The 72,089-nt window shown below is 32.8% G+C and overlaps 3 protein-coding genes across 3 annotated transcripts; all 3 read right to left on the bottom strand.

Annotated features, from left to right (window-relative positions):
* Positions 1 to 31,841: 31,841 nt before the first annotated feature.
* Positions 31,842 to 33,146, bottom strand: LOC135124972 (odorant receptor 22a-like). The gene is made up of 6 exons (XM_064050257.1): positions 32,762 to 33,146; positions 32,479 to 32,698; positions 32,311 to 32,410; positions 32,159 to 32,263; positions 31,946 to 32,101; positions 31,842 to 31,892 (listed from the first exon to the last, which is right to left on the bottom strand). Exons 1-6 carry the CDS (start codon positions 33,144 to 33,146, stop codon positions 31,842 to 31,844), a joined length of 1,017 nt encoding a protein of 338 aa, XP_063906327.1.
* Positions 33,147 to 34,520: 1,374 nt separating this feature from the next.
* Positions 34,521 to 41,049, bottom strand: LOC135124885 (uncharacterized protein K02A2.6-like). Its single transcript, XM_064050137.1, has 3 exons — positions 39,168 to 41,049; positions 38,036 to 38,981; positions 34,521 to 34,692 (listed from the first exon to the last, which is right to left on the bottom strand). The coding sequence occupies exons 1-3, from the start codon at positions 41,047 to 41,049 to the stop codon at positions 34,521 to 34,523; spliced, it is 3,000 nt and encodes a 999-aa protein (XP_063906207.1).
* Positions 41,050 to 60,514: 19,465 nt separating this feature from the next.
* Positions 60,515 to 62,211, bottom strand: LOC135144182 (odorant receptor 4-like). The gene is made up of 6 exons (XM_064076196.1): positions 61,470 to 62,211; positions 61,197 to 61,416; positions 61,013 to 61,112; positions 60,864 to 60,968; positions 60,653 to 60,808; positions 60,515 to 60,595 (listed from the first exon to the last, which is right to left on the bottom strand). Exons 1-6 carry the CDS (start codon positions 61,996 to 61,998, stop codon positions 60,545 to 60,547), a joined length of 1,161 nt encoding a protein of 386 aa, XP_063932266.1. The 5' UTR covers positions 61,999 to 62,211; the 3' UTR covers positions 60,515 to 60,544.
* Between the last annotated feature and the right edge of the window lie 9,878 nt (positions 62,212 to 72,089).

The raw sequence follows: 72,089 nt of genomic DNA, 5'->3' as shown, positions 1-72,089 counted from the left end.
GGAACATTATTGGAATCGTCGGGTTTTTGGTATTTTGGCGGCCGGTGTGACCACCCGAGGAGACTTCAATTAAGAGTGTTTAATAAGCTTTATGACTTTTAAAGACCTGGGTTTAAAACTTAATTAGAGAGCCACACAACTGGACCCGAAAATATTTTTGGGCACATTTAACATATTTTTGTAATAATCTGATGGAATCTCACATTTTTGCGTAACTTCAAAGATGGTGCGGCTCTTGGTTTATGGGAAGTGTTGACCGTACGCAGAATGACACCAAAATCGACTATTTTATGGCAGTTATGGCTTGTAAAAATTTTTCGTATTTTAACTGAATGGCGAACGAAAGGTCTTCATTAACGGTAACAAAAATGTCAACACGTTTCACATACCGCAGGTATCGTCGTCAAAACGAGAATCGCATCCTGGAAAATTTTCACCACACTATAATTTCTATTTTGAAAAAACGAGACTTTTTATTGACAGACAAGTGACGCTGAAATATTTTGGCCATCGCTCTTGGTTTCTTTAAAGAAGAAAAAAATTTAGTAATTTGCGGCAGAAATAAAATAAAACTATTAATAAACTAGCAATTGCTCAAGTGGACTCTGATTTGAGGATGAGTTATGACCGTGGCAGGTGTCCCGCAAGATCCTTTTGGTGCCCGTCTTTAGAGTCAATCAAGTAAAGTGGCAAGCCGATATTCCGTAATACCTGAATAAATTACGGATTTAATTACAAAATAATTGTATAATGACCAGCGCCGTTGACTAATTGTTATCGTTGCGGTTTTTACAACGTAATAAATTACACAATAATTGCATTTGACTCCAATGTAATATGATAAATTGTGCATAATTGCAATCGGACTTGATTGTTGCCACCATACTCAATTAAAGCTCGATCAGTTTGAGGGAATCGTGAAATGACGCACTTTTTCGTTCGCTATAAATAAGCACCCACCAGTCAACGAGAAAAATGCCAATAAATCAATCCGACATTATGCACGTACTTTTCTGGATAATTTATGCCCGACACGTCCTCAATTCAATTTTCATCTATTTTAATTAACTGAAAATGTGTCCTGAAGGGTTCGTTCTATTGAATTATGGAGGTTATTGTTTTTAATAAGGAACGCAATTTGTGGCCCGGGCGATAATGATTTTTTTTCTGTTTAACTTTGAGTGTTTTGTTGCGAAGGTAAATCAAACGAAGACTACAGCTTTCAACTTAAACAATTATAAATTTTAAATTCGTTGACAGGAGTGACCGCATGGGACCGGGTCGTGTTATTTATTGCGATCGGTGTGCTGAAATGCTTTCAACAGACAAGTATGAACGAATAAATTTAAAGACTTCGGCAGTACCAAAACCATAATTATATATCTACTCACTAAGTTAAAATTTTCACTACCATGTTCCATCTGGAAATTTTCTCCTCTTCAAAAATTTAAGAAAAATTGTGAAGAATAATATCAAGAAATTTTACGTTTTTTAGTTTCTCTACTATCTACGACAAGCTCAAAGGCACTAGAGGATTGTGGTAAATGCATTAATGAAGTGAGTGAATAATTTAGTTGATCATCTGTAGTTGTCACTTGACATTTCGATCAAAATTTCCAGCCGTTACATCTTGATCAATCATTCATTCTTTATGAAACTAGAAACAAGTTTTAACTGCGCATCGCAATAGTTGCACATAAATCCGCAACACAGAACAGTTAGTTAATTAAATTATCAATATCATTATAATTTTGATAGTAGACTCGATCCAGTTATATTTAAAAAGTTGTACTCACGTAACAGGTTATCAGGTGCACTGAAACGCCGATGTATTATGTTTTCAATACAGTTTAAGATGAACTCTCAGAATAAATACAACTAATTTATCAAGTATCGTAAATGTAAAGTAGCATCGACGTGTTCACACGGCAATTATAAGAACTCACGGATGATAAACAACCTCTGCAGCGGTTGACAGTTCATAATATCGCTACCACGAGTCGTTTATATAAACTATCGCCGTATAATCACCGGGGGTTCTTCTATAAAACATTATTAGTTTCTCATCAGACTTCTGGTCTTACTTCCGCACCCCATAATGTGGTGGTAAGCGCTAGGAAAAAGATTTCCTTGGACAGTTATCAACTTATCAATTATAGTTGACTGCTTTTCATAATTAGTAAAAGCGGAGGCTATCAATGGTAATTATTGAATGGTTTAAGCCGTGATTAGTTTATTCAGAGTTATTAACACGTAGTTTCTGGTATTTAATTTATTCGTACAGCAAGATGAAGTGGTTGTTATTAATCAACAGAGCTAATAATAGACTAAAATAAATTAATTCTGTGACGGAAAAATGTAAATAATGTTTGAGATGAAGTGTCAAAGTCTATATCAGAAACTAATATTTGTAGTTTTTATATGCTTTTGTAATGTGGATTACATTTGTTCTTGGCAACTGTTATGACTCAGAGACTAGGGAAATTCTCTGCAACTATAATGCGCATTTTTTTAGTAGTGTATCTTGTGATTTAGGAGTTATTTATTCTGAAAGCGCTACTGGTCGTCAGGTTTCTTGAACCCTGACTCGAATACAAATGTTAACAAAATTACTAATGAGACCGTCATTTCTGTTAAAATCCCACACTGCACCTTCAAGTAAACAACTCCGAGTACCTTTATTAAGTAAACGTTTCATTATTAATTGAATGTAACAAATTAAAAAAAATCAGGCTACTTGCTTTTATCTTGTACTGATCTTTAATTAGTACAATTCTTGTTACAATGAAAGCAGAAGCAGAAGTAAATAAATGGCAGATTTACTTCAAATCGAGGTGTAGGTTTTCTAGTTAGTTAAACTAAATATGGTTTTTACTTGTAGTTAGAAGTAAGTTTCCGGTATGTTAGCGATTTATTTATTGGCCACCTGGGTGAAATAATTATTCACTAATAGCAGTGTTGTTATCTACAAATACTGCTATTACTCCTTTGCGACTAGTATTACAAGATCCTATATTCTACACATGTGTAATGATGGCCTTCTTTAGACAATTTGCCACACCTGACTTGCTTCGTATAGCAAACTTTATTGTAACAGTAGTCATTATAGGTTGACTGGATCACATATTTTATAACAAATGAATTATGTACATTTATTTTATTTTGCCTTATTTCAACAACGTGATGATTTACCTTAAAAACAAATAGAATTACTAATCTGTCAAGTTGTTTATATATTATCATCCCTGAAGCACTCCAAATACCATCCTAATATCTACCGAATCCCAAAATTTAAGAGAGATATATGAGATCTTTCTGAAGCAGTCGTTACAATAAATCTGATGTCTTTTTTTTAATATTCTTCCGCAATGCAGCATCTGATCAGTAAAAACGTTTTACCTGTAGTACCTAAATTGACGTAAATTGTAAAGCTTAATGACCGAAAGTAATTTTTCCAAGACAGTTGGTACAAGAAAAATTAAAAGTGAGATTAAGAAAATCAATTTGTCGGACAAGACATTTACTCGTTATTTAGCCCAAAACTGGACAGGTAACAAGTAAACAGATAAAAAGGCAAGAACTCGGCACTCTTGTATTCTAAGAGCTCTAAAACACCCAGCAATTTCTGGCGGACCGGAAACCGCAATAAGGTACCGGGACAGGGGTTAATAAGATAAGATAAGCCGAACACAGAGAAGAATAGATGAGCGCCTCGTATCGTACTACCCCCCCTCCCTTTCTGCGTAACCCCCTCACAGTCACCGCCTCCCCAGGATCCGAAGCAGCCCTGTCCAGTGAATAGCTATCGCCAGTGAGGCCGCAGGACGACTGTGACCGTCTGCTCTTATCTTTAGCTTATTAAATCTAAGTAGAGACATTAACAATTAAAGAGGTAATTACAATGTAGAGCAACCATACCAAATGAAATTAAGTTTTTAACAGAAACCAGAACAACATGTTCTGTTATTGGTCTTATGGATAGTTGAAGAGGGGCAAGAGTGGCAGAAAGTGAGTTATGCTAGGATATTTTAGGTTAAATGTCAGGACTGAGGGACTGCTTGAAATAATGAAGTATGGAAATTGATTTGGTCAAATATGAATTTTGTTAAGGAAAAGTTTTTTAATTTCTGTTGTTTCTAGGTAATCTAATTTAGAGCTTTCGTGGCAATTATGGAAAAGTTTCACTTTACTGTGGTCGAAAATGGGTCGAAATCATGTGAGTAGGTAAGAATGTGATTAAAAAAAGACTAAGGGGTAATGACTGAGGGATCGTGTAATTTCTTGGAAGTGTGTCTACTATGTTCCTTAATCCTGTCCTACATATTGGGGTGGGCAGTTGGAACAGGAAAGTACTTGATTTATCATATATTGATTGGAGGGGTCTTTGGTTTCCACCAGGCGGTGAAATTGTTGCTAGTTTTAAATATGTGTCAATATCGTATTGTATTAGAAAACAATTGCCAAATTGCCAAAGAGTTGCCAAAAAAGTTAGCGAGTAAGGATGGGTTTGTTTACGGTCAACAATCTAGTTTGATAAAGTTTTATTTATTTCTAACTGAGAGGGAGCTGGCGCCCGAGCAACCGTCCCCGTAGAAGGCGCCATCCAGGTGTCTGTCAGCGGTAAATTGTAAAATTTAATGACCGAAACTGATTTTTCACGAGAGAAAACCCGCACTTTTGTATTCTAAACATTAAGAAATTCGTGAAATTCACGGTCAGAGTAAATAACAGTAAGTTGTTTTCCTGGTTTGGACAGTGGCAAATTTAAAACAAGTTTCGATGTTTTGCCCAGTTTCGTAAGGAACATCCTCAGGAAATGATGAACAAGCCCACCAGGACATCGAAAATAAATTTCTACTGACGTAATGTGAAGATGTTCAAAACAAAAAATAAATTAATCAATACCAAAACTATTCGTTAACCATACTTTTTCTTTTCCACATCAAATGAAACACTAAATCAGAGGACCGGTCTCGGTTTATTCCTTTTTCAGCCTTCTACTACAGAAATAAAAATTAAATAATTGGTGTTACAATTTTAACAAAATTTAAACGAAAATTACCATTGAAGTCTAATCTAACCTCACTTCTCATTTTATGTCGCATTTATCTCCTACATACTAAAAACCAAAGATATTTTACCCTATGTGTCTCCTTTTCAGTGGTTGCTTTTCTCCGATTTGAATGAAATAAATGATCTTATCCTGAACAGAAATAAAATTAGTCCTTAGAATGAGAAGAGGGTGGGTGGGCGGGGTTAGTACTTGCTACGATAAGACTGACTTTGGCATATGACATACCTTCCAAGAAAAGAGAGGGCGGGTGGGTGGGGCTGGCACTTGCTAAAATACAAATGATTTTTACTAGCCCCTCCCACCCATTCTTTATTTTCTTAGAAGGTATGTCATTTACCAAAATCAATTTTACCTTAGCAGATATTAGCCCCGCCCACCCACCCTGTCTCCTTTTTAGTGATTGTTTTTATCCGATTTGAATGAAATAAATGATCTTATACTAGACAGAAGTAAAATTAGTCGTCAGAATGAGAAGAGGGTGGGTGGGCGGGGCTAGTACTTGCTAAGGTAAGACTGATTTTGGCAAATGACATACCTTTCAAGAAAAGAGAGGGTGGGCGGGCGGGGCTAGTGCTTGTTAAGATACGAATGATTTTTACTAGCCCCTCCCATCCATTCTTTATTTTCTTAGAGGGTATGTCATTTACCAAAATCAATTTTATCTTAGCATATAAAGAGAAGTCTACACAATATTTTAAAACAAAAAGGCAAAATGTAAGCCCGCCCACCCGCCTTATCGCAATTGTAATAATTTTTTTATTCGCTGTGAACCAAGAGGGCGGAGCTTAACTGCAAAATACTTATTTTCTTACAAGAAGTTAAATACATGTTTTTGAGTATCGTGTTGTTCGAAGAATGCTATGTACATTAAGAAAACAACAAAAAATATAGACTCCGCCCATCCACCCCATCTCAATTGTAATGATTTTTTTTTATTCTTAGAAACTTAAAACATGTTTAAAATGGTAAATTCTTCTAGACAAATATGGATCTGACAACGAATGAAAAATTCATCACAATTGAAGATTGGGGTGGGTATGGGTGGGACCTAATCTTTGGCTTTATTTTTGTCTTAATATACATAGTATTCTTTGAACTACACGATACTCAAAAACATATTTTTAATGTCTCATAGAGAAATAAGGATTTTGCAGTTAAGCTCCACCCCTCGGTTTACGACGAATAAAAAAAATCATCACAATTGACACAGGGTGGGCGGGCGGGGCTTATATTTTGCCATTTGTTTCTTTATATACATTGCCATATTTTCACAATAAGAAATTAAAAACATGGTTAAAATGTTCCTTACACAAATTTTCCATTTTAAACATATTTTAAGTTTCATGTTGTAAAAAGAAGTCTGCACAACATATTAAAACAAAAAAGCAAAATGTAAGCCCGCCCACCCACCCTATCTCAATTCTGATGATTTTTTTATTCGCAGTGAACTAAAGGGGCGGATCTTAACTGCAAAATACTTATTTCTTTACAAGAAATTAAAAACTGGTATTTGAGTATCGTGTTGTTCAAAGAATACTTTGTATATTAAGAAAAAAAAGGAAAATATTTACCCCGTCCACCCACCCCACCTCAATTGTGATGAATTTTTTATTCTTAGATACTTAAAATACGTTTAAAATGGTAAATTTTTGTAGAGAAATAATAAGGATTTTGCAATTAAATTCCACTCCTTTGGCTATCGACGATTAAAAAAAACATCACAATTGAGATCGGGTGGGTGGGCGGGGCTTTTATTTTGCCTTTTTTCTTAATATACTAGTCGTCTTTTCAGAACCAGAAACATAAAACATGTTTAAAATGGTAAACTTTTGTAAGGAAATATCGATTTTGCAATTAGGCTCCTCCCCTAAGACTGCCAACTAATGAAAACTTTATTACTATTTAGATCAGGGCAGGAATGAGTGGAACTTAATCTTTGGCTTTAATTTTTTCTTAATATCCATAGTATTTTTTGAATAACACATTTACTCAAAAACATGTCTTACATGGTAATTTCTTGTAGAGAAGTAAAAAAATCGAGAAATTGAAAAATCTAAACTTGAAAAAATTTAAAAATTTAAAAATCCAAAAATTCAAGAATTTATTGAAAAAAAAAATGTTTAAAATCAGAACACTGAAAAAACCTCTAAATTAAAATATAAAGAAAGAACAGAAAGAAAAAATTGCAAATCGAAAAATTGAAGACAAGAAAAATTGAAACACCGAAAATTGAAAAATTAAATTTTGAAAACTCGTGAAAATTTAAATTTAAATACTCAAAGAAATTTTACATTGAAAAAAAGAACATTTAGAAAATCAGTACATTGAATAATCTAAAAATTGAAAAAATTGAGAAAATTAAAAGCCGAAACGAAAAACTGAGGAATTGAAAAATTGCAAAATCGAAAAACTAAAAAATTGGGTAAATTGTAAAATTGAAAAAGTGGAAACTCTAAAAACTGAAGAGTCGTATAAATGAAGAAGTTTTAAAATCCATTGAATAACTGAAAAGTGAAAAAATTCTATAATCGTAAATAAGAAAAATTGGAAAATCCAGAAACTGAAAAATCTAACATTTTTTTATTTTTAGAAACTTAAAACACGTTTAAAATGGTAATATAAGGAAATATGGATTTTGCAATTAGGCTCCTCCCCTAGGTGTACCAACGAATGAAAAATTCATTACTATTTATATATATACATCTAAACAATATTACCGTCAGCTATTCTTAAATATTATACTTACTACTAGTCCCCTCTTATTCATCCTAGTGACATTTTATTACAACCATAAAACCCTAAACTAAAAGATTTGGCGTTCGAATTTAAAAAACAATGTTAGCACCCAAAAAATCCTTTTCTTGATTACTTCCCAAATAGCCTTGCCTGGAATATTGGAGTAAATTTCTTTACTTACTTATCTCTAACGCTTCTAATAACGATAATTTCTTCCTTTTATTTACTCGGTGTGGCATTATTATATCTTCTCTCTCTCTAGTTGATGATAGTCTTCTGTCCATAAGTGGGTTCCCATCGCTGATGTTCTGGCCGGGTCCAAGTGTTCCTTCACCCTCTGTTTTAGACTTCTACCCGTCTGGCCCACATTGGCCTTACATTTTAGTCTATATACTTCACACAATTAATTGTATTAATGACGACGCCAACGCGCGTAGTTAATTCTTGCGGTTTTTCCAAGTGGAAATATGCGAATTTTCGACCGAGACGCATATTTCTCCCAACGCGGGATGCATTTTGTGTTTATTTATCACGTGTTTGTTTGATATAAGCTGGGGACACTGCACGATATAAACTCTCAAAGCTAATTGTTTTAAGTAACCAGTCACTTGAATCATGGCATAATTTAACATCCTGTAAATTCTTTATTGGAATCGTTGATGAGGCGTGGCATCATTTAACATCATGTAAATTCTTTGTTTGAACCGTCGATGAAGTGTGGCAAACATTAAACTCATGTAATTTTGTTAGCTTTACAATTTTTCACCTAATGCAATTTTTCCCTATCTCGCAACTTTAGCCTCAGTAATTTTCTTTGCTGTATAATTTAAACTGAAGATAAATTTTCTTGCTCTGTAGTTCCTAGCCTCATGTACATTTTTTGTCTGTACAAGTTTTACTTCACACCAGATCTTTCTTTGTTTTTATAAATCTTTGCTAGTTTTTTGCCATGTAAATATTTTGTTGATTAATGCTTTCATCATATAAAAGAGTTATAGTGTAGTATATATAGTTTAAATGGAATTGAGGTAAATAATACACGTGGCGGAAACGGAGTGCGCGGTTCCTAGTCGAGCTAGCGGTCGCATCATCTGCACGAAAGATGCGGATCTTGAATAGAAGTCAGGGGAACAGTCGGGATGACGTGACGCTGTCAGCTCATCTATAGCCGTGATTTCCAACCATGAGTTTACGACCGTAACGTCCTGTTAGCGCGGCACGTTTCTTCGTTAGATAGAGGGGTGCTCGACGGTATGTGCTTGCCGATAGGGTAAAGTAGAATCACCGTCGTGGTGGGAGAACAGTCACAACCAGGAGCCCCAAATTCCGCTCGTTATACAATGCCATCTATGGGTAATTAACAACTTGTGTATTTGCATCGGTACTTTTCCTTGGACCTCAATCAAATTGTGTCCACCATTTCAAAAGATCACGAGCCGCCACTGTGAATTGCTAAGCATGTGATTAGAGAAAGACGAAGTTGTATTAACTGAAGGATCGTGTAACTTCTTGGAAATGTGTTGACTATGTTCCTTAACCCTATCTGAGAGCTTACGACTTGTTTGCTCCACATATTGGGCTGGGCAGTCGTAGGAATGGGAAAGTACCTGATTTATCATAGATTGGTTTACGGGATCTTTGGTTTTCACCAGGTGGGTATAAAGACTGTTCCTTGTTTTAAATATGTGTCAATGTTATATTATATTAGGACATGGGGGAATTTTAAGAAGGCATTGCCAAACAAAGTTAAAGAGTAGGAGAAGGGTGGATTTAGTTTGATGAAGTATTATTTATTTCTGTCGCGGCTGCTCGCTAAACCCACTTGACCGGAACTGATTTTTCAAGAGAGAAAACTCACACTTTAAATGGAATTGGGGTAAATAACACAGAAACACGTGGCGGAAGCGGAGTGCGCGATTCCTAGTCGAGCTGGCGGTCGCATTCAAGAGAGAAAATTCGCATTTAAGATATTCTTGAAATACACGGTCAGAGTAAATAACCGTAAGACCTTTTCCGGGTTTGGACCGTGGCAAATTTGAAATGTTTTGTCCAGTTTCGTAACAGCATCTTCAGGAAATGATGAACAAAAAGAACGGGAAACTACGCGAGGACACCGAAGGTAAATCTCTATTTATGCAATGAGAAGATGTTCAAACCTAGAAAACGTCTTACTGTTACTTACTACGATGTTTTAGCGATAACTTGAAAACTAAAAAAGTTAAAACAGGAAGCTAAAGTAAAAAATAAATTGCCTGTAACGCGAGATAGAACAATAAAAACAAGAACAATTACTCGTACAAGAAATGTTGACGTTGTCGTTATTTTTCGGAAAATATATTCAACAAATAGTTATTTTTGCTAAAATAAATTGTTTCAAATTCAATCTTTTTGTTGTAATGACTTGGGGGAAAACCTGTAATAATAAAGTCATTTCAACGAAAGTTTAATTTCCCGTAACTAGATATTTGCGCTAACCCGTCACCACGAAAAATCAAGTTTGAAATTACACGTTCCACCTTTTTCGCTCGAACAATGGACTTTATCCTCGAGGGCGCGGCGATTATATCTACCTTTTCATCGAAGGAATAAATAATGAGGGTGGCAGGACCGCCCTCGCGGCCACTCAGCTGTGCAAATCTCCTGAAACCTACTACTTTATAAACTACCGTCCAGTAGTCAACACGTTGGCAAATGTTTATTGAAAGTGGTACCCACTGTTCTAGGCTCCTACGCACATAAAATACAAGATTAATAGGGAAACTGAACAATGCCCTGTCGTTACTTTGAAAAGCATAAATTCACAGCTTGTTGAAAAATCACTGCTCTATTTACGGTTATGCTGCGTAATTACTGCGTGGAGCGGGTGACTTTTTGTGACTGTTTCTATTAAGCGTCTTGTTTTGTTCCATGTAAACAAAATTGTTGGTTTGTTGAGACTGAAACGTCGAATATCAATCATTAAGCTTATTAAATGGCAAGCACGTCAATCATATATTGACACGACTAGATGAAAAACGTTAAATAAAGAAGGAAGGTAATGAGGTGGCTAATCAACTGTTTCCTGGTAATGCTACAGCCACATTGATCATTATTGCCTCAGTAATCAGTAAATTATGGATATTTGTCGGGAGAAAAACAGTACACAGAGTATCGATTCTTGTGAGGAATTATTTCACATCACACGGGAATGATATTGACTGGACGTTTTTTCATATTATACCTATGCGGAGAGAATAAATTCACGTTCTACGTCAGAGACAAAGAAACTTTATGAAATTTCCACGTGTTACTGCTGTAGATTTCGAACTGTAAAACGAATTCTGTTTGTAATTTTTGTTCGATTATCCGCGATAACCTAGGAATTTTAAACACCCATCATCCTGGCCTTAACCGCATTAAATATCTATAAAATACATCAGATCATTCTAAACGGTTATAAAATCACAAAAAGAAGATAAGAAACGAGAGCCGTAAAATTCTCCCGCTTCCAGAGGTGTGTCATCAGTTTTAACGATCTTTATTTTTATTATTTCTCGGTAATTTTTATAATAAGCCTTTCCCAAAATTCCTCGTTTAGTAAAATCCGTATCAAAACACAAAACCGTCGTCAATTTTCAATTGATCCCGAAACAGAGCGTGGCGAAACTATTACGGCAAAAAAGCTAAATAGATGACCCAATGATTTATTAGCCATCGTCTAACAACAATGTGACTAATAAGTTTAAGTATCATTTAATTATTGACTGGGAGCGACAGAGTAGTTATCGCATTCCTGATTGGTTTCGTCGATCCTTCATCCGAGCATCGAAATTTAGGAGAAAAAACACCAGCAGATTCCAAAACCTGCGCTAATTTGAATAAGAAATTCTAGTCGATAGCGCCTACTACATCCGGTGCTGCGAGTCCAAACAGGTTTTTTTGGCACACGTTTCGGGTTTTTTCTGGCGTAATAGAAGACACAGTTCGTAGCATAGAAAATTACAGTCGTGGGATTGTATTTCCTTTGTCACCTGCAATATGCACTCTGACCTCGTCGCCTTCAATTTGTTTAATTTCAATAGAAACCGCCTGTCACGTCGTTGACGTGTCGTGTTTAGAATAAGATGTTTGAAAGAATGATTGTCGATGGAATTATTTCCTTGTTACGCACGATTCTGGGACCTCCGTTTCGAAAAGAAGAGTCAAGATCCCAATTTCGTGTCGATTTATGGCTAATAGCTTCCATATAAAACATCCATCCGGCTTTTCGATAATTGATCGACAACCTTTACGACCCTTATTGATGATGTAGATTTTACACGAAACGAGTTATAAAAGGAGAAGGCTATCCGATTATAGAAACTGATAAGCAATTATTAAAAGCGTAAACACGTGCCGGGTAGACTTAATTGTACCAATTAAGGCGAGCTTAAAGCTCCAAGTTCAGACCTGACGCTATAAAATAACTTCTCTAATCTGGGTCTCTAGATATCGATCTACCCACTTAACACGAAACGATGATTTTGAGAGAGATTTCTTGCGTACGTGAATTCGAATTGAGCTTATCGATTCTCTAATAAAACAAGAAGTTTTGTGAACATTAAGCCACGAAAAACATTTCCATATTTAAAACTTCTCAGGAAAGCTATCAACAGTTATTTACTTTTGACGTACCTATTTGTATCAGATTCAAAAACAGTTTTCCAAATTATGTTCAGAAGAAAATGTAGTGTATCTCCACTATTGACAATTAAATATTTTACAAGTAAGCTACAAATACAAATCATATTTTTATCTGTCTAACTAAATAAACTTAACCCTACATTAGAACCTTAAATAATCAATTTGCAGTTAAAAGAAGTGAAAGGAAAAAATATACACAGTTGATAATATATTATTGTTTACTTAGCCATATTATGCTATTTTTCTTTTTGTTGAAAACGAAGTTGTTTTAAAAACCATTTTTCTCCTCTTTTTTCAAAAATGTATGTTTGGTTTAAATTATTCATGTAATTAACAAAAAATAAAGGACCAACATGCTGCCCTGTGGAATTCTTAATTATAGCACTAAAGGTTGTGATTTGACATTGATAGCGTTTTGTTAAGTCCGGTTAAATTAATTGCAAGACAACACTTCGTACTCCACCGAAATCTTAATTTTAGATGAGATCTCAAAAAAATTGTATTGGATGGCTTTCTTTTGGTTTTCAATAAAATTAACCACCTGAGTTATAAACTCAAATATTTTTGTGTTGTCTGCTGCTTATACTTCATATTTGTGCAAAAGACTATTAGTCGTTTATGTCTAGCATTTTTATTATTTTCGAAAAATGTTACAAGCTACTGATACTGTTAAATAAGTTATAAAATATGTTGATACAGACTCAATTCTTTTCAAAAATCTATATATTTAAAATAAAAAAAAGCAGGAAAATTATTGAAACTGAATTTCCCTCGCTCCCGAAGTAAAATCAAATCAATCGAGTTCCTTAGATAAACTATAAAATTTCATTTTACGAATTTCATTTTTTCATAATGACCCCTAAAAGTAAAAAAAACCGGTGTGGATTGTTAAATTACGATTGTGCTTCAAGTGAGTTTTTCATAACAAAATTTTGGAGTTTTTTAACATTTTAGTATGGACAAGAAAAACGACAAAAAAAGATGGCAAAAGAGCAAAAAAGATATAAAAATACGTAGACAAAAAACCGCCGCAAAAGAATACCACAAAAAAATGCGAAAAATAGCCGACTAAAAAAGCTGACCAAAAAGTAAGGTTATAAAAAAAAAAGATTAAAAACCGTCACAAAATATCAAAAGAGGGGAGTCAAAATAACTGATACAAAAAAGACACTGCGACTAAAAAGAAACAAAAACGACAAAAGATGATAGTCACAAAAAATGCTACAGACAGAATGTAGTAAAGAAAGTTCACAAACAATGCAACAAAAAAAGAGAATAAAAAAGACAAAATAGTACATAAAAAAGGCGACAAAAATGTGACAGTAAAAAAAACACAAAAATGAAAAGAAAAGAGAAACAAAAAAGGACAAAAAGTCCATATGAAATGTCAAAAACATCCAAAAACTCAGGTCCAACAAAATCCATGAAAAATGAAGAAAACTCACTATAAAAAGTTACTAAAAAAGGGGGTCAAAACTAACAAAAAAAAATGCTAAAAGGCTGCAAAAACAGAGGACAAAAAATTCTGGAAAACAAGCAACCATAAACAGTAACGAAATGTAAAAATAGTAAAACAAATATAGAAATATGTTATTTTAGCAATTTTAAATAATATCTACATAATTTAAGAACAATCACCCCAATAGTTGTCTGTCCAATAAAGATCGACATAACCACACGGAGAGAGATAGACTGACGGAAATGGGAGATATTTTTCATACACTGTAGGTCATGAAATATCAAGAAAACGTAAAAGTAGCCTTTCGCCCGGTGGACCCTATTACAATATTTTGCCATTTAAAATTTGTTCTAATGTTATTTAAATAAAACGTCCCTTGCCAGCTTTCCCGAAAACATTTTTTTTTCAAAAATATACATGTCTATGATAAAAAAATCAAGACGGATTCATAAACCCCAAGTGTAGGAGTATGTTAGTTTATAAAATTTAAATAACATTTACTGTAAAAATTTTGAGATAACATCATCACATTGGAGATATCCCGACAAATTTGGGTTAACGTTTTACCATTTAAACTATGTATATTTCTAAAATAGCCATAATGCGTATGTTGTCTAATAAATATCGACACAGACGACAGAGGACAAATAGAAAAATGTAAACGGAAGACCTACTTTTTCATACTATGGAAGTCATGACAGTACTTTCCTAGTTTACGATCGAAAAGTAAAAATATTAAAAAAGAATTTAAGGCCAGAAAATAAGTACTTAGTTTGTTTGTACTTTTTGTAAAGTTTTTGTTATGTATTATATTCTATTATGTGTTTAATGTCCATTTGTCACTGTTTAATATCGTATCTTATTATTATCCACTGCTTTTTGATTTATTAACTTCATTATTCAGCTTTATTGACTTCATTAGAATAACATTGTTTTTTCGAAATTGTTTAAAATTTTTCTGTAGATGTTTAAAAAATCGTATTATTACTCATTTTAATGGAAGAAAATCGTGTTAGTGTATCAATAATATAGAAATTATAGAATTTTAAAACATTTTTTATGAAAAAAAAATATATATATTGACCGAATGTTATGTGACAAAATTCCCAGATTTTAATATTTTTGAATTTTGTTGCTCAATATAAGGTTTTTTTAAATTGAGCCAGGTTTTGTTTTAACAATAATTAATTATTCTTAATAATCTTAGCGTATTCGCTAGCATAGTACTTTTACCTAAACAAATTGATTTTCTCGACGTTTGTACATTCAAAAATTTGACAAAAATTATCATTCTAATATTTCCCCTGATTTTTAGAGTATATAGTAGAGACCAGGAATAAGTGAAAATGTTTATTGGAAGCTCTTAATAAACTGTTCAGGATTATGATAGCAATAGTTTCAACGCCCGCCTGCTAATATAATGTTGTCGGGGACTTGTAATAAATATTTTTGGGGTCAGAAAGACAATCACTAATTCCCGACCTCTACTTTAACCTAAGATTCAGACCATCGGAGACTCAATGAAAATTTCCAGACTTAATTAACTGCTGCTTGAGGGCGATATATTCCATTTTATTAAATTTATCAAGACAATTTCAATTTTTCGTTTGCTATAACTAACATTTATGTGGCATCATAAAACTCATATAACGAAAATATTTCATCAATGGGTTTTCCAGTATGTACGACGATGAGAGAAAAGCTTGGATACGGTCCCTGAAGATTCGATAGAGGACTCCAGAACAACCTCGAAGGCGATGATCGCGAATTCTCTAGAAGAACGCATCGCGGTTTAAATAGAGACCACCGTTGGGAACGAGTGGAGTCGTCAGTGAGAGAATTAGCGATTAGTCAAATGCATTCCAGTCGTGTCGGAATTATTCTGGACATAATCGCTATATAGTTAGTCTGGTGAATTAGTAAGTATTACTGAGAAATAAATCGTTCAGTTTTACCCACAACGATTTTTATATATTTTTAAATTCCATAATTTGATAGTATAATTGCTCGGTTTAATACAGTAGATTAAATCGTCAAAGCTCCTAAAATATGAAAAAATAAGTCTTCCGTTTCCGTGTCTGCTGTTTGTCTTCTATTAAACAGATAATCTCCGAAACTACTTCAAATTTTATGTCTATTTCTGAAATATCATATAGTTTCTTAAATGCTAGACAAAATTTGTTCAATCATGCTCTTCAAACATTTGATGAAGTCATTTCAACAAAAAAATCAATGCAAAATAAACCATATTTTATTTTTATAAAATAACGACATATACAACGTGTTCAAAAAATGACACACCAACTCAACGATATATGATTAAATCTATCAGGAGTGGCTCTCCCTAAAATTTTACCGTCGAGTAACAGCGGACGATTTTTTTATCAAACAATTTCACTCTCTCAGAATGAAAATTGAAACCCGCAATTAAGTTACTGCTGGTGGGCACTGTCGGAACAGGACCCGATTCCACCCGAATACCGCCACTAGACGCTCGGTTTCCATGGCAACGGTGTAAACAAACCATCTACATGAGCCATAATTTGGTCTCCGTCTCCGCTTTGATCAGCACATCATCAGCAATAACATATCATATCCAAGACACAACATCTTTAGATGTAAGTTTTGATACATTTTATACAAGTCGAACGAGATAAAAAAATTGTTTTGACAATTATGACAAAAATTTCCGGACATTTTTTTAAATATTGAGAATTACTATTTTCCAGAGTTTCCACAATGGGTTTAAATAAGTTAAGACGGTTGACGGAGAATATATATGAGTAACCAATCTTCACGTGAGGTTATGTCCCATGAACATCAATACAATATGTAATTAAAAATTATAATTAAAGGAAATCCAAAATTAAATTGTTCCCGTTTGTGTACAATCATTTGACAAATAATCTTCAAAACTCAGAGTTATTTACTATAAAGTATTTCAAGCACAAGTTAAGATTTAATACAGATATCTGACCAAAATTTGTTTGTTCGCCCCTTCAAAAATGCGGTAACAACATCTATTTCTTCCGTCCGATAAATATCAAACAAGTTTATGCGCTTTACCACCAATGCGATTATTTCCCTAGAACGTTTTATGCTTACACTTAATTCGAACGACGTAGTTTGAGCCACCTCTGTCACTACATTCTGTCGCAGATTTAGACATAAACAAATCCCAAACAAGAAGTGCGAATTAACCCGTGGTATAATTTAAAATTAAACAGCCATCCAGGTCTCGCGTGCAAACTAATGCCTGATCAGCACGCATTTATTGACAAGCCAAGCCCTAAAGAATCTAGACGTTCGCATACAATTACTTCGAGAACTGATAATCCCTACCCTGCACCGCACAAATAACATTAACTTCAATCAATTGTGTTTACGATATACCAAGTAATTTATCGTTACGTGGACTTCCATATGCAAATACCTCGCATCTGAGCAAATTCCCAAGAAGAACCAATCGAAGATTTCGCAATGATAACAACGAATTTATTTGACTAGTAAAAGTATTAGTGCTCTACGTATTCTTTTTGCAGCACGCCAGAGAGTGGATAATAACATAGATGGCCCAGTTTCCATATATGTCGCAGCGACCCAACACTCATACACTCCGAACGTCTATAGAACTCAAATCAATAGATTAACCACGAGACAAACTCCCACTTGCTGCCTTCGCAAATCTATTTTTATGCCTGCGTGAAATACCCATCGAAATTTCTAGGCTTTACGAAGATGGGTGACGTGTCCGAGATGGGTTAAGCCCGGATGGCGAATCGCAAGCGGCGATCTATTGGGTTGATGTCGTGGGTCCGCCGATATATGGCCTTCTCAAGGCAACTACATTTCTCTCACCTGTTCGTTCCAGATAAGTAAGAAAAATCGATGCGTGTGCTTTCGTTTGATAAACAGACATTACGTTTATTATTTAATAGCAATTTCTCGACAATGAGGAAAGTTATACGACGCGAATTGGAAATCGTTGGCGAGCGACGTGGATTTTAAGGCTCGCGTGACCTGAAAGCTGGTTCAGTTTTCTTCGTCAGGATATAAAACTTCGCTAGCTATATTTTTAATTTCTGACAGGATTAGACACGTCAGTCTTAGGTATCAAGTTTGATTTCCTAAAAACATAATCACTGCAATAGATTCGCTGTAGGAAACCTTGACCCTGCTATGTGTGGGATGTCGATTCAGGTACAGAAATTGGTGTCCATTCAAGTGTATGTAAAACTTACAATAAAAACTAAATGGTTACTGACAACAATTTTTACAATAAGCTACACATCCAGATTACATTATAAATTTCAATGGAGATTTTACTTGGCAAAATTTTGAAATGAGGTTTTCAATTTTTTTTCTATAATTTTTAATTGTAATTGTTCAATACAGCAATCAACGAATAACTTGTTTTCATAATCTGAAAAAATAAAATAAAAATTCACACTTCCGACTAGTCTAAAAACTCACCGATACAAATGTTGCAACTGTAACATCTACGACTTTTCCGGCGGTAATAATTAGTGGTCTTTTGGAACGTTCCATTATGATTAGTAAATTTTTTCGAATTTCAACGTCATAGTTATACCACGGTCCCATATAAATCGCATTGGTTAAGTCATTATTCTAAAACTCAAACTTGTTAAGAACAAGATAATTCACCAGTGTGTCTTCATGCCTCCTCAAACAGCAATGTGCCATAGTGGCAATAAAAAAATATTTGAAAACTGATATCAAGCATTCCCGTAAGATAAGTGAAAGCTTCGACACTGTTAAAAGGAACCTAAAAAAAACGTTGCAAGTTTAAAATGAGAATAACATTTTTACTAACAAGAAGTAATCCAATGCAGCAAAAACATATAGCAAAAAGACTTCCTGCAAACTGGCAGAAAATGCTCCAAGAGAAACATTCTTCATATTCTTCGATAAACCTGTAAACCTAGTGGGAAGGAAATTTTTAAAATTTATGTGTACAATATTTACCATAAGAGCTTCTTGTGGTGACTAATACAATTCTTCAAGTGTTTATGCACACAATGGAAACTTATGATATGTTCGTTACAACTACTTAAGATATTTTCCTGGTGTTTGTCAAGATGCTGCAACTTATGTTTTAGAATCTTTAGATGAGTTGTCGCATGATAAACCAAGCCACCAATCAATGGGTCAATGATTGTTCCACAATAAGCATCATACGCAATTACTGTAAACAACTGTTCTGATACTTAACATATTTTTCTTTCTACCTACCTGTAGCAATGTAACAAAATGTAAGATAGTAGCGTAGAGGTGTACTTGTTGGGTCATAGGGTAACCAAAGTCGTAACTGAAGCTGTCGTCCTTTAGCAAGTAACATAGGTGTATTCCAACCAATAACAGTTACCAAAACACCATAAAAATAAATAATAGAATTTCTACGACATACCCACACACATTCATCGATAATTCTTTTTTCGTAGTCATTTTTTGGTAGAAAGTCTTCTCCTCCGAAATAATTAATACATTTTCTTATTCTCTCTCCATTTCGAATAAATGGCAGAAGCTTAAAACAAAATGAGCCAGACTCAGCTACATATGTCATCATGGAATTCGTTTCCATATTATTCGTGCTTTCTTCTGTCACAATTTTATAAAATATTGAAGCTGTGGTCAATACTAACAAGACAAAATATGAACTGTAAGCTCGAACTTTAAAAATCGTCGATCTCTCGCCGTATGAATATAACCCCATAATGTACAGCATTTTCAAGTTCAAACTGAAACTTTTTTCTATTACATTCACCATTTTAGTTATTATTTCAAAAGACAGGGTTAAAATGAGAAGTGGCATTGGAATTCCTCTTATATAAACGTACATTCTTTCAAAAGAAACTCCACCCTGTTTAGTGATCGTACAATAGATTGAATATAAATTTTTCATCATTGCTTTGTGAATATGCGATGAATATCACTTTTCAAGCGTTTAATTACAAAGCGCTTTAAAAATTCTTGTATTGGTTTCCTATAACGTCTATATCCCTTCATTTTTTATTCATTGAAAATAAATGCCTTTGATAAAGAAGTTACATCTCGTGGAATGAGATTATCGATTGTGGTTAATTAATTATGTAATAAATTAATTCACTTTTAAACTTCAAAGATCGGGGCGTTACGAAAAAAGAGATTCATTTCGTATTGAACAATATCAAGAGGTACTTGTTAGTGCTATATTTTCGTCATAAATTGCCGAAATTTTGTGCTAAGTGCGGTTGTAGAAAATGCCAACGGTAAAAAAGAAGTGTTCTAATTTTATTTCTTTCTTTAGACAACTAACGATAATTTCTTACATGGTCTGCTAATTTTAAGCTTAATTAAAACCTATTATCCAGGAATATTAATAAAAATGAAGATTTTTTATCACAGAATATGTAAGTAACGAAGTTGATAACTATTTTTCTTGAAGTATGCCAAAAATACAAAATTCTACAGCCGCCTCATATCTCAGATAGCGTGAAAAGAAAGTTTATAACTAGAGTCCGGAATTTTATGCATGAAATTTGGCCAAAATATGTGCATATATATGCAGAAAAAATAAGAAAATATGTTTTAATTTTACGAAAATATGCAAAATTTTTGTAAAACTATGTACACATTTTATACTTTTTTTTATTGAGCATACAATAAATTGGTAGTTTATCCATAAGTCTAATACTTTTAATTTAAAACAATATTGTGCCATATTTTAAAAACTTTATTTTACAAGAAAAAACACAACTAAATAACAAGGTAGGTAAACGAAGAAAAATGTTGCTCTGCCTCCGTGGGAATCGAACCCAATGCCTCCCGCTTGGCGGGCAGGTATCCTGACCACCTTTCTTCGTTTACTACTACTTATTATTGTGTCGCCACAGCATTCATGTTATAACTTGCAGCTATATGTTTTTCAATGTTTTCAATTAAAAACTTACGTCGCCTATCAGGAAAAATTTGTTTATAGGTAGAGAAACTCCTCTCTACATCCACTGATGTAATGGGTGCATACTTAAGAGCGCTAATTAAATGTGATTCTATGTTAAGCTCACTACTAAAATCTTCATTATGTATTTTAGCTAACTTTGATAACAAAATATAACTTTGATTCTTTTCTACTTACTTCCTTAAATTTTTTATTTATAACATATAATAATATTTTTTCCCTTTACTTTTTTAATGCTTGGTTGGAATTATAAGTATTATGTTCAACAGAAATAAAATCGTTAGAATGAGAACAGCGCCGGTGGGCGGGGCTAGTATCTGCTAAGATAGAACTCTGTAGGAAAAAGTTAAACTTAGTAGCTGCTAAGATAAGACTGCTTTTGGCAAATGTGATCCCTCTAATAAAATAGAAAGTGGGTGGGCGGGGTTAGTACCTGCTAAGATAAAACTGATATTGGCAAATGAGATACCTCTAAGAAAAGAGAGGGCGGGTGGGCGGGGCTAGTACCTGCTAAAATAAGACCGAGTTTTAGCAAATGTAACTTCCACCATTTTTTCAGAATCACCAATTGAAATGTTGCAACTTTTAGGATTATTAAAAAAAAATAAATTTTAAACCATATATTTCTAAATCTCGTTCCAGTGTCATAAACACGCAACATTTTTCCAATTGGTATGTCAAAATGTATATCTCCGAATTGTTTGAGATTTTTTAAGCAACTTTTTCAAAAACTCAATTTTTCAATACACCCCATTTTGAAATTTTCGATTGTTTTTGACCATTTTCGAAATTTAACCAAAGACATTGTCTTGTAGATTTCGACCTTTAGAAGCTAAAAACGCCGACACTTGGAATAAAAAGTTCGCGTTGTGCTTTGAAAATCTAAAAATTGTCAAAATATGTGAAAATATGCGAAAAATACGAAAATATGTGAAAAATCTTGATATATGCAAAATATCCAAGTTTAATATGCGTCAAACAATTCCTATTTACCTCATTCGCCTAGATCTGAAAGCATTTAGTTGTATGAACAGTCATCAATATGCAAATCTCATAAATTCCGGACTCTATTTATAACTGAAGGTTATTTTTCAATTTCAGTAGCAAAACTGATATTTGGTACAGTTTTAAGCTGTCAACCATACACTCCTCTTTATTTATCCATTTGGAGGTTTCTTTCTTATTACAAATTGTATCTTACTTTTGGTTCTCCTTTAGTTAGATATGGAAATACCTAAGTAACACCCTACAACTTATACCATAAAATTCCAGCTTCTTTAAGAGACGCTATCAAATTCTTAGCAAAAACCAAGGTAAATTCCTTACCCCTTTCCTCGGTGATTCCACTCTGTAGACACACAACACACACACTCCACATTACTTACTTAAATTAATTACACCGCCCTATCAAGAATTTTAACCAGCAAGAATTTACATTATGTTAAATTAAGCCACACTTTATCAACAATTTTAAACAACAAAGAATTTACATGAGATTAAGATGATGCGTTAATTCGAGTTACTGATCAAAGTGCTTTCACACATAAATGTTCGAATTCAAGCCGCAAAAATATTGTTAAAACTGTAAGAGCGTAATTAGACCTGAAACAAATTGTGAAACCTGTAAGAAGATATTAAAGCTAACCCGTTTTTGGAGTTAATGAAAATATTAAGTCAACTAATGGAAATTTCTAGGTCCTTTGTAACAATAAGTGCATCGCACATGGTCCTCGAACCTCACTCTTTGTCGCGAACTGATTTTTCTCGGCTGTCCAAGATGGAGTGATGGGATTTCCTCGCATATACAGGGTGACTCAAAAAAATTAATTAATCCGTAAATTGATTTTATTGATTTACTCAGGAACTACTGAATGCTTTGAAATCTTGAAGGTGTTTTAAAGTTATCTTAAGCATGGCAAATTTTTGATCAAAATGTATTTGCTCACCCCCCCTAAAAAATTTATAACCCTAAAATTTTGCTGAATAAATCCTGTCTAAAATGCACAAAATATGATGAGTCTGTAGTTGTGATTTATCATTCCATTAAAATTTTTGGATTTGCATATACAGGGTGACTCAAAAAAATTAATGAATGCGGGAATTAATTTTTTTGATTTAATCAAGGACTAGAGTACCGAATGCTTTCAAATCTTGGAGATGTTTTAAAGTTATCATAGGCGTGGTAAATGGTTAGTCAACAGGTATTTGTTCATCTTCCCTAAAAAATTTATGAAGTCACCTCAAAATTTCGCTGAATATATCCTATCTTAAATGTGCAAAGTATGATGATACAATACTTGCCATTTATTACTACATTAAAATTTTTTGGATTTTTTATACCGGGTGCCTCAAAAAAATAATGACTGAGTCAATTTATTTTATTGACTAAATCAAGAATTGCAAAACTGAATACTTTGAAATCTTGCAGACTTTTTGAAGTTATTGTAATAATCTTTACTTTTCAATCACAATGTATCTGTTTATCAACCCCAAAAAGTTGGTTACGTTATCTCAGAATTTTGCCGAAAAAATCCTTTCGGGAATGTGCAAAATATGATCAGACTATACTTGTAATTTATCATTGCATTCATATTTTTGAGATCATATAGCAAAGAGACTTTCTGCCAATTGGCAGAATATGGTCCACGAGAAACATTCTTCATATTCATTTATAAACCTACGAAATTTATTTAAAAATGATGTTAAAATCTAGCAGCATCTACTATAATTTTATACCACTTTTTTTTTATGGTGGTCGATACAGCGTTTCAGATGTTAGCGATATTCTATGAAATGCTCCATATCATTTCATTTTCTTAGAATATTGTCTTCGTGTTTGTCAATATGTTGTAGATTGTATTTTAGAATTTTTAACTGGGCTGTAACATGACATGCCAAACCACCTATCAATGGATGAATGTTTATTCCAGAATAACTATCATATAATGTCGCTGCAGACAAAATTATTAATGTTATACATATTTACCTTACGTATAACACCTTTATTATATAGTACCTGTAAGAATGAAAATAAACGTCAAATAGTAGTTGAGAGCTGTGGCCGAAGAATCGTATGGTAACCCAAGATGTCAAGAAAGCTTTCGTCCTTTGATAAAAAGCACAGGGAAATTCTAACATGTATCAGTTATCAAAATACCATAAAAATAAATAATTGAATTTCTACGACAGACCCAAATACACTCGTCTATAATTTTTCGTTCTTGATTCGTTCTTGGCACAAAGTTTTCATCCCCAAAGAAATTGATCCATCGTCTTATCCTTTCAGGATTTTGAAGAAATGGCAGGAGTTTAAATCAGAACGAAACTGTTTCGCTTAAAAATGACACCATGGCATTCGTTTCCATATATATATAAAAAATAGGTCACGCGTTTCTGTCTGTCTGTCTGTTGTCTGTCGCCTGTGTCGATTTTTGTTGGACATATAATCTCCGAGTTTATCAAATTTCATATGTGATTTAAGAATATCGTGTAGAACATAAGACGCTAACTAAAATTTGTCTAATCATGCCCAGCAACAGTCTCATGACGCCCTCTTAAATTTTTTTTAGTAAACGCCATTTAATTTTTTCTCTTTGGCTTGTGGTTTGTGAATCCGTCTTGTTTTTGCTTTAAATTTTCGAAAAAGAATCAAAATTGTGTCACCATTTTATACTAGTGTAAGAGCACTGAGTGTCATGAACTCTGTGGCCCCAAAAATGTTGAATTACTAACGCGAAGATCGCTGGTTCGATTGACCCATGGGTCATTATATTATTTTTTTCACTAGCAGCCTGGACGCATGCAAATGTCGACTCATTTAGTGGTAGCAAATTCAACTTTTGCTACCACGGGTTCAAAAAGAAAAATTGAGGTTATGTACGCCATGTTTGATGTGATTATTTCTTAAAAAATGAACAAATATGTGCTACAAACATTACTTGAGTATACGCATGGTAGTTGGTAGACGGTAGAAGATAAAATGATTAACTCAGCGACAAGTATAAACGGTTTTCTTTGTGTTGAAGATTTAGATCAAGTTTGATTAGAAATCGAAACAAAATCATGTTGCGTCAAAAAATTGAACGTTTATTTTTCAGTTTATTGTCTTATTGTTTCTACTAGTGAAAAAAATAGTATATTAACCACGGTTGCAAAGCCACTTCTAGACCTCGCACTTAGAACCCTCGACGCTGCGCGTCTCGGGTTCTAATTTGCGCTCGGTCTAGAATGCTTGGCTCTGCAACCTTGGCTAATAATATACTATTCTACTTTTTCAAACAATCGGGATTTGTTGGGTTCAAAAACGGGGGAAGCTCTGTCGAAATAATACATATTCCTACTTGTCCAGACTTTTATTCTTTTCATTTGATATAACTATGTCACAAAGGGATTTTATTTTCTAACATATCAAAAATTATATTTACGTATGTATATATTGTGAGGTTATTATTTCTGGGACACAGAATTGGACTAACAGTTGCCATTTCCATTTTTTTTTCCAAGTTTTCATAAAAATCATGAATAAATGAAGTTTTATTTTCAATTACAGAATTTAGGGGTTTTAATTATGTATTCTTCAAAAACGCTATATTTTAAGCACCTATCATATTATGCTGTATATTCTTCAGTTGTTTCTATTAAATAAAAAATTTGCTACAGATATATATAGCGCGTTTTTTTATACGAAATATATATTTGCAACAGGGTTTTAATAAGTTCGTTTTGTTAGCCTTGAAAATTGTTTAAATAAAAAAAGAACAGAAGAATTTGTTTTATACCACCTTACACTATACCCCAGAAGAGTTATATTCAGTGGTCGCAATTTTGACTAATTAACAGAAATAAACAAAGAAAACTTTTCCCTCTATGAGAAAATTCTGTGTGATTAGATACTGGCCTTGACTTTGTTTAATTGAAAAAAAATACATGTTTAACAATTTTTACTTCCCGAGCGTAAGCGAAGGAAGTTTTATAATAGGGTCCATTGGGTGATTGGCTACTTTTATATTTTCTCGACGTTTCATGACCCATAGTAAGTAGAGAAATTGGTGTCCATTCAAGTTTATGTGAAACTTACAAATAAAAACTAAATGGTTGCTAACCACAAGTTCTACAAAGCGCTATATATGCATGTTACATTACACTTATAAATTTCAAAGGAGATTTACTTGGCAAAATTTTGAAATGACGTCATCAAATATTTGGTGGGAATGAATTTTGAGGCCGATCTTTAATTATCCTTTTTTCGACAATTTTTAATTGTAATTGTTGAAAACAGCAATCAACGAATAACTTGTTTTCATAATCTGCAAACATAAATTGAAAAATTCACATTTACGACAAAGCTAAAGCATCACCGATACAAATGTTGCAACTGTAACATCTACGACTTTTCCGGCGGTAATAATTAGTGGCCTTTTGGAACGTTCCATTATGATTAATAAATTTTTTCGAATTTTAACGTCATATTTATACCACGGTCCCATATAAATCGCGTTGGTTAAGTCATTATTCTAAAAACTCGAACTTGTTTAGAACAAGACCATTCACCAATGTGTTTTCTTGCCTCCTGATACAACAATGTGCCGTAGTGGCAGTAAAAAAATATTTGGAAACTGACGTCAAGAATTGCCATAAGATAAGTAAAAGCTTCGACACTGTTTAAAGGAACCTAAAAAAAACATTGGAAGTTTTAAATGAGAATAATATTTGTACTAACAAGAAGTAGTCCAATGCAGCAAAAACATATAGCAAAAAGACTCCCTGCAAATTGGCAGAATATGCTCCAAGAGAAACATTCTTCATACTCTTCGATAAACCTGTAAACCTAGTAGGAAGGAAATTTAAAAATGTATGTGTACAATATATACCATAAGAGTTTTTTGTGGTGACTCATACAGTTCTTCAAGTGTTTATCCACACAGTGGAAACTTATGATATGTTCCTTACATCTACTTAAGGTATTTTCCTGGTGTTTGTCAAGATGCTGCAAGTTATGTTTCAGAATCTTTAGATGAGCTGCCGCATGATAAACCAAACCACCAATCAGTGGATCTATGATTGTCCCAGAGAAAGCATCATACGCAATTACTGTAAACGAAAACGATTTTTCTGATACATTCACATATTTATTTATACCTGTAGCAATGTAACAAAATATAAGATAGTAGCGTAGAGATGTACTTGTTGGGTCATAGGGTAACCAAAGTCGTAACTGAAGCTGTCGTCCTTTAGCAAGTAGCATAGGTGTATTCCAACCAATAATAGTTACCAAAACACCATAAAAATAAATAGTAGAATTTCTGCGACATACCCACACACATTCATCGATAATTTTTCTTTCGTAGTCATTTTTTGGTAGAAAGTCTTCTCGTCCGAAGTAATTAATACATTTTCTTATTCTTTCTCCATTTCGAACAAATGGCAGAAGCTTAAAACAAAATGAACCAGTGTCAGCTACGTATGTCATCATGGAATTCGTTTCCATATTATTCGTGCTTTCTTCTGTTACACTTTTATAAAATATTGAAGCTGTGGTCAATACTAATAAGACAAAATATGAACTGTAAGCTCGAACTTTAAAAATTAGCGACCTCTTGCCGTATGAATATAACCCCATAATGTACAGCATTTTCAGGTTCAAGCTGAAACTTTTTTCTATTATATTCACCATTTCAGTTATTATTTCAGGACAGAAGGCAGGGTTAAAATGAGAAATGGCGATGGAATTCCTATTATATAAACTGTTTAAGTGTTTAGGAATCGTACAGTAGATTCAATATAAATTTTTCATGATCGCTTTGTGAATACGCGATGAATATGACTTTTTAACCGTTTAATTACAAAGTGCTTTAAAAATTCTTTTATTGGTTGCCTCCAACGTCTATATCCCCTCATTTTTTATTCATTGAAAATGAATGCCTTTGATAAAGAAGTTACATCTCTTGGAAAGAAATTATCGATTCTGGTTAATTAATTATGTAATAAATTAATTCAGTTTTAAACTTCAAAGATGCAGGGTGTTACGAAAAAAGAGATTGATTTCGTATTGAACAATCTCAAGAAGTTCCTGTAAATGCAACATTTTTGTTATAAATTGCCAAAATTTTTGTGTTATAAGTATGGTTGTTATTGAAAATGCCAACAGCAAAAAAATGGATCTAATTTTATTTCTCTCTTTAGACAACTAACGATGATTTCTTACAGGCTCTGCTAATTTTAGGCTTAATTGAAACCTATTATCCGGGAATATTAATAAAAATGAAGTTATTTTATCACAGAATATGTAAGTAACGAAATTGATAACTATTTTTATTGAAGTATGCCAAAAATGCAGAATTCTACAGCCGCCTCATATCTCAGATGGCGTGAAAAGAAAGTTTATAACTAAAGGTTACTTGGCAATTTCAGCAGCAAAACTGACATTTGGTGCAGTTTTAAGCTGTCAACCATACACTCCGCCTTATTTATCCATTTAGACGTTTCTTTCTTATTACAAATTGTATCTTACTTTTGCTTCTCCTTTAGTTAGATATGGAAATACCTAAGTAACATCCTACAACTCATTCCATAATATTCCAGTTTCTGTAAGAGACCCTATCAAATTCTTAGCAAAAACCAAGGTAAATTACTTATCCCTTTCCTCGGTTATTCCACTGTGTAGACAGGTATAACACTCCACATTACTTACTTAAATTAATTACATCGCACTACCAAGAATTTTAACCAGCAAGAATTTACATGCTGTTAAATTAGGCCACACTTTATCAACAATTTTAAACAACAAAAAATTTACATGAGATTATGAGATGATGCGTTAATTCGAGTTACTGATCAAAATCACACACTTTCACACACTTCCTTGTGAACCGAAAACCGACATCACGTACAAAAAACACAAATTAGTAGTCAAAATTACAATAAGCTTGTATTGGAAAACGCTGAACTGTAGAGCAGAGAATTCAAGCCGCAAAAATATTGTTAAAACTGTAAAAACGTAATTAGACCTGAAACAAATTATGAAACCTGTAAGACAATATTAAAGCTAACCCGTTTTTCGAGTTAATGAGAATATTAAGTCGACTAATGGAAATTTCTAGGACCTTTGTAACAACAAGTACATCTCTCTCTGTAGACATGTAATTATGTTTTGATAAAAGGAAAGGCTGGAAATTCGGATGAATGACAGGCATAGATCTAGCCTACCACAGCTGGAATGAAGTTTGCGATTACACCTAGGGGAAATCGAGTCACAGGCAACAGAAAGTTTGATGGGTTTGAGATCTATGGCTGGCCATCGTAATTAAGTCGCGAACCAGTGGCCACTCCAAATATCTGTCTGATAGATTTGCTTTATAATATAAATTATTTTGTTAGGGAACTCATTTTTGATAAGAACATGTGAATCGACGGCGATTTGGGGGGCTTGCTGGTATGGTTCGAGAGAGAACGAGAAGACATTTCATTTCAACTCAACACAGGGACTGCATCCCATTGGTTTTTCTTTGTTAGCCCCCCTGATTCCGCGTGGAGTCTCCACTTTTTGGCGAAGTAATAAAAGCTTAGTGTTGGTTAATTTTTGTCAGTTCTCTGGTCGGGATTTTGTTGTGTTCAACTCGTTCCTTCTCGAAACGTAATTTGCTGTTTAGTTCTCATTTTTATGTTCAGTGTTTTAATTTTTTATTTTTGTTCAGTGTTTGAATTGTCATTTTTTTTTAATTTTGTGGTAGTCACCGTGAGCGGTCATCTATTTGTTCATTTGTGTTTTTTTTGTAATTTTAACTCATTTAGTTTGTAAATAAATAAGGGTCACCGATTTTCAACTGAAAGCTGGACTTTCTTTTTGCCGACTTTGCTGCCAACCCTTCCGATTAAAAATAATAGTGATTAGAACTGTGGTACTTGTGAGTGATTTCGTATCCTTGAACAGCGAAAGAGGAAGTTTCGAAAGGTATGAGAATTCCCATTTTTTTGTGATGTGCGATTAAATAACACTTCTCATCAGTTAGAAGATCTGATAAATTCACGCTACCCATTTACTTAATTTAATTTAATTTTATAAACTAAATATTCAGGCCCCAGTCTTGCTAGGCTGTTTACACCTACCACACATCCAGAAACTTTAATATAATGCAATAAACAAAAGAGTGAAGCCCAAATAAGTAAATTCCTAACACGTGGTTTATATGAAAATCTTAACAAGAAGAAATTTCGTTTAAACAATTTCTGTTTTATAAAACTACTTTTTTTTCTCCTTCAGTAATAGGGAAATAAGTAGAAACTGGGATTGACAACAGAGTGATCTGATCTTCCTAAAGAAGACAGCATTTTTCTTGGAACTTAATAGATTAGGAGCCTCAGTGCAGTGCTGTCTTCGCGGATGGTAGGAATTGTGGCTCTCCGCGCAATTCGCTCTTCGAAGGAGGAATTGCGTCATTCGGCGCAATTACGACAGCAACCGGAAGTGCAGGTCCACGTGTAATCCGTCGTCTGGGAGGTGATTGTAACGTGTTCAAAAATGTATCACTATAAATTCGTTATCACAGCTTAAAGTGGTGGCTATTTCGTGAACGTTTATCCCTAGGCCAAAAGCGACGTTTTGTTAAAACTCTCCCAAAGTTTGCTAATCTATCCAAGGTTTAAGACAAATAAACACATGTTCTGAACGAATTTAAGAAAGAATTCCAACAAAAGTGATTGTTCCTATTCAGTCTTCGATTCAATTACTCAAACAGAAATCATTAGTGTTGATATTAGTGAAAATAAAAGTACATTTTGACTAGGCTTCACAACAACGTGCACTGATTTGTCTAATAGAGACAATAATTTCTAAGGACTTGATAAATTAAGATTCGTAGTTATAACAAGTCGAATTCGGGCGAGTTCTTCTATCAATTGAAAAAGTTTATTGTTGCAGAAAAAATCATAAAAACATTCACAATATTCCGACTCTGGAATACTGGGGAGAGGAATTCAAATTAATACAACTAGATTCTACAAAATTATTTTATTTTTAAAATTCAGTAGTTCGAACATTTTCTATGTAATTTGACCAGCATTCGTCAAAAAAATTTATTCTTGTACTATTCTACAATTCAAAGAGCGGCTAGTGATACCTGTTAGAAGCAGAAGAATATAGCTAAAAATCAGAAATCCAAATGCGGTTTGAGAATAATATTGACGATCTTTATTAGTTGTTTACGCAGAATTTTATTTTTAGTCAAAAAAATTAGTTCGTTTAATGATTTCCTTTGCTGTATTCTAAAACATATTTTAATAATAATAATTAAAAATGAATCTTGGTCAATTATGAGACACCTATTTAATCTTCCTTACGAAACTTTCATCAACTATGGGGTTTACCAAAATTTTAAATACAGTTTTTTACAACTATAATCAAAACCGGTAAACCTGTATCTCAAAAAATATGTTTAACAGACTGAATGTTCAGCCTCAACTGACCTGTCAAATTACTTTGAAGCTATTACGTAATTATATAGGAAATAAATTACGATTGAAAATTTACAATAAAGAATTCAATTTTGACGCACTATGAAACTTAGTTATAGCAAGTCCGAAGTTTTATTTCTTTAATACATTTTGAATTTATTTCATTATTTGTTATGTAACTTGCAAATCTCTCATGATTATGTGGGAGAAAATATACCTGTGACAACACAAAATATAAAATTTTAACAAAATTTATATTTCAAGTAATATGTATCGTTTATTTGGAGCAGTTAAACTCAATTTTAAAATTTTTACTGACACGTCCCAAACTCCAAATTTAATACAATAAATGTAAAGTTAAACTAAATAAAATATAATTTAATTCCAAAAATAAACGTAGGCTTTAACATTTCAAGTTTAAAATCTCTACACTTAAAGTAATTAAAAACCAATGTTGAGAGCGGCTGAACTTTAAAAATTCCATTCTCACTTTCTTCGCTGATTTATTCATAATTATTTAAAACAGCAATTAACGAATAACTTGTTTTCAAAACCTAAAAAAAAGATTAATCTGAAAACTTCATTGACCACAAAGCCAAATATTTACCGATAGAAATGTTCTAACTGTAACATCTACTACCTTCCCTGCAGTAATAAGCACTGGCTGTTTAGCTCGTTCCATTAAGATTAGTAAAATTTGTCGAATTTTAATGTCACATTTGTACCACGGTCCCATATAAATGGCGTTGTTTAAATCATTACTCTAAAAACACAAAAATCAAACTTGTTTGAAACTTACCGGTTATTAGTATCTTCTTACTTCCTCATATAGTAGTGTACCATAGTGGCAATAGAAAAATATTTGGAAACTAATATCAATAATAAATGTAATGTAGGAAAATCCTTCTAGGCTGTTTATAGGTACCTAGAAAAAAGTTTTTACATATAAATAAAAATAATACTCGTGCTTACAAGTATCAAGCCTATGCAACAAAAACATATAGCGAAGAGACTTCCTGCAAATTGGCAGAATATACTCCAGGAGAAGCATTCTTCATATTCATCTATAAACCTGTAAATATAAATTTAAGTTTGTACTTGTTAGAGATATACATATATTTAATATAACTTTATAAATACCATAAAATTTTCTTGTGGTGAGTGATACAGCGTTCCAGATGTTTGTACACACAGTGATATTCTATGATATATTTATTACATTTGCATACAGTGTAATCTTCGTGTTTGTCAATATGTTGTAAGTTATGTTTTAGAATCTTTAATTGAGCTGTAGCATGGTAGGCCAGACCACCAATCAGTGGATCAACATTGGTTCCAGAAAAACTATCATAGAATGATGCTGTAAATGAAAATGTTAATCTTATTTATACATTATACATACTTATATCATTTTTGTTTCTACCTGTAACAACAAAAGTAAACGTAATGTAGTAGTTGAAAGCTGTGGATGAGGGATCGTATGGTAACCAAAGACTGAACGGAAGTTTTCGTCCTTCGATAAACAGCACAGGAAAATTCCAACAAATGGCAGTTGCCAATATACCATAAAAATAAATAATTGAATTTCTGCGACATATCCACACACATTCGTCTAGAATTTTTTGCTCTTGATCCGTTTTCGGTGCAAAAGCTTCTTCTCCAAAGAAATTTATACATCTTCTTATTCTTTCAGGATTTCGAAGGAATGGCAGAAGTTTAAAACAAAACGAAACAGTTTCGGCTAAAAATGATACCATGGCGTTGGTTTCCATACTATTTGAGCTCTTCTCCGTTACAGTATTAATCATTATTAGTATTGTCCCCAGAATTAAGCAAAGACAATACAGACCATAGGCTCGCACTTTTAAAACTACAGAACTTTCGCCAAATGAATACAATCCGATGGTATTTAGCACTTTCAAATTCAAACTAAAACTTTTCTCGATTATGTTCACCATGTCAGTGTGTTGTTTCAGAACAAAAGGCAGAATTAAAATGAGAAGTTGCCGTTCATTTAGTCTTATAAATGTAACCGTTTACAAAGGAAATTTTTCTCTCTGATATCGTGGAGTTAGTTTCGTTATAAATTTTTTATCAAAGCTTTGTGAAAATGCGATGAACAATAATGTAATTACAAAGTGCTTCTTGTATCGGTTTTTATAGATACGTTATCTCATTTTTTATTCATTGAAAATAAATGCCTTTGATAAAGAAGTTGGGATAAAATGATCGATTGTGCCTAATGAATTATGTAATCGATTAACTTATAAACTTCAAAGATGTGGGGCGTTACGAAAAAACGAGATTAATTTCGTATCGAACAATAAAAACAGATACCTGTTAATATATTATGCGATGTGGCATGAGAATTAAAACTGATTTCAAGACAAACTGAATCAAAGTCACCACTTTATATTAAAATCACAAAACGTTTTACAAGGTATTGGCATCTAAATTAGGCAATAATGATAACATTTTAGGATAATTTGTAACGGTAAGTTTAAAATGTTTATATACTTATTATTGAATCACATCTAGTGGAGCATTACAATATAAGTTTCAAATGAGATTTACTTAGCAAAATATTGAAATGCCGTCATCATATTTTTAGTGGAATAGATACCGAAATTTTGGTTAAATCTTAAAGTACAGTAGATTTAAAAAATTTTTGGCAACTATTCTACATTGTATTTACACAGATAAAGACTCTCCGATCTTCTTAGCATTTTAGGGACAGAAATGTCTATTGTGTAAATACAGTGCGTCGGACGAAGACAGAAACAGAAACGTACCGTTTTACAACACCTTGCCAAATGTTAAAGGAATCTACTATACACCTAAAGTTCCATCGTAATCAATTCGTACGGGAAGGTGAGGTCGACAATTTAGTTGTCCATAAACAGCAGAACGTTGAGGAAATACGAAATTAGATATCGTCAAAATAGGCAAATTACAATACTTTACACCTTAATTTACAGTACGAAAGTAAAAACTTAACTTAAGTCAATCAGTTTATTAGAGTTTGATTTTAGAAACGATGAACAAAATTAATGTTATTCACATCATGTTTTCTCGACGTTTCAAGACTTCTAAAGTACGAAAAAGTAGGTCCGACATTTCCGTGTGTCTTCGTCTATCTGTGTAGATTTTTATTAGCTAGATAGTTTCCGAAACTTTGTGGTTTATGGATCATCCTTGACTTTATACCCTAGGTACAATTTTCCTGTACCGTATTCGGTATTATCTATATCCAATACGTGCCAGAAGTGACAAACGTGTCCATGGTGAAATTTTTGAGCAATTATTTGAGCGTTCACCCGATTTCCTCGCACTCCGAACCAGACCAAATATACACTAATTAACGCAGTGTGTTTTCGTAATATAATGCGTTTGAATCAAAGGCAGTCGTGGAGTATGCATGATTAAAGTATAATACCTTAATGAATTCAGAGTCATTATTTCGTCTGTCCAGAATATTTTAATATTATAAGTATAATGATGTTTCAAAATAAGATTTTTTTTAATATAAGAACAACGAACTAACGTATGTGACAAAATAAATCCAATACCTACTGCTTATAATAAGAATGGTAAACTTTCATCTTGCAGACATTATTGCATCCTATGTATACTAGCTTTCACGGAACGGCGTTTATTATACGTAATTCTTGAAAAATGCTATATTTTAAGCTCCTATCATTTTACACAAAGTGTTTCCATTTTATTACTGAGATTTCTATGGCATTTTCTGTTACGAAATATTTCATTTTTTTTTTTATTCAGTGAGAATTAGTGCCATTTATGAAGAACTTTGGATAAATTCATCGATTCGGTTTAATAAATTATGTTGTAAATTGACTTCAAAGAGACGGGGTGCAATAGAAACACGAGATTAATTTCCTATCCAGAGATATTTATTGTCAATCGCCTACATTTTTTGATATATAAATATTATAAAAATTGTTATTCTCTTATTTACAATTAATACTTTGTTTCAAACTATATTAAATAATTATGATGATTATGTCAAAGATGTTAAGCATGGTACTGATTCTGAAAGTACGGAACTCATTCTAAACAAACTTACTATTTCACATTCAGAATATAGTGAAATATACCGTAGCATTCGTCGCCCCATACCTCAAGTTGTCAATTATTGTTCAAATATAACAAGGTAAGCTGTGTTAATCAGCATAACAGAATAAATAAATTAGGAGTGATTTCCAGCTTGGCAACAAATTGGCTTAGGAACTAACAGTTTCAGAAACACATGTGCCATTTTTACTTCTGGAGCGTAACGTAAGGAAGGAATATTGCAATAGATTCCATTCGACGAATGGCAACTTTCATGTTTTCTCAACATCCATGATCCTCAGTATACGAAAAAATAGGTCACGCGTTTCTGTCTGTCTGTCTGTCTGTCTGTCGTCTGTCGCCTGTGTCGATTTTTGTTGGACAGATAATTTCCGGTTTTATCAAATTTTATAGTGAGTGAAGAATATCGGGTAAAACATAAGACGCTAACTAAAATTTGTTTAATCATACCCAGCAACACCATTTAAACTTTATCAAATAACATTTTCTTTTGCTTGTGGTTTATGAATCCGTCTTGAGTTTTTATTTTAAATTTTCGGAAAAGAATCAAAATTGCATTTTATGCTAGTATAAGAGCACTGACGGGTGATGAACTCTGTGGCCGTAAAAATGTTGAGTTACTAACGCGAAAATCGCTGGTTCGATTGACCCATGGGTTATTATTTTATACTTTTTCAAACAATCGGGATTTGTTGGATTGTACCTCAAAGACGGGGGAAGTTCTGTCGAAATAATACATATTCTTACTTGTCTAGACTTTTATTCTTTCCATTCGATATAACTAAGTCACAAAGTGATTTTATTTTCTAACATATGAAAAATTATATTTACATATATATGTATATATTGTGAGGTCATTATTTCTGAGGCACAGAATTGGACTAACAATTGTGCTTTTTGACAAGTGTAAGTTTTTGTAAGAATCATGAATAAATAAAGTTTAATTTCAATTATAGAATTTAGGGGTTTTAATTATGTAATCTTCAAAAACGTTATATTTTAAGCGCCTATCATATTATGCTGCATATTCTTCAGTTGTTTCTTTTAAATAAAAAAATTTCCACAGACATCTATAGCGCATTTATTTATACGAAATATTTACAACCGTTAGCGTTGAAAATTGTTTAAATAAAAAAAGAACAGAAGAATTTGTTTTATACCACCTTACACTATACCCCAAAAGAGTTATAAGTCAGTGGTAGCAATTTTGACAAGATAACAGAAAAAAAAAGAAACCTTTTCCCTGTGGGAAAATTCGGTGATCAGACTTGACCTTGTTTAATTGAAAAAAAAAAAATTGGTCTAAAGAGTTTAGACAGTACTTCCCTCGCTGTCGGAAACTTGACGACTGCATGCCTATTGTGTTTTTTTTCTCATTACATTTTTGTAGTGGGAATTTAAAAAAAAATTGCGATGACGTCATCAACATTTTTGCAAGGACACGTATATCAGTTGGGATAGATGTAGTGTAATACTAAGAATAAAATTATTATATTCTCAAATTTTCGGGAAAATGAATTGGGTCGTTTTGAATATTGATTTGTAATAATCAATAAAATAACGAAACAATTTACTCACGTATACGTATCAGAGGCAACTGAAAATCGTGTATGTATAAACATTCTTAATTTAAGATGACAGGCGTAACAGCATACGTGAGAGTCAAACAGAGAAACTGTAAACAAAACGACCATCGGTTTTATTGCTTCGACTTCCGCTTATTATATAAAACATTGGGTTTTATTTTAATTCTTGACGGTGAAATTCACAATTGGTTGATTATAAACATATCTATTTCACATTCGCGGAACCAAGTGAGCGCATAAAACAAATGCAGCTTGTTTTTTGTTTCAACCGAGTTTTTCCTTTAACAAATTTTGTGTCTACCAAATTGGGTTGGTTGGGGTGTAATACTAATAATAAGTGTTGCCTTTAATTTAATCAATAAAATAAATTGACTTCATTAATTTTTTTGGACCACCTCTTAAGAAAATCTAAAAAATATGAATGGAATGATAAATCACAAATACAAACTCATCATATTTTTTGCATTTTAGATAGGATTTATTCAGCAAAATTTAAGGGTGACGTCATCAATTTTTTTAGGAGGGATGAACAAATACATTTTGAACAAAAGTTTACCATGCTTATAATAACTTTAAAATATTCCCAAGATTTCAAAGCATTCGGTTTTGTAATTCCTGATTAAATCGATAAAATAAATTCACGCCTTCATTAATTTTTTTGAGTCACCCTGCATATGCAAATCCAAAAATATGAATGGAATGATAAATCACAAGTACAGACTCATCATATTTTGTACATTTTAGATACGATTTATTCGGCAAACTTTTGAGCTGACGTCATCAGTTTTTTGTAGAAGATAACTGTTATGTTTTCCCTTTACTTGGCTTGTTCCACCTCAAGAACACACGGCAGTTAGTTGCGAACTATCTTTATTGTTAAAAACGTACTGCGCATATACAACTCCCATAGACTTCTAACTACTAGATACACCACATTTCCTTCCCCTTAAAATAAAACATAATAAAAACTTCTAGTACAAAAATCATTATGTACACTATGAATTGTTGAACCTTACTTAACTCTATTTCTTAAAAAATATCTATGCCTAACAACTGAGTTTGGCGATACATTAACATCCTGATTAGCTATAACATTGTCTTGGTTAGGTATAACATTGTCTTGGTTAGGTATAATATTGTCTTGGTTAGGTATAATATTTACATCATCATTTCCCCTAGCTACAGATGAAATTGGTACAGTGATGTCCCTATTAGTAGCTGTAACTACTGAATTTTTAACATTTTGTTGTTCGTTACATGGATCAGTGGACGTTGAGCAAGAACCCTGTAGTCTGATTTGGTTTGAATGTCTTTTAACTATTTTACCTTGTTCAACTTCCACTTCACAGATGACATTACCAGATTTTTGTCTTATTATTCCTGGCGACCAAGTAGGTTTGGCAGGTACAGCATAATCTTTGACTAAAACCTTGTCGCCAATTTCGAAAGTTCTGTTCACCCCTTTATAATTGTCTATTTGCCTTTGAGTCTGTCTATTATTAATATTTACTTGAGAAGGCCTCAGTAGTGACAAACGTGATTTTAAATGTCTACCAAACATTATTTCTGCTGGACTCACACCTGTTGTCGAATGAGGAACGTTTCTATAACTAAACAAAAAGTGTAATAAAGCTTGTCCAATATTTTCTTTTTCTAAATGAGCTTTAATAATTCTACGTTTTACTGTCTTGACACTACTTTCGGCAGCACCATTACTTGCTGGATGATAAGGTGGACTAAATAATTGTATTATTCCATTATTCTGAAGAAATTTCGAAAATTCGTTTGAACTAAACGGTTGCCCATTATCTGAGACTACGGTATCTGGAAGTCCAAAAATTGAAAATAAGTATGTCAAATAATTAATAACCGCCGAAGCATTTGAATTATTCATCGTTTTAACTTCCAACCACTTTGAATGTGAATCAATTACCACTAAATATTTCTGACCATAAATTGGGCCTAAAAAATCAAGATGGATTCTTGACCAAACTTTATTCGTTTGAGGCCATGGTTGCAGAATTGTTTTCTGTGGATTGCACTGTAACTGTGAACAAGCGCTACAATTTTTACACACATTCGTTATGTCATTATCAATATACGGCCAATAACAGTATGACCTTGCAAGTGACTTGCACTTATTTATACCTAGATGACTAGAATGAATCTCTTCCAAAATCTTTGCTTGTAGATTTTTCGGAACAATAACCCTTAAACCCCAAATAATACAACCATGCTCTATGTGCAACTGGTCTTTTCTGTTAAAATATGGCTTCAGCTCGATAGGTATATTCAACGGCCAGCCATCCACGCAATACCTAAAAACTTCTCTTAACATTGGATCTCTTTGAGTTTCTTTTGCAAGCAACTTATGATCAATCGCTAACGTTTCCGTCACATGTAAGATATGTCCAAAATCTGTATTCTCGCATGGAGTCTCCTGTAAAGATAAACGTGAAAGCGCGTCCGCATAATTATGTTTCGATTTGACATATTTAAGTTCATAGTTAAAACTTGCTAAAATAATGGCCCATCGTTGCAAACGACTAGCCGTTAATTGAGGTATTTGCTTATTTTCACCGAAAATCGCTAATAACGGTTTGTGGTCACTATAAAGAAAAAACTTACGTCCAAATAAATAATCGTTAAATCTTTTAACTCCAAAAATTATTGCCAGCGCTTCTTTATCTATCTGCGAGTAATTCTTTTCAGCGCTATTTAACGATCTTGAAGCAAATGCTATAGGTCTTCTATCCCCATTCTCAAAAATGTGAAAAATACAAGCTCCAACCCCTGTGGAACTAGCGTCACATGCTAAACCTAAAGGCAGTTTCTGATTATAGTGCATTAGTACTTTTGCTGACTTAATTTCCCCTTTTATCCACTCAAAAGATTTCTGACACTGTTTGTTCCAATGCCATCTACTGTTTTTTCGTAAAAGTTTATATAAAGGATTCGCCCTACTACTTAAATTTGGAATAAACTTACCATAAAAGTTTACAAACCCAAGAAATGATTGTAGCTCTACTTTGTTTGTAGGCTGCTTCATCTGTGTTAAAGCTTTTACCTTATCATTAGACGGATGTAGTCCCTCAGCATCAATTGTGTACCCTAAGTATGAAACAGATTTTTGAAAGAAGCTACACTTTGACAAATTAATTTTCAAACCCGACTCTTGAATTTTATTAAATAACAACTTCAAATTCTCTAAATGTTCCTTTTCGGTTGCTCCTGTCACTAAAATGTCATCCATGAACGCGATAACTCCTTTTAACTTGTAACACAGAGAATCAATTATTCTTTGAAAAATTGCTGGGCTTGAGGATATAACGTACGGAAGTCTATTATAACTGAATAATCCTTTATGAGTATTAATTGTAACTAACTCTCGCGATTCACTATCTAATTCAATTTGTGCATATGCTTGGGATAAATCTATTTTACTAAAGTGAGTACCTTCGCCCAAATGAGCTAATAAATTGTCAACTTTTGGTATGTGATAACGTTCCGTGTTCAAATTCCTATTTACAGCCACTTTAAAATCTCCACAAATACGAATATCCCCATTTTTCTTAAGTACTGGTACTATAGGACTTGCCCATTGACTATACTCAACTGGAGTTAAAATATTTTCATTTACCAACCTATTTAATTCATCTTCTACCTTAGACTTAATATTAATTGGCAATGATCGCGATTTACAAAAAACTGGAACAGCCTCAGCTTTCAAATGTAAATTTGCCTTGAAATTTTTTAACAGACCCAACTTGTTATCAAAAATATCACCATATTCCTCGATTAGCTTTTCTAACTTCATATTTTCAGTCACCTTATTCACTCTAACCTCATTATCTATTACATTAATTCCCAAATTTTGCATCCAATTTCGCCCTACCAAACATGGTCCTCCTTCTGGTACGACATATAACTTCAAACGCTTTGAATTATTGGTGAATTGTACATTTACCATAATAAACCCTGCTGTACCTACTGGTGTACCACCCAGTAAACACAGTTGTGATGTTGACATGACGGGTACGTACTCACAAAAGAACAATAAGTACACCGCATGATTATGTCTTAACGATATACCTGGAACGTAAGCTATATAACATCACAATGGAGTACTCATGCTATGTAACAAACACGTAATGTTGACTACATTTACTAGATATCTCATTATTATGTCGCAGCGATATAGCTTGCATATAAGCATTTAAACATCACACTGTGGTACTCCTGTTATGTAACTAACACCTAGTGTTAACTGCATTTACTAGATATCTCATTATTGTGTCGCAGCGATATAGTTGGCAGGTAAGCCTTGTAACATCACAATGGAGTACTACGGTTATGTAACCAATAAATAATGTTAACTGTAGTTACTGGATATCTGATTAATATATATATATATATACATGCTTCGGAATGTTTTATTTTTATTAGTTAATTATGCAAAGTGTTTTTCAGTTGATTTTACAAAATGGCATGTTAAATCGAAAATTAACGTTTCTGACAGGGCAACAGCAAAAAACATTTAAAAACATACATATCGAGTATTATATAGCTCTATTTTATATTTATTATTTATGTTTGTGTTGCAAGTAAATAGTATATTCATAAACAAAAGATGCTAGTATTAAAAAAAGAAATTTCTTCCCTGTCTTAAATCTTGCACAAGGGAGATGACGTCAAAAGTGAGTTGCTCTTAATTTTTTTTTCATATTATATATTCTGTAATTATATTTATTTATAATTTTATTTTTATATGTCCATAACGACCTGCGCTTTATAAAACAGAACAAGAGACTTAATGCACATAGTTTATGATCAGAATTAAAAAATGTCCCATCTAACAGGTAATACGAATTAAGACTAGTAATGAGAAATTATTTTTTAACCTCTGCCTATGCGTCACTGCCAAAAAGGAACAATTATACATATACCGAATTCTGAAATGAGCTCGAAAAATAAATTGATATATTTCATTATTTTATTAATTCTAATGCAAAATATGTTGATCGGCAACAAAAGCAACAAAAAGAAAAAAATCGAAATTAAAAAACTAATCTATTTCAAGGTCAGCGATATCGTTCTTAAATAAAAATGAATTAAATAATTTCTTCACTTTGATCGTAAGGAAAATAAATAATAATTTGAATACGAAACAATAATTGATCATCGAGTTTTGTGTATTGACTTTCGCACTCAGTTATAGGTATATCTGTTTAACATTAAATTTTCAAAAGTTTTAGATTTTTCCAATGTAATCTTGGGCTCTAAAATAAACTGGTAATGTATAATGTATAATTATAATTGAGTATTTTCGTGGTTGATCTTTAAATTATTATTTATTAAAAAAATTCACTTAATTTCATATCCAATACGTAACTAACTGAAAACTGATAATAAAGCAGCAGATATGACGAAATAGTGTGGACTTTTTTTAATGTCGGTAATAGAGTGTATGTGTAATAACTGGAGAGCGGAAAATATGCAGCAAAATTTTGGGAAATATGATCATATGACATGCATCAAATTTATGCAAATATGCAATAACTTTCTTAATATATGCAGAGATATGCAGTTGCACATGCTCCAAAAATAAAAAAAAAGCGTAATAACCGAACTAAATTTATTTACAAATTGCAAAAACACCTTAGCTTTTATTACAAAAAATACATAAATCACATTGCAAAGTGTTTAATTATATCTCACTGACAAATAAATGACATTTTTTAAGATAATATTCTTATACTCAAAAATAAATATAGGTAAACAGAACGAATTAAAAAATAGTAGTAATCGACTATTTAATTACTATTTTGGTAACAATTTATTTTTAAATATTTTTCGAAATATTCTAACAAAAATTTTTCCGGTGATTCTAAAGTATGTATTTGTAAATAGAAAAACTGCGTACTGCGTCCACAGATGTAAAAATACTTATCGGATTAGAGAAGGCACAACAAAACACAGTTCCTTCTTGAAGAATAAGTTCAGGAAAAGGTTTAATTCATAAATTAATTTGAGTTATCTACATATTGACACACATCTCTATCGGTTTAAATACTTAAATGCAAACTCACGATGAACAATAATAGGATAACGTCCCTTCGACCACCATAAAACATACCATTAATACACTTAAGTAACGAACAAAAATATTGAAATGAATGGTATTTCCAAAAGTAATTAGGAGCCGAATTTACCTGGAAGGATGGCTTAACACCCAGTGGTTCCTCCAAACTACTACGTATAAAACCCAAACCTTTCCCAGTTATTTGAAGCTCAGGACAATATTTGCAATATGATTAATGAAATTTCGTTTTTCTAGAAAAATGCCGATCGAATGGCATTTTTTATGAAAAACTTTTAATTAGCATGATTCGTTCACATATTAAATATCAAGACTTATATGCAAAAAATAACGAATATGCAAATTTCATAAAATCCGCTCTCTAATAATAACCAATACATCGGGTATGTTTCTGTTGTTGTCTTCGTTCGACACCACTGTATTTACAGTATTTAAGCAGGTATACGTTTCCGCCCCTAAAATCCCACTTACGGCATCCTTTGCCCACGTAAATACAGTATCTGGAATGAAGACAGAAACAGAAATAGTTTTACAACACCTTATCAAAATTTAAAAAAACCACTATGGCATTATTTGAAATTTATTGTTAAAGATTATATGGTCAATTAGATGTGGGTCGTCGTATTCTTTAAAAAGTGACCTTCGTCAGTGAGTTCGTAATGCTTAATTAATAATTATATTCAGAGCGAAAAATACAACGGCTTTATTAGAAATACACCAAAGACAAGTTTTTTTTCATTGTAATAATTTCTAAGAATTATTTCTGAAACTTGTTCACTTGAAATGTTATTTTGTAAGTACCTGCTTGGCAAATTATAAATAGAACATCTGTAAGGTGACCAGATTTCAAAAGTCCGAAATCGGAACATTAGTTTCCATCTCCATCGTAATCTGATATATAACTGCTTTGAAAATTTTTAGTTGTAATATTATATATAATACTAACAGTACTGACATCTGCTGACATTTAAAACAGTGCTAACAACCGTATCGATACAAGTTTTGTTCCCATGCAATTTTTCACAAAATAAAATTACTATTCATGAAAATTAGTGATTTATCCGAGGATTTATCTTTATTCTTATCAGATTTATAGAAATCGGAACATTCTTGGAACGAATGTTTTAATCGGAACATTTATTGGACAAAATTTGAAATCGGAATTAGAGTATTGAAATCGGTACAGTTCCGATCAAATCGGAACGTCTGGTCACCTTAAACATCTGGGGTAATATAGGGACGACCCAACGACACAAACAAAGCCATAAAAATTCTTTGCCGATTGTCCCTGAAACGGGACAAGGTTTTGAAGAGTTCATTCGTCGAATTTTGATTTTATAAAAACGTTTATAAAGCGATGATGGGTAGCAAAAAAATTAGAGAGTGGTTAATTTTGATTTTATTAAATTTATTTCATCTAACGAAAAAATAACACTCAAATTCTGCATTTACTATCCACCAGATGTTTGGGGGGTGCAGTCGGACCTTTGTTGGTTTGGTTTGTCAATGAGTCGGACGATCCCTTTTTTCCGTATTTATGGTTATTGCACTTCAGACTCACAGTGAAGCTGTCGAATTCCATTTAACCATTTGGTTCACAACCACCGAACCTTTCTCGTGAATCCGTAACTCACTTCATTTTTAATGCAGTTTTGTGAAAATTGTGCGATTCAGTGTGGGTTGAATTTACACTAGGTAAGTTAATATAATTCTAATGAAGTAATCATTTTAATTTTTACATGCTTCTGTTGTTTTTGATAACTGTACGTAAATAACAACAACAGTTTTTTCAGACAAGCTGGAAATACCACCATTAATCACTGAAGATACTCCCGCTGATTTTGATGAACTTACGGTGATTGTTTTTGAAAGTGAGGCGCTTTGCCATAACATGTTGCAAAGGTATGTTACTGGAATTTTTTATGAACTTGGTGCTAATTAACATAATTTTGCTCTAGACTTGAAACAAATACAAAAAATATGTGCGAAACAAAAGAAATTCTAAAGGAAACGAGTGAACAAATCTCCAATATGAAAACGTCATCAAATGTGACAAATCAAAAAGAAAACAGTAATAGAAGATATGCCGCCAAGACCATAGGTAAACAAATTTTGAGGAATTAGAAGATTATCTCTGCCTACTACAACAAGCAGGTTTTTTTGTAAGTTAAAAAAATACAATTAGTCCAGTCAAATTAGCGATCAACCTCGGAATGAGAGATAATAAGCTGAATTTTCGTATATATCTTCATTTTAGCGTTCTAAAAGTTGTCTCAAAAGTCTCATAAAATCTCGTGTCTGCGTCGTAAGTTATTCAAGGTCAAAGGTCAAGAAAAACATTATTTTGCGATTATCTCGGTTTCTGTTGCTCTAATGATGTTAACACCTATTATCATAATTGTAGAGCACAAAATTTGGGTCAAATTTTATTTGAAACATTTTTGGATACACTTAATCGTTTTTGAGATAGAGGGCAGTGGGCGCGCAGCGTTCATCCATACATACTGTAATGCAATCAACCGTAAATATCTGTGAATACTACCTTGAATTTTGAAAAATTTGTATTATTTATCAGTTAATACATTGCATTTAATAACATTTTGCATATTTTCAATACATTTATTTAATGATACTTACCTACTTTGTATAATTAAAAACTCTTTAAATGACATATTTATTGTAGGTATATCTTAGGTTAGATTATTATATATCTTAAAGTTATATTGATTTTTTCAAAGTAAATTTTAAGGAAGTAAAACGAGTTAATATATTTTAATTTTATCTTTATTCAGCAGCTGTACATTTCTTACGATTGAAATTGAATTGCAGTGAAAATCTATAAATTTTTAATAATTTAAAGAACAAAAGTATCAATTTTCTTCTTCTTCACCGTCATCTTCTGGACGTTCGGGAATTTCTGTTTCATCGTCGTCATCTTCGGTGCCCTGAATTGTTGTTTCCAGACCTTCCAGTTATAATCATGATAGAAAAATAAGTATTTAAAAACTTACAGATTTTAAAAATATAAATAAATTGAGATATACAATAAATATTTCATTAAATGAGTTTTTAATTACACAAAGTAGGTAAGTATTATTCTATGAATATATCGAAAATATGTAAAATGTTATTAAATACAATGTATTAATTGATTAATAATACAAATTATTCAAAATTCAAGGTAGTATTCACAGATATTCACGGTTGATTGCATTACAGTACGTATGGACGAGCGCTGCGCGCTCACTGTCCTCTATCTCAAAAACGATTGAGCGCATGAAAAAATATTTCAAATAAAATTTGTCCCAAATTTTGTGCTCTACGATTATGGTAATAATTGCTAACATCATTGGAGCAATAGAAACTGAGATAATTGCAAAAAACTGTTTTTCTTGACCTTTGACCTTGAATAACTTACGACGCAGACACGAGATTTTATGAGACTTTTGAGACAACTTTTAGAACGCCAAAATTAAGGCGTATACAAAAATTCAGCTTATTGTTTCTCATTCCGAGGTTGATCCCTTTTTTATGCTAAAATGACTGGACTAAATATATTTATATGTACTTACATATAACATAATTTTGGATATTATATACAGGTAGATGCCTGTAATACTATAACACTTTTTAGGAACCTACTAAACATGACACATTTCGCTTAACACGTTACATACATAGTGGGTTGCAGAAAAGTCTTATAGTGAAGCACCCTGTATGTTATACATACGCGGTGACTTCCAAATAGATTCGGAAAAAAAAATCCTTTCATTGTCACACGGATTCAAAGTAATTAAATTGCTGCTCCAGTTTCAAGAAACAAATACGGAACATCTTGTTAAATGTAAATGATGCGGCAATGATTTATTCAGTTTCAATTGTGACTAAATTTTTTCTTTATTTTTGCTGTGTGTTGTTTAGATGAACACAAATGGCACTGAATGAGGTGTAGATCTTGATATTTTTTCCCCTGAATTAGGACTAGATAAAAGAAATTACTTAAAATTTTCTCTACTTCGTGATGTGGTTTTATTTTCCGAACTTATTTCAGAGTCGCTCGATATATACACATAAAAATATTTTCTTCTTTTCTTATTTCAGGAACTGCTATTGTCCCAGATAGGTGGTAATGGGAAAAAGAACAATGTGGGGCGTGTATTAAAAAAAAAAAAATCAGCGAATTTGCTGTAGCTTGTTTGTTCGGTAGGAAAATTCCAAAATGGCTGGGACAAAAACAATGAATATTATGAAAGGTATTTTTTTTTGCAATAAATATAATTATTACAATTTTTATTTTTGAAGAAATTACAATGAAGATCCATTCCGCAATAGAAAAAGAAGTAGAACAACGCTGCTCAGAGTGGCTACGGCATTCTAGTCAACGCCTGAAGAAAGAAAAAACAACGACAGTTTATAGTTTCTGTGTCTTTTTTTAAGTGTAAATTATATTGTATTATTTTCGAATTAGGAAATCATATATATATTTATTTATTTATATTATGAATTTATATTAATTTTTGTATTTTATTACTTATTACATATTATATTTTTTCAAACATTGAATAAAATAATAATTTACTGTAAGCTCTAAATTTTACTCTCCATATCCATATCCCTAAATGGTAACTAGACTTTCTGAACTGCCTATTCATATCGCATAGATCATGTTAATAAAATATACTGAGAGTCATATGTTTACGATGTTGCGATAATACGTAACGCCTATGTCCATTTAATGCGTTATATTGGCGTTTAAAATAAAACGTAACAGATACATCAAAATATAGAGAATCTAGCGACATACTAACACAACGTTATGATGATGTACCATCGAGCACGTCTCTAGTCTGAAACAATGTGGATGTCACCAGTATGTTACAAGCATGGGTCACTGTTGATTACATTACATAGCACAGGGAAAGCAAATGTACGCAGTTTGGGATGTAACAGCTAACAAGATCGTAGACAGAGTTAAGTGGCATTAACATCGTTACGACGTAACTGTGTTTACTGGGCAGTATAACCCGACAACCTTATGTTACTTTTTGAGATATTCAAATGTGAGAAGTACCTGTTATAAACTTTCCCTGATACTAAGGAATATTCACACCCTGTGTCTACTTCCATATTTAACCATGCATTTTCCACCTTAACTTTAACATAAATTGGATATGCCTTAATATCAGTTGTGTTGTCCTTAATATTAAATAAATTATTATCTGTATCCTCATCAAAAACACGATTACAGTCTTCCTTCTCAACCGACTGTACATATGACATTTTTTCCTTTGTCGTGTCCTTCCTCTTCACTTTTTCTTTATTTCGACACACGTACTTTAAATGCCCTTTACCACCACAATTATCACACACCGCATTTTTAAAGAAACACTCACCCTTGGTGTGGTTCTTTCGACCACAACACCAGCAATACCTTTCCTGCTTTTCTTTCCCCCGTGAAGCTGTCTCCGCTCTTAATTTTTGATGACCTTTATGCTGCGACCAATTTCTTCCCGCCTGTCTTTCTTTGGCCCTGACCTTGTGCACCTCAGACGTCGCCTCGAAAGCCGCCACGTCTTTTTCTGCCATTTCCATTCTTCTGGCAATTCCTACAGCTTTCTGAAACGTCAAAACTCTCTCTGATAACAACTGCTGCTTAATTTTATCATTTCTTAGACCAGCCACTAGCGCGTCTCTTAAGTTGTCATCCAGTGCCTCTTGGAACTTGCAAAATTTTGCTAAACTCTTCAACGCTGCCACAAATTGCGCAATATCCTCACCGCTCTCCTGCCTCCTGCTGCGGAATTTATATCTTTCAGCTATAATCGACGGCTCAGGATTTAAATGCTGCGACACCACTTTTACTAGATTTTCATAAGTTAGCGTCGCTGGATCCTCGGGGCTGACTAAATCTACCATCAGTTCGTACGTTTCATCTCCAACTACTGCAATTAAGGTGGGAACCTTGACCTCTTCCTTGACCCCATTGGCAATAAAATACTGCTCTAGCCTTGCGATGTAGGTCTTCCAACTTTTTTTTTCCCGGCTCAAATTCACCGATCTTTCCAACCGCCATTTTCTTTACCGGTACTTCTTACCACCGCCAACTGTTTTCCGATGAGAACCCCCTGGTTCTTCTCGATTCTTAGGAGTTCGCCTGCTTCTGTGAATTCCTTGCCGTTTCTCTAGATTGCTTTTAATACTTTTCAAATCCTCTTTTAATCCTCGTCGCCACTTTGTTATGTTTTCCCTTTACTTGGCTTGTTCCACCTCAAGAACACACGGCAGTTAGTTGCGAACTATCTTTATTGTTAAAAACGTACTGCGCATATACAACTCCCATAGACTTCTAACTACTAGATACACCACAATAACCAAATATATTTTGAATAAAAATTTATTATGCTCTTTATAACCTTACAACATCTGCAAGATTTCAAAGCATTCGGTTTTGTAGTTCCTGATTAAATCAATAAAATAAATTTACGCATTCATTAATTTTTTTTGAGTCACCCTGTATATGCAAATCGAAAAAATTTGAATGGAATGATAAATCACAAGAAGAGACTCACCATATTTTGTACATTTTAGATAGGATTTATTCAGCAAAATTTTGTGGTGACATCATAAATTTTTTAGGGGGGACGACCAAATACGTTTTGATCAAAAATTTACCATGCTTATGATAATTTTAAAATATCTTCAAGATTTCGAAGCATTCGGTTTTGTAGTTCCTGAGTAAATCAGTAAAATAAATTTACGCTTTCATTTATTTTCTTGAATCACCCTGTATATGCAAATCCAAAAAATATGAATGGAGTGATAGATCACAAGTACAGACTGATCATATTTTGTACATTTTAGATATGAATTATTCGGCAAATTTTCGAGCTGACGTCATCAAGTTTTTGGAGGGGATAAGCAAATATATTTTGACTAAACATTTATTATGCTCTTTATAACCTTAAAGCATCTGCAAGATGTCCGAGCATTCCGTTTTGTAGTTCCTGATTAAATCAATAAAATATATTTACGCATTCATTAATTTTTTTGAGTCACTCTGTATATGCAAATCCAAAAAATATGAATGGAGTGATAAATGACAAGTACAGGCTCATCATATTTTGTACATTTTAGATATGATTTATTCGGCAAACTTTCGAGCTGACGTTATCAAGTTTTTGGAGGGGATAAGCAAATATATTTTGACTAAACATTTATTATGCTCTTTATGACCTTAAAACATCTGCAAGATTTCAGAGCATTCGGTTTTGTAGTTCCTGATTAAATCAATAAAATATATTTACGCATTCATTAATTTTTTTGAGTCACCCTGTATATGCAAATCCAAAAAATATGAATGGAGTGATAGATCACAAGTACAGACTCATCATATTTTGTACATTTTAGATATGATTTATTCCACAAACTTTTGAGCTGACGTCATCAAGTTTTTGGAGGGGATAAGCAAATATTTTTTGACTAAAGATTTATGATGCTCTTTATAGCCTTAAAACATCTGCAACATTTCAAAGCATTCTGGTTAGCAGATTAAAAATTAAATTTCAAAATATTGTTTTATAATTTTGATTTTTTTTCCAAAAATCTGGACGTTTCGGGTGAAAAGTCGATTCAGAGTTGTAAACTACATGTGTAGGACTATGTTATTTTATACAATTGAAAACCCATTTACTATGTACAATTTTGAAGTGACGTCATCGCATTAGTGGTAGGGATGATTAGACAAATTTTGGTTAGCGTTTTACCATCTACATGATATTCTTAATATAAGTACAAAATTTCACAAGAATCCGTCGAGTACTTTCGGAGATTATCTGTCTAATAAAAATCCGGGACGGCAGACGGACAGACGGACGGACAGACGGACGGACAGACGGACAGACGGACAGACGGACAGACAGACGGAAATGGGAGACCTATTTCTTCGTCTTCTAGGGGTCATGAAAGATCGAGAAAACGTAAAAGTAGAGAGTCGGCCGACGGACTCGATTACAATACTTCCTTTGCTTACGCTCGGGAAGTAATAAATAAACAAATAAAATTATAATATATTTTTACCAATTTTTACTTCCCAAGTGTAAGCGAAAGAAGTATTGCAATAGGGTCCATCGGGTGACTGGCTATTTTTATATTTTCTCGACGTTTCATGACTCATAGTGTACGGAAAACGTGGTCTTCCGGATCCGTCTGTTTGTCGCCTGTGTCTATCTCAACTAGACAGACATATTCGCTGAAACTACTTGACCGATTTTTGTCAAATTTTATGTGTATACTGGAAATATCATGTAAATGGTAAAACGTTAATCAAAACTTCGCTAATCATCTCCACGAAGAATTTGATGACGTGTTCTCAAAAGATTCTGTATTAAAATTATTTAAAAAATGTTATAAAATAATATACGCTCTTACATTTGTGGTGTACAAATCACTTTACTTTTTCCCCTCTTTTTTTCTTATATTACAAAATTCTTAGAGGTATTTTTTGCTTTCAAAAAATTAGGTAAGTTATCAAACAACTGCTTGTTTGGTAACTTGAACTTAAAGTAACACAATGTAAATTATGACTCTTGGAAGTCTCCGCTCCTTTTTCTGAGTTAATGGTCTCTTGGAATATTGCGTCTGTATCAATGCCAAATTAAGTCATCGAGAGCAAAGAAGACTCCACTGTTTAAACATTTTCTTTGATACTTCGATATGTATGGTTGTTGTGAATGGCACTTTATTGAATGCTTATACAGAACGTCGCAAAAAATTAATGAAAGAGGCAAAGTATTTTATTAATTAAATCAAGAACGGCTCACCTTATTTTCCAGAAAATTTGGGAATGCAGTATTGTTATTGTTAGTATTACGCTGCACCTATCCAAATTGTTGTGTCCTCAGAATGTTGATGACGTCACCAGAAAATTTTATACTTGAAATTATGTAAACACACGTATCTTTATTTTAAATTATAGAGCTTATCATAGAAAAATTAAATTCTCAAAATAAACTTTTATAGGTTTTCGAAAAATTCGTATTAATCGTGGTGTACAGTGGCGAGGGAAGTTCTGTCTAATAACACAAGATCAATTTTCCGATTTTCTTTTTTTTTGTAAAGCTTTTGATGGCCACAGGATATATTTGTGTTTGCATTTTCAAGCCAATACACAATTTGATTTTTTTGTAATAAACATTTTACTGTAGAGTAATATCGATTTGAAACTAATTTCAACAACTTATATTAAAATTTCTTTCAAAATGTTTTTTTTATTATTCTATAATTTATAGTCGGCCAAGTTCATTTACATTCAACAATATTTTGACGATAAACTGTAGATAAGAGATTTACTTAGCAAAATTTTGAAATGACGTCATCAAATTTTGGTTAGTTTTTTATCAATAATCTTCAGGATGAGATTTTGAAAAATCTACAAATAGTTCAATAAAAAAAAGGAACTGCTACATGAGAAAGAAAATAACTGCTCCAACTTATTGTTATAATGTTTATAAAAATATAGTAAAGAAAGTAAATAACAAACTCAAAAAACTTTTATTTGTCTTAAGAAAATTATAAATAAAATTAAATCATTCCTTTGCACAACAGTTTTAATTATAGTTATTCAGTACAGCAATTAACGAATAACTTGTTTTCATAACCTGAAAAAATAAAGTGAAAATTAATACTTACGACAAAGCAATCAACTCACCGATAGAAATGTTGTAACTGTAACATCTACGACTTTTCCGGCGCTAATAAGTAGTGGTCGTTTAGAACGTTCCATAATGATTAGTAAATTTTTTCGAACTTGAACGTCATATTTATACCATGGTCCCATATAAATCGCATTGGTTAGATCATTATTTTAAAAACCCACAACTCAGTCTTGTTTCACACACCAGCTCAATGCATTTTTTCACCTCCTCGTATAGCAACGTGCCATAGTGGCAGTAAAATAATATTTGAAAACTGATATCGATCATTCCCGTAAGGTACGTAAAAGCTTCTACACTGTTTATTGAAACCTAAAAAAAATCCTGTAAGATTTAAATAAAAATTATATTTTTACTGACAAGTATTAAGCCAATGCAGCAAAAACATATAGTTAAAAGACTTCCTGCAAATTGGCAGAATATACTCCAAGAGAAGCATTCTTCGTATTCTTCGATAAACCTACAAATTTATTACAAAGGAAACATTAAAACGTGTCTGTCTAATATTTACCATAAAATTTTCTTGTGGTGATTAACACAATTTTTCAAGTGTTTATGCACACAATGGAAGTTTATGACATACTTGTTAGATCCGTCTAGGTGCTTGCCAATATGTTGTAAGTTATATTTCAGTATCTTCAGTTGTGCTGTCGCATGATATGCCAACCCACCAATCAGTGGATCTATGATTGTTCCAGCAAAAGCATCGTATACATTCGCTATAAATAAAAGCGTTTATTCTGGATACTTACAAATATTTTTCTTTCTACCTGCAGTAATAAAAAAAAACGTAGAGTAGTAGCGGAGAACAGTAGTTGAAGGATCATATGGTAACCAAAGACGTAACTGCAGTTTTCGTCCTTTAACAAATAGCACAGGCGAATTCCAACCAATGAGCGTTACCAAAATTCCATAAAAATAAACAATCGAATTTCTGCGACACACCCAAATGCATTCCTTTAAAATATTTCTTTCGTAGTCGGTTTTTGGCGCAAACATTTCTTGTCCGAAAAAATTAATACATCTTCTTATTCTTTCGCCATTTCGTAGAAACGGCACAAGTTTAAAACAGAACGATCCAGATTCGGCAACATAGGCTACCATGGCATTCGTTTCCATATTGTTCGCACTTTTTTCAGTCACAGTTTTAAAAAATATTAAACCTGTCGTCACTACCAACAAAACAAAGTACAAAACGTACGCTCGCACTTTTAATAATATCGATGTGTTGCCAAAGGAATACAATCCCATGATCTTCAACAATTTAAGATTTAAGCTGAAACTTTTTGTTATTAGATTCACCATTGCAACTGACTATTTCTGAACAACGAACAGAGTTCAAATGGGATGTAATTATTCAATTGCTCCTATATATTAGCTTTTACATTTTTTCTCCAGCGCAATTGTTCTCCTGCAATTCGATTCATTATAAATTTTACATTATAACTTTGTGAATATGTGATGAACGGAGCTGCTGAGGGATTTAATAACAAAGCGCTGTAAGAATTCCGCTATTGCTTCCGTCAATAACCATATCCCTTCATTTTTTATTCAGTGAAGAGTGTCTTTGAGAAAGAAATTACGAGACCATCATTCTTTGAATAAAATAATCGATACTGTTAGTTAATTATGTATTAAATTCAATCGTAAACTTCAAAGGTATGCAACGTGAGGAGCAAAAGGACTAATTTCGTATCGAATAGCATATTTATCATGTGGTAGATCAATTGAAATTGATTTTAAGACGATGATTGGGACAAATGCAGAACACATCGCACATCCCCAAACTATATTTGTAATATTATAAAATGAGAATAATTGGTGAAAACCGACCAGAAAAGGGATTTATTGTTGTTCTATTAACATATTATTTGTTTTTACTTCCCGAGCGTAAACAAAGGAAATATTGTAATCGAGTCCGTCGTCCGACTCTCTACTTTTACGATTTCTCGGCCTTTCATGACCCCTAGAGGACGAAGAAATAGGTCTCCCGTTTCCGTCTGTCTGTCCGTCTGTCCGTCTGTCCGTCTGTCCGTCTATCCGTCTGTCCATCTGTCTGCCGTTCCGGATTTTATCCCCTCCAAAAAATTGATGACCTCACCTCAAAATTTTGCTGAATAAATTCTATCTAAAATGTACAAAATATGATGAATCTGTAGTTGTGATTTATCATTCCATTCATATTTTTTCGATTTGCATATACAGGGTGACTCAAAAAAATTAATGAAAGTGTGAATCTATTTTATTGATTTAATCAGGAACTACAAAACCGAATGCATTGAAATCTTGGAGATGTTTTAAAAATTTATCATAAGCATGGTAAAATTTTGATCGAAATGTATTTTCTCATCCCCCCTAAAAATTTGATGACGCCACCGCAAAATTTTGCTGAAAAAATGCTTAAATGTGTAAAGAATGCTGAGTCTATACTTGTGATTTATCACTACATTAATATTTTTTAGATTTGCTTATACAGGGTGTCTAAAAAAATAATTAATTTTATTGATTAAATCAAGAATTACAAAAATGTAATACAAAAAAACATAATAGGCTTGCAGTTGTCACCTTTCCGACAGCGAGGGAAGTACTGTCTAAACTCTTTAGACCAATTTTTTTTTATTGACGTGGATATTAATAATTTGTTACCTCTACTCTACTAATTTCGGGTATAAGTATGAACTGTCGTCCAAAGGAATTTCTTGTCAGACTTCTGATCCGTTCACTACCCTTCCTGAAACTGTCGCATCGAGTGATTGTTGTCATCATTATTTGTTTATTTATCTTTTCTGATGATTTTTCTGGGTGTTTTGTGTTTGTTAAAGTTTAAATTGTTCTCTAGAATTATTATTCATGGACATTTATTTAAGGTTTCCTCTCCATTTGAGCTTGTGTGGTCTGTGAGGTTTGTATGGGATGTGTATTTTTGGTTGCTCTGAAATCTTGCAAACTTTTAAGGTTAACGTAAGCATTGTAGCATTGTACATAAATCGTTAATCAAAATTTATCGTTTGTCCCTTCCAAAATATTGATGATCACCTCAAAATTTTGCCAAATAAATTGTATCTAAAATGTAGAAGATATTCTGAGTCTATCTTTATGGTTTATCAATACTTATATTTATATTTTTTAGATTTACATATAAAGGGTGACACAAAAAAAACTTATGAATGAGGTTGATCAAATCATGAACAGCTCCTCCCATTTTCTCAAAAATTGTGGATTGGAGTACAGTTATTATTAGTATTAAATTGCATATACCCAAATTTGATATTTGTGACCTTGCTAAAAAGTTGATCACGTCATCATAAAATTTTGTACTAGAAAAACTCATTTGAAACATACGCATTACAAGCTTACAAAACTTTACTTCAGCATTGCACACTGGACATGCTGTACTGTACTTCAAAAATGAAGGAAGTTTTATTTAAATAAGCCTAGACCAATTTTCACTTTCTGAGCGTAAGTTAAGGAAGAAATGTAATCGAAACTTTCGGACGACTGGCCACTTTCACATTTTTCGATGTGTATAAAGATCCCTGGATTTCGAAATAATAGATCCCCCATTTGCGTCTGTCTATCTATCTGCCGTCTGCTTCGATTTTTGTTAGGCAGATAACCTCTGAAACTACAGGATCGATTGTCGTCAAATTTTATATAAGTATTATGAATGTAGATGGGAAAACATTAACTAAACTTTATCTAATCATCATCACCAACAATGTGATGACGTCACATCAAAACTGTACCTACGTAAATGGGTTTTAAATTGTATAAAATAACATACTCCTACACGTGCATGAATCCGAGATATCCAGAGTTTTGTAAAAAATCAAAATTGTATGACAACATTTATAATTTAATTTTGCATATTTTTTAAGTTATCCTGAACTTGGTAAATTTTTAATTACAATATATTTATTTATTCCCACCATAATATTGTTGTCGCTATCTCATTATTTTGCCAAATAAATCTAGCTATAAAATATGATGGATCTTATACCTGTGATTTATAATTAATTTCATTAATATTTTTACTTCCCGAGCTTTCGCCAAGGATATCGAAGTATAGTAGTATAGTAATCGAGTCCACGGGCGACTGGCTACTTTCACGTTTTCTCGACGTTTCATGACTCCTACAGTACGACAAGATAGGTCTTCCGTTTCAGCATGTCTGTCTATGTATGTCGATTTTCATTAGATAGAAGTAAAGTTGGTAAAGCGCTAACCAAAATTTGGCTAATCATCCCCATCAACAATTGGATGACATCTCCCATTTTTTTTTATTAAATGCTGTTTAAATATACTTATACTTGTTGTTTTTAAAGGCGCCTTGATTGTTTACCCTAGGCATCAAAATTTTACTAAAAAATTCGGATTTTTTACTGTACTTCAGGGGCGCGGGAAGTTCTCTCGAAATAACCTTGGACCAATTTTTTATTGGTTATTTTTCTTTTTTAATAAATCTGACACAAAGATTCCCAAATCCATTACTGAAGACCCATTTAAAATGCTAAATGCTAAAAATCTATCAAACATGATTTATAATTATTTATCCGGGAGCCTCTCTACAAATGCCACAACAGAAATATTTACTTGTAATCAGTTAAATTTTAACAAACAATACAGTTTCTTTATTTTGGGATGGGAATTTTAAAATTTTTGTATATTTTCTTTTTGTACAAATTATAATTTTGAAACAATTTAAATGATTGTTTAAAACGGAACACTATACCAAGTCTAAAATTTACACATTCAAATGCAAACTACTTATTTATGATACATGACCAAACATTTACGGATAAGATACATACAAATTGACAGCTAGCGTAAATCTGTACATCTACCTGTCAACTGTTGTACATTAACAAACATGATTTTAAAGAAGATAGTATTCTGAGAGTTTGTAACAATTTGGACAAAATTTATGTACCAAGTGAAACACCTACTTTTTGGTTGTGATAAACTCCTTTGACAAAAAAATGTCGAGTTTTTGACCGAAAAAATTATATGTAACTTTTCTTTTAGCACAAAAACAGACGATGTTTAAACCAATTAATTTAAACTTAACCTTTCACCCTTAAAAATTGAACTTAAAGCAGTTAAACACCAAAGGTGAGAATATGTTTTATTTTATTTTAAAATTTTTTATTAAGTTTAATTTACAGCTTCGTCACTTTCTTATTCATAAGTGTTTAGAACAGCAATTAACGAATAACTGGTTTTCAAAACCTAAAACAACAACGATTAAGTTGAAAATTCATTTTCACCATAATACAAAAAATTTACCCATAGAAAACTTCCAAGGGTTAGATGTACAACTTTCCCGATTGTGATAAGCATTGGTCGTTTGGCTCATTCCACTATGATTAGTAAAAGTTTCTGGATTTTAATATCACATTTGCACCACGGTCCCATATAGATGGCTAGATGGCGCTGTTTAAATCGTTACTCTAAAAACAGAAAACTGAACATTGTTTGAAACGTACCTTTTTCCAACTTCTTGCTTCCTCATATAGTAATGTACCGTAATAGCAATAATATAATATTTGAATACTAATATCAAAAATTAATGCTATGTAGGTAAATGCATCGACAGTGCCTAATGGAACCTAAAAAAAAAATAAGTTTTCAAATAAAATTTACGCGTCAGGTTACCAATGTCAAGCCTATACAACAAAAACATTATCAAAGAGGTTTCCTATAAATTGACAGAATATGCTCCGGGAGAAACATTCTTCATATTCATTTAAAAATCTGTACATTTATTTTAAAATAACTATAAACCGAAACAAACGATTTAACGATTATTTGTCTAATCAAAATCGATACAGGCAGAAGAAGAAAAGGGAAGAACCACTTTTTCGTCCTGTAGGGTGGATCCTGTTTTACGCTCGGGAAGTAAAAATTTGTGGATTAATACACGAATCAGTTCTCGAAAACACTTTTAAGTGATATTTTTGTTTTTATTTTCCGAACATTATTTAAACACGACGAATGCCGTACGTCATAACCGACAAAGGGATTATTTTATAAAAGCATCTTGTGTAAATTCTGAACGCTGTACTTTTTAAATTTTGAACGCCGCACTCTTACATTCCATTACAAATTTCTATTTTACCTCATAGGAGCTATCATAAAAATATTTACAAAGTATATCCCTATGACCAAATAATATATGTGCGAATGAGATACTTAAAATTTAACAGCTAGCTTAGATCTGTAACTGTTGTTCTACATTAACAAATATAGTTTTAAGGAAGATATTATTGATGGTTTGTAACAGTGGCGGCTCGTGACTGTCTGATGTGGTGAGGCGATGATAGAAGTTTGACAATAATAGTAATATTACTTGGTCTTACTAGTTAGTAATGATAGAAGTCTTGCCTGAATACCGGCCATTCCCGGGTCAGTGGTAGGTCCTAATAATATTAATAATAATAATAATAATAATAATAATAACACCCATTGAATCAACAATGTTTTTACAAGTCAAAATTTTGTTGAAAGTAGCACTTTCTTGGAGGGATTCGGGAATAGTTGTTGTGTTCTTTTCTAAACGTTTTAAGCCCATGAAATGTTTAATGTGTACTTTGGAACTTTCATGAAACTTTGCACTTCGGATGAAATTCTTTAAATCGTTATATCCCGATGTTGTGTAAATATTAGAGATGTTGTGTAAATATTACGGCAGAGCCATTTATATGTTTCGTAGGTACCAAGTTGATTCAAATGACTTGGAGTACTGACGATTCTGTCGCTTATCAATGGAAGTTAAATGAATTAACGGTTTTGACTGCTCGATATTTTGCAAAATTTGCCGACGTTCTAGCTCGGTTCGCTGTGAAAACGGCGTTTCAAGAAACAACATGACGATGTCGTACTCGGGATTCATTTTTCACTCACCTGTACCTATGAAAGAGACAATAACACAAAACACCAACACGTGGGTTTTTATTCACGTTCATGCTAATTACCCACGCACCCCGCAACCCTACCGTTCTGTAAAATAAATGGAAAAGTGGTTTAATGAGTACGCCGAAATTGGCCGAGAAGCACCGAAGATATCGCCTCAGTTCCGAGCGAACGCATGTATAAGAGTGTAGGAGCTGAGCCATCGAAATCCGTGTCTGTGATTGGGCTTCGCTGGTTCAAGTGAACCGACGTTCTGGCCGCTTCAGTTAAAGAACTAGGGGCATAAATCGTACGGTATTCAACGGAAAATGTCAGCAGGAAGCGTAAAAAATAAAAAATCATGTACAGATTTCCCATTTCAACATATTTTTGTAACTAATGCATTGAAAACTCTTTTTTAATTATAAATTAAGTCAATCTGTTCTTAACATATTATGCTGTGAGGCGCCGCCTCACTTGCCTCATCTGACGAGCCGCCACTGGTTTGTAACAATTTTGACAAAATTTATATACGAATTAATTTTTGAGACTTTTACCGAAAAATGGTTATGTAATTGTTTTTTATCCAAAAGGGTAGATGTTTAGTTTATTTTATTTGGACCTACTTTTTATCAATAAAATTAACTGAATTAATTAGTTAAAGTAATTTATAAATTTAAATCAAATTCAGTTCGATTTTCAAAACTAAACATTTATTTTAAAATTTCAGGTTTAAAATTTTAGCAAATAATGCCAAAGTTGAGACAGATTTAATTTTATTTCAAAAATTATTACTAGGTTTCATTAACACTTTCGTCATTTTTTTATTCATAAGTATTTAGGACAGCAATTAACGAATAACTGGTTTTCAAAACCTAAAAGAACAGTGATTATAATGAACATTCATATTCAGTATTATGTATACAATTTACCGATAGCAAACTTACAAGGGTCAGATCTACTACGTTCCCGACTGTGATAAGCATTGGTCGTTTAGCTCGTTCCATTACAGTTAATAAAATTTTTCGAGTTTTAATGTCAAATTCGTACCACGGTCCCATATAAATGGCGTTGTTTAAGCTTTGACTCTAAAAACACAAAACTTAAAATTCTTTGGAACGTACCGTTTGACCAACTTCCTACTTCCTCATATAGTAATGTACCATAGTAACAATAAAAAAATATTTGAAAAGTAATGTCAACAATTAATGCAATATAGGTAAATCCTTCAACTGTGGCTACTGAAACCTAAACAAAATCAGTTATTAAATAACATTAACACATCAACTTACAAGTGTCAAGCCTATACAACAAAAACATATACCAAAGAGGCTTCCCGCAAATTGGCTGAATATGCACACACTGAAACATTCTTCGAATTCATTTAAAAACCTGTAAATTTATTGTAGAATAATATCAAAGATCGAGAAGTGCTGATTAAATTTAATTTAGATTTAATTTAACATAAATTTTTACCGCAAAATTTTGTTGTGATGGTTGATGCTGTATTGCAAATGTTTATACACACAGCGGTATTCTACAATATATTCGTTACGTTTTCTTAAAGTATAATCTACGAATTTGTCCATGTGTTGTAAATTATATTTTAGAATCTTTAACTGAGCTGTAGCATGATACGGCAAACCACCCACAAGTGAATCAATTGTAGTTCCACAAAAACCGATATAAAAAGTAGCTGCAAACGGAAATGTTAATCTTATGCACTACCTACATGATATTTGTTATCACCTCCAAAAACATAAATTAAAGTAAGATAGTATCTGAAAGCTGTGGATAGGGGATCGTATGGTAACCAGATATCTAGAGGAAGTTTACGCCCTTTGAAAAAGAACACAGGAAAATGCCAACCAATAAGAGCTAGCAGTATACCACAAAAATAAACAAATGAATTTCTGCGACATACCCAAATACATTCGTCTATAATTTTTCTTTCTTGATCCGTTTTTGGTGCAAAATTGTCGTCTCCAAAAAAATTGATGCACTCTTGAATTTTTTTAGGATTGTAAAGAAATGGCAAAAATTTAAAACAGTAGTCAACAGCTTCTACTAAATATACTACCATGGCGTTTTCTACTACATTATCTGTGCGTTTATCCATTAGAATGTTGATGAAAGTTAATATTATAGGGAGTACTAAAAAAACGAAGTACAAAATGCAGGATTTCAAACCCACCGAATTGTCGCCCAACGAATATAATCCCATGATGTGTAGCACCTTTAAATTCAAACTGAAACTTTTCTCTATTATGTTCGCCATATCGGTATATACTTTCACAACAAAACGCAGGAATAAAGTGGGAACTGGTCGTCCATTTACTCTTACATAATCATTTCCCAATGAAATTTTATCTCTCAGTTATTGTGGAGGTTGATGCGTTATAAATTTTTTATCAAAGCATTGTGAAAATGCGATGGATTATAATTACAAAGTACTTCTTGTATCGGCTTTCATAAATACGTTATTTAATTTTTTATTCGTTTAAATACCTTTAATAAAGAGATTGCATCTTTGAATAAAATTATCGATTCTTCTTAATGAATTATGCACTAAAATAATCTATACACTTCACAGATGTAGGGCGGTATTGAAAACGGGGTTTATTTTTCCCTTCAAAGAATAACAAGGGTGACCTACAATCCTACAAATGAAGTAATGTCATGTGTAGAGAGATGCAAAAATAGTTCAAGGACGCGGGCACCCTAATGGTGTGTAATATCTCAAAACATTCACGTGTAGTTTACGAAATCTGCTGCAGAGGGCGCCGAGCTTATTCGTATATATGAATTATACTTTGTGTATGTGTTTCACGTAAGTTACAAAACCTGACATATTTTTCGTATCATAGGCAGCCCTAAGTTTGGCAACAACGCTTAAACTTATTTTCCTTGCTTTATCGAAATTTTTAATAATAATATTCCACAATAAGATAATTTTTTATCAGTATAACAAAAAAAAATGCTAAAAGTTGTAATACCAACTCTCGTCATATTTTGATGAAGATTTTGAATAGAATCGACTAATTTTTACTTGTGGAGGCTAAGCTCAAAGGAATTGGTATAAAATCTATTTGACAAATTTTATATTTTCTTGATGTTTCAAAATTCAATACAATACGAAGGGGTAGGTTCTCGTTTATCAGTCGGCAAGTTCACTGGATAAGTAAGTGATTTCCGAAACGTCTGAGCAGATTTCTATGAAACTTTAGGTTTACTTTAAGAATAGCATGTAGATTATAAAACTATAGCAATATAGATGTGTTTATCACCAAAAACAATTTCATAACCTGATCACAGAATTTTGCAAAGTAAATTCTGTTTTAATGTGCAAATAATATGCTTCCATACGCAAATGCCCAATGTAATTTTTTATATTACGCATACATAATTTTCTTAATAATTTGTTATTATTATTATTAAGACCCACCATTGACCCGGAAATGACCGGCATTCATGCAGGCAAGACTTCTATCATTACGGGTACTAAGACCAAATAATGATATGCATTGATTAGATTAACAGAACAACTTTCGAGATTCTAGAATTACAGCATACAAATTAGTCTGTTATTATTCTCTAATCTCACCCCATCCCCAAACTACCGACCATTTATCCGCGCATCACTTGGAAAGTGACCTACACTACTCTGACCTACTGGTGCTAATCTAATCTGACTGACATGATCAGACTGTTCAATAAACTTACTTATAAGACCCACCACTGACCCGGAAATGACCAGCATTCAGGCAAGACTTCTATCATTACGGGTACTAAGACCAATTATTATTATTAAACTACGGCCCCAACAGGCAAAAGCCCAATTACGGAGACCAAAAAAAAGAAGCAAAACAAAAACTGAGAATATGATATAGTTTGACAAATTAAGCCAAGCACAAACCAATAAAATTATTATAATATTTAATATAACTAACAGTTGAATTACTCAATTTGAACTACTATTATACCGAATATTTAACACTACAAAGATACTATTTAAACATATACCACTCAATTATTGGATAACTATAATGAATACAAGTCTTGATAGATATTCTCTCTAAAAGAATATTAAGGAAGACATAAATGACCAAACATAACAAATAATTATTACGGACTGTAGACAAAGGGATAGCACACCTAACATAAGATGGTAGAAGCAGTAGCAAAAATGCTAGCCAAACTGTCATAAAATAGGTCACATCCATAAGAGACACAATTGAAATTTTTACAACTCACAAACAGTGGACACTTCCTTCCAAGATTGGTCATACAGCGACGAGTTTTAAAAACCTCTTGATGCCGTGAATTAAATCGAGGAACCAAGAAACACAGTTGATGCATGAGTCCTATACAATCTATACGGTCATGAACAAGATTATAGACAAATTTAATAGAAGCAATATCTCTCCTCTGTTTCAAAGAACTTAGCTCAAAACGATTTAACAAACTTGACTCAACAACACCTCTCTCAGGATAAGTTCCAGTTTCAACAAAAAACAAAAACTTGAGAAATCTTCGCTGGACCTTCTCCAACGCCAGAGACTGGTAAATGTATATTGGATACCATGCCAAGGAGCAGTATTCCAGTTTAGATCTGACTAAACAAAAATATAGGAGTTTAAGCACTCTTTTGTACTAGCTTTTAGACTACCACAACCCTCGCAAATTGGTAATCAAATTTCATCTATTCATCCCACCAAACATTTGTCATTTTTTCCAAAGACAACTAACCACTCCAAAATAACACTGACACAAAAAATGACTTCAAAAGCATTACAGAGACACTGATTACAGTTTGAAAAAATCTTAAGCATCTGTTTTATAATTTAAAAATCTCGATAAACTTGTTGTTTATCAATGCATTTCAATTTTTTTAATTTGCTTACACAGGGTGAATGTTCTCCAAATTAAAATTTATAATTTTTCGAAGAAGCTGTATTTGTTCGACTGTACTTTAGAGGTTGGGGAAGCTCTGTTGAAATAATTTTCAACCAATTTTTTTTAACGTATATCTCCTGGAACTGTCATAAAGCAGACAAATAAAGAAGTCATGTTTATGTTAGATTATCATATATACTGGTAAATAGGCATTACAGTTTTTAATAATATTAACAAAATAACGGATTGATTAGGAAAAATATAGTCATTTATTTCTCTCTAAAAGTGTTGTAAATCAAGGTTTTTATTCGAAGGCAATCTTTGTTGATCAAAGTATCCTTGTGTCGAGCTAATAGTTCCTCACATTCGTGCTTCTTAAGTGCAATTTTATTTTTTATATGTTTGGAAAAATATTTTGCAACAATACTTTTTTCTGTATTGCTCCAGCGTACTCGACCAGTAATTTTTTCTTTCTTGGAAGAGCTGCACGGCTGGGCAGTTTCTAAAAATAGACTTAGAAATAACATTTGAAAAAAATATTAATAACAATAATTAAGTAATTTAAAGTAAAATTGAAAAAGCTGAAGAAACTAGTCATACAAACTACTAATTTTTTCAATAATTCAATACGTTTACCTTCATTTCTTAAAACATTCTCTTCAATATTGGGGAGATAGTCTTCTGTCTCATCACTATTTAATCTTTTACGCTTTAAATTTTGTTTGTTTCTAAAACTCGTATTTTCTGATGGCGAGTTTCCCTCTCCTAAATTATTGTTTATGATAGGTGGTAATGACGATGTACCTTCTTCTTCATTTTCGGATTCAGAACTATAATAGATTGTGTTCTCTAACTGGATATCGTTTAAGCTCTTTCCTTTAAATTCTTTCCCTCTACCTTTATTTAATAGTAACAATATTTTCGCCACTTTGGCAGTTTGATATATGTCTTGTGGCAGTCTAAAATTATAAATATGTTTATGAACAAAATATTAAAAAATCTGAAATACGGACGTACCTGTAAAACTCTTCGTGCGTTTTTTTGGTGTGCCCCATAAAGGTAGCAATTTGGTCCATTTCATTTTGCTCCAAAGTCATTAATTGGAGTGTTGTAGCTATGTGCTTCCTGAATTTAGTGGAAGTTAAAAGTGATGGATTTTGGGCACCACATTTTTTTGCCATCTTGCTGATTACATGCACACCAGACATCCACCTATTTTCCGAACCTGGATTTGCAAAAAGATAGGGGTTATTTGTGGGCACTATTGCAGAATCTTCCCGCAATTTTATTAAGCATGTTATATATTTTTGTATTCTTTGCGGAAAAAGAATTGGAATTGGTTTTGATCCCTTGCCCCCAGTTAAAACTCGTTTTAATTTTTTGCAAATTATTTGCTCCACAGGAGTTAAGGATTCTACAAAAGCTTCCTGGTTGTTGGTACTTGCTCTTGCATTGTTATATGTTTCAATTTTTAGATATTGCACGTCACCTATTCTTTTCCTATTAAACATTACCACTAAGGCTAAGACACATTCAGTCAGTGTTTTATAGTTTTGTTTCACATTTAAGTTGTCCTTAATATATTCATAAGCGTCTTCAGCATGTGCGCTCAGATAAGATTGGAATGCTTGTATGTCACTTGCTAGTGGTAGTTTTGCAGGTTTTTCCCACTGTTTTTCTTTAAGATCTTTCAGTGCTAGGCTGGACAGTTCATTGCACCAGTGTCCCTCAATTAATTTTTTTATTTCTTTTATGGCCGTTTTTGTTTCTTCTCTGTCTACCCAATTTATATCAGGCATTTTCTTTTTCTCTATCACTATTTTCAAGGCTATGTCGCATACAATTTTTAAGTTTGTGCCCATGTGTAAAGCGAGAGAAGGTACTTTAAACTTCTTTAAACTTTGATCGTATCCACTGATCAGTTTAGTAGCTGTAATTAGTGTTTCAAAATATTCCGGTCTTAAAAAATCAAATAATACCGAAATATTAGAGTTAATGGATTTTAAAGCCAATAATAGACGCCCCATTTCCCTTATTTTGTTTGATACTACGACAGACATCTGTTGCCGTTTATGCTTGTTTAAAAGCGTTTCTCCATACAAACAAATAAGAGAATCACTTTTGGCCACCAAGCTTATGCTATCAGGACGCATAATGTTAAAAACTTCTGTTTTAATGCGAGAATTTTTTAAAAATTCATTATTTTTTGATATCATTGAAGCCATGAGATTTTGAGATTTGGTAAGGCAGTGTTTGCCGGCTTTAGATATATCTGGAGGTTTGTTTTTGCAAATTTTTACATGTTTGTACAAATACTTTTTGGTATATTGCCCCAAGCAGTACGTACAAACAAAATATTCAGCTTCGGGATCCTGGGATGTACGGACCGGATTTGTCATACTTTTCTCTACTTTTAGGTGAAAATAGCCTTGTTTTCTTAGAGCCGAAATTAAAGCTAAGCGCTCTTTACTACCTGCTTTTTGTTTCTCGATTTGCTGTACGTATTTATTATCCTTGTGATGACGAACCAAATGTCTTGCAAAATGTGTAGTGACGTCTTGGTAACAAATCGGGCATATGGTTGGCCTGTCTCGCGCTGATTTTTTTTTTAAATATGATGCCTTATTATTAATCTACAAAAAAAAACTCTAACACATATAGTAAAACCTGAAAATTAGTTTTACAGTAATTCAGTCGTTGCTTGGCCATAATTATCGGATACCTAAAAAACAATTTTTAATATTCATTAAAGGTGCGTAAGTAGTGCTTTTTACGTACGACGTTTGTTATTGCTACAACATTTTCGATTTGTAAAAAGTCTTTCTGTTTTGAAAAAGATGCTTTTTCGCGATGTTCATCCTAAAAATTATTTGAGTTTTTACGTTTTTCTTTTTTTCTACCTGTTGCCTACCTCGACTAAAATAGAATTGACATTATCAACTACTAACACTTTATTCTCGTTTGCTTCGTCTATTTTACAGGGAACCTCCATATTTTGCAAATATGATAATACTTTAGAAGATGAAGATTCTTCTTCCACAGGTACTTCAACATTCTAAAACAATCATATTAAGTACATTTTTTTCAGCAGATATTACAAAAAAATAGCGATGTTTAAAATGAGTTTTCCAAAACATTCAACGTTGAATAAAAAATATTTAGGTATACCTAGTCCTGTTAAATTCTAGCCTTAAAATTATAGCATGATGAGTTTTTGAGTACCTAGTAATTAAGTAAAACTTTAATTAATTAAATAATATATATTTATAGTCTTGATGTTTTCTTCAAGAACGTCGGTAACATTCATGCAAGCATAACGATTACTACTGCATTTTTGAAAAAGTCGACATTCTTTGCAAATAAAACTTAGTTGCTTATTAAACGCTATCGAAGCTATCGAAGCCATGACTTTTTAAATTTTTATGAACCAAGTATAAGGATGTCCATCTATCTGCATTTTTTACGCAAAACTTGCAAATATTAACAATAAAAAAATACAATGATTATTAAGCAGTTGTAACACTTTTGAAATTTAAGATCACTTAACTAAACCCAAAGTTAGAAATATAAAAAAATACCCTATTTTCAAGAAAAATAGCAAAAAAATTGAAAATTAGATGAAACATAACTTAATTGTATCTCACTTTTTACCACACCTCTACTGTTATTATGCAATAGCCTGTTAACCCTCAATCTATGAAAAACATTTTAGGATCAATTTACCTTCCCCGTACTCAGAAATACAACAGTGCAAACTTCTAGACAATAATTTAAAAAAAATTACCAAGTTGCTCATTTGTTGTCAAATGAATGAATTTGACATTTTTCTTAATAATTTCTTAATAATCTATAACGACTTTGGGTCGAGAAAAAAAAGTTATCACTGGCCAATGACGTAAGTTAGCATGTGTCTGAAGTTCGCTATTAATGTTTTATTTTAAATATTGATAAGGTGTACCTGAATTTATGGGCTAAAATTTAAATCTCCTGAAATTTAGCTGATAATTTTTTTCTCGCAATTTTAAAGCCAATTGTTTCCTACATTCACATGAACTAATTGTGCAATTACTTACTTGAATAACAGGAATTATTGGGGACAAATCATACTGTGAAGAGAAAGACGAATTTGTGGGTGGAATGTATTCTGATCCTGAATCGTTATAAATTTCAGATTCAGAATCGATGTTAGCACACTGAACATCGGAATCTCCAGAAACAAATGCTGGAAATTAACATATAGGAAGTTAATTAGGTAAAAATGATAGCGACGTATCTCTTTGTCCTCACCAAAAATGCGATGACGTCATATTAAAATTTCGATAAATAAATATTATTTAAAAGTAATACCTATGGTATGTATCTTTACTTTTAAAGTAACGGACATTTTTAATTTTCACATAGGTAGTACAAAATTGATATTGTAATTTAATAAGTTAGTTAAGCCGATTGTACTAAAAAATTTGTGTGCAATTAATTACCGTATTTTGACTTAATGAAACGCCACCTCAAGACCTCAAGTAAACTTTTCTCCACTAATTATTATAAATTACATGACAAAAACCATTACTTAATTTTTAACAGCATTTTTTTATCATAGAACTAAAGCATAAATAATTTATTTTAGGTAATTAATTATTATTTTAATTGCACAACTCTAGTTTGGCGCCAATATTTCTTTGGTGAGGTTATAATGCTTCAATACATTGAGGACAGGTAATAATCACGTAACAAACTGTCGTGATATATTAACTATTTATACTGAAAACTATTATACTTACCAATTTTACTTTTTCTAGCCAGTTCCACTAAAAACTTAGCACGCCGCATATTAAAGATTACTTTTACCACCCAGTCAAAGCAAAAGTGATGTCATTTACGTGCAAGCAATTTTTAAGCTGACAACACTGGACGGGCTTCATATATGCGATATACCATAAACATTTTATACAAAGGGGCTTATAAAATCCGCAGTATATACTGGGCTCCGTTAGGTGCGTGGTATACATCTATTCTGCATAAAATATATTTCAAAAAAGGCTACCCCTCTGGGTGTGCGCCAAGAGTTATTATCGTTTACAATAACATTATGTGTTTATTATTATTTAGTGGTTAATTTTAAGACCGGGCTTCTGAGTGCCTGCATTATGTACTGGGCTTCGTTTCTTCCGTCTAGTACGTATATATATATATATAATAATTAATAACCATCGGCTGCACGTAGCAATACACGGATGAGACGTAGATTATTTTATAATAGCTGCAACAGCAAAAACCTGTCCGTGTTCATGGAACCGCGTCCAAAAGAAGAGAATTATTTGCGTAAAGAATTACCATTATTTTTAAATTTTCATGAGTGAAAGTAGTTTTTTAGGAGTCAATACATCTTTAAATAACGAAAACGATCTCTCCACGTCTACGCTACTTACGGGAGGATGATCGAAGTATTCCATAAATTGTTCATGTTGTGTATCGACATCCTGTGATGCAATTTTTTGTAAAATGTGTAAATCGGGGTTTGCGCCAAATTAACCAAAAATAATGTATAACTAAAGCGTAAAGACTGCCAAACCCTCACGTATTGGTGAATCAAACCCTTCAACTGCGATGCCTGCTATCCCAATCACCAATATTAAAATGACCGAACATGCACCGACGGGCGAAGCGAAGCAATAACAACGGACGCTGCTGACGGAAAGTGGTGGGAGGCGCCTGGCCTAAAACTGCATCTCCTTAGTCATGTGACAGATCAATTGAAATTGATTTTTTCTACCGCCCACGTTTTTTGGTTTTCTAATAGAGCTATTAACGCACGCAAATGACGTCACAGCACTTCGTTAATAGCGGAAAGGCGTTCTTTAATAGATCAGGTGTAATTTAGATCGGTAAGATTGGTAGCCATGACGAGAAATGTCAGGTGAATGTCAGTGGCAAATGTAAACTTAAAATTTCCCATATTTCCGGACGCGTAACTTCTTCGCAAGACGTTTTAACCAATTTTAAATTACAAAAACTCGAATTGATTGGAATTACAGATGTTGTTGTGAAAATTCGAACCTCAAATATTTCGTGGCTAGTGTCAGACCAACCCATCACCAACCACGACAAAAGTCCCCAGATTAAAAAAAATGCAAATTTCAATTAAATTTTGGGAAAAAACGTGTACGGTAGAAAAAATAGTATAAATAACTCGTTCATAAGGCCATTGAGGCACTCATCCTTTATATAACTCGCGGCTTCGCCGCTCGTTCTATAAACTTGGATTCGTGCCTCAATATTTGTCTTATGAAACTCGTTCTTTAATATACTATTAAGATAGACAATGAAATAAAGACACCTCCATATATCATAAATCGACCAAAAAATTGTAATATAATGTAGTGGTAGTTTTAGACATAGAGGATGTTAGTAATGACCAAAGGATTCCATTTTGTTGCAACACAGCGCACTTGATAATTGAACCAAGCAATGCTAGTCTACTTCCTGGATAAGAACCCCGCCGGATACTGCCTTAGCCACTTAGTTTTAGGTAAAACCTATAGCAAAATGCGGAATCTATGGTGTTCCCATACCCACATGTTAGGATAAATAAAGTAGGAGAGATTTTCAGTTCATCCAAAACGACTAGAAAAACCAAGATTTTCGTGTATAGAAAAATGTATGATTATTATTTAGACAAAACTCTCCTTGCCTTAAAAGTACAATCGAATAAATACAGCTTCTGTAAAAAAAATGGTCTAAAGAGTTTAGACAGTACTTCCCTCGCTGTCGGAAACGTGACGACTGCATGCCTATTATGTTTTTCTTCGTATTACATTTTTGTAGCGGGGCATTTTAAAATAAATTGAGTATTAATTTTTTTCAAATTTATCATTATTTGGCATTGACATCTTTTTCATTTTTTTTTGTAATTGCTATGATTGCTTATTAAAAACGAAGTCGTCTCTGGGGTGTATAATATCTCGCCTATGCAAACAGATAAAAGCAACACCTTGTATAGTTCTTGTAATTTAAGACAAATAGTCGTAACACTTATCAACCTGTAGACGTGACAGTGAAACACAAACTAAACTAAAACATGTTTTCCACGAATTGAAATAACTGGATGACAATGCCGACAGACCAGATTTTTTTTATTGCTCTGACTTCCGTTTATTAAATAAAACACTACTTATTCGGTTTTCGGATGCTGTAATTCACATTTGGTTAATTATAGCTTGTCTAGATCTAGGGGATCATCCCCCAGCCTCCCACTACCTACGGCCTTGTCTAGGGGTTATGAAATGTCGAGAAAATTTGAAATAAATAAATTGCCCAATGTACTCCATTACTGTACGTTCTTCGGTTATCCTCGATAAGAAAAACAACTTGAAAGTGTTTATGTTTATGCATCGGAAAAATGTCACGTAGAAATTAGTTTGATTTGAATGAGTTCTCCGGCGTTCTGAAGAGAATGAGAGGAAAATCAGGAGGTTT

The sequence above is a fragment of the Zophobas morio genome, unplaced genomic scaffold, assembly GCF_036711695.1.
Source record: "Zophobas morio isolate AGI-343-1 ecotype UQ-CSIRO unplaced genomic scaffold, CSIRO_AGI_Zmor_V1 ptg000002l, whole genome shotgun sequence".
Lineage (NCBI taxonomy): Eukaryota > Metazoa > Arthropoda > Insecta > Coleoptera > Tenebrionidae > Zophobas > Zophobas morio.
The sequence above is the reverse complement of the archived record's forward strand: the minus strand, read 5'-3'. Positions and strand labels throughout refer to the sequence as shown.

What these genes read in the sequence shown, in the direction of transcription:
- LOC135124972 (XM_064050257.1), bottom strand. Translation starts at nt 33,146, where the DNA reads ATGATTAATACTGTAACGGAGAAGAGCTCAAATAGTATGGAAACCAAC. An exon ending in CACCACAAGAAAATTTTATG is followed by an intron (nt 32,411 to 32,478) that starts GTATTTATAAAG and finishes TTATATTTACAG; the next exon opens with GTTTATAGATGAATATGAAG. An exon ending in CAGTTAGAACATTTCTATCG is followed by an intron (nt 31,893 to 31,945) that starts GTAAATATTTGG and finishes TCTTTTTTTTAG; the next exon opens with GTTTTGAAAACAAGTTATTC.
- LOC135124885 (XM_064050137.1), bottom strand. Translation starts at nt 41,049, where the DNA reads ATGTCAACATCACAACTGTGTTTACTGGGTGGTACACCAGTAGGTACA. An exon ending in GATTCATTCTAGTCATCTAG is followed by an intron (nt 38,982 to 39,167) that starts GTATAAATAAGT and finishes TTGATTTTTTAG; the next exon opens with GCCCAATTTATGGTCAGAAA. An exon ending in TTTTTAAGAAATAGAGTTAA is followed by an intron (nt 34,693 to 38,035) that starts GTAAGGTTCAAC and finishes TGCGTTAATTAG; the next exon opens with TGTATATTTGGTCTGGTTCG.
- LOC135144182 (XM_064076196.1), bottom strand. Translation starts at nt 61,998, where the DNA reads ATGGCGAACATAATAGAGAAAAGTTTCAGTTTGAATTTAAAGGTGCTA. An exon ending in TTTAATTTATGTTTTTGGAG is followed by an intron (nt 61,417 to 61,469) that starts GTGATAACAAAT and finishes TTCCGTTTGCAG; the next exon opens with CTACTTTTTATATCGGTTTT. An exon ending in GTTGTATAGGCTTGACACTT is followed by an intron (nt 60,969 to 61,012) that starts GTAAGTTGATGT and finishes GATTTTGTTTAG; the next exon opens with GTTTCAGTAGCCACAGTTGA.